The sequence below is a fragment of the Pollachius pollachius genome, assembly GCF_949987615.1.
Source record: "Pollachius pollachius genome assembly, chromosome: 14".
NCBI lineage: Eukaryota > Metazoa > Chordata > Actinopteri > Gadiformes > Gadidae > Pollachius > Pollachius pollachius.
The window spans coordinates 19,153,256-19,214,203 of record NC_136947.1 but is presented as its reverse complement, the minus strand read 5'-3'; the positions used below and the strand labels follow the sequence as shown (position 1 = coordinate 19,214,203).

At 44.5% G+C, this 60,948-nt stretch overlaps 2 protein-coding genes across 2 annotated transcripts; both read right to left on the bottom strand.

Moving 5' to 3' along the window:
* Nucleotides 1-2,307: 2,307 nt before the first annotated feature.
* LOC307086014 (lysine-specific demethylase 4A-like) lies at nt 2,308-33,761 on the bottom strand. Its single transcript, XM_079751016.1, has 22 exons — nt 33,622-33,761; nt 31,886-32,044; nt 31,335-31,510; nt 30,157-30,271; nt 29,533-29,726; nt 29,048-29,097; nt 28,830-28,933; nt 28,548-28,685; nt 20,949-21,160; nt 19,510-19,676; nt 18,342-18,904; nt 16,986-17,112; nt 16,671-16,846; nt 16,189-16,405; nt 15,288-15,367; nt 13,374-13,429; nt 11,869-11,977; nt 8,797-8,988; nt 6,843-7,013; nt 6,275-6,394; nt 4,596-4,688; nt 2,308-3,738 (listed from the first exon to the last, which is right to left on the bottom strand). Exons 2-22 carry the CDS (start codon nt 32,024-32,026, stop codon nt 3,601-3,603), a joined length of 3,339 nt encoding a protein of 1,112 aa, XP_079607142.1. The 5' UTR covers nt 32,027-32,044; nt 33,622-33,761; the 3' UTR covers nt 2,308-3,600.
* A 2,367-nt stretch (nt 33,762-36,128) lies between these two features.
* LOC307085534 (protein ABHD8-like) lies at nt 36,129-40,508 on the bottom strand (the record flags this gene model as incomplete). The annotated part of the gene is made up of 5 exons (XM_079750351.1): nt 40,451-40,508; nt 37,641-38,481; nt 37,295-37,465; nt 36,708-36,924; nt 36,129-36,341 (listed from the first exon to the last, which is right to left on the bottom strand). Exons 2-5 carry the CDS (start codon nt 38,468-38,470, stop codon nt 36,129-36,131), a joined length of 1,431 nt encoding a protein of 476 aa, XP_079606477.1. The 5' UTR covers nt 38,471-38,481; nt 40,451-40,508.
* Between the last annotated feature and the right edge of the window lie 20,440 nt (nt 40,509-60,948).

The window sequence follows — 60,948 nt, the reverse complement described above, 5'->3', positions numbered from 1 at the left end:
TTTGTAGCTTATCATTTTCCAGTTGTTTTCCATAACCTTACAATGCTCACTAAGGCTCCTATTTCACTGTCTGAACCGTCAGTAGTATTTATTAAATGAGGAACACGATAGACCATAACCTTTTTTTTTTATTATCTCTGACAAACTGTGAAACCACTTCAGTGAGGTGCGTTATAACCCTTGATGTAACTTAACAAGAATATCCCGGAATTAAAATTCCCTTTTCTTTCCAAATAACTTTCAACGTTTAAGAAAGAGATATAAGATTTACTAAGTACTGTACTATATTATATCGATTTTCTTAAAACTGGTCAAGGGCTGGAAAGAAACCATCCTATCGATCGGTGTGCAGTAGGGTACTTACGCCCACACGAAAAAAAGGACGCTTGCAAAGATGTAATTTGGCCTTAGAGGACTACACACTACACTCCAGCCCCGGGACCTGCCCCACACACGCACACACGCACACGCACACACACACACACACACACGCACACATCCGTGCACCTGTGATCAATTGTTTGGAAGCATCGATAACATGGATGATGTCGAACTAGAAAATGCATTTCCCGCAGAAAATGGAAATTAGATTTTAGGGGTTTATGCTTATACCTGTATAGGTTAGTCAAGATTATCCGATAGATATAAGGGCTGTTATTCAATAGATCTATTTTGGTAATCTTAGCGTGGAGCAGCTTCTGTGGATATGCTGCTCACCCACCAGCGATGGTTCGGTCCACATCCAACATCGCATTAAAACCATGAGCTTTGAGAACCAATTAACTGTATGTGGAGGAGCTAGATCAGGAGCTCCTACGGAGATCAGGAGCTACTAAGGTGCTAGATTAGGAGCTACTGAGGAGATCCGGCGCTACTAAGGAGCTAGATCAGGAGCTACTGAGGAGATCAGGAGCTACTAAGTAGCTAGATCAGGAGCTACGAAGGAGTTAGATCAGGGGCTACGAAGGAGATCAGGACCTACTAAGGTGCTAGATCAGGAGCTACGAAGGAGCTAGATCAGGTGTTACTAAGGAGCTAGATCAGGTGTTACTAAGGAGCTAGATCAGGAGCTACTAAGGAGCTAGATCAGGAGCTACGAAGGAGCTAGATCAGGAGCTACGAAGGAGCTAGATCAGGAGCTACGAAGGAGCTAGATCAGGTGCTACTAAAGGAGATCAGGAGCTACTAAGGAACTAGATCAGGAGCAACGAGGGAGCTAGATCAGGTGTTACTAAGGAGCTTCGAAGGCGCTAGATTAGGAGCTACGAAGGAGCTAGATCAGGAGCTACGAAGGAGCTAGATAAGGGGCTACTAAGGATCTAGATCATGATATACTAAGGAGCTAGATCAGAAGCTACTAAGGAGCTAGATCAGGTGCTACTAAAGGAGATCAGGAGCTACTAAGGAGCTATATCAAGAGCTACTAAGCAACTAGATAATGAGCTACTAAGGAGCTAGATCAGGAGCTACTAAGGAGCTAGATCATGAAAGCATTTGTGAAATGACTTAATGTAAAAGTTATGCAAGGTAACCTAATGAAACCAATGATGAATGCCAATCTCAACAGCCAAAGGACGACTTGGTGCTATTCACATACCTTTCCTATAGTTTGTATTGTATGCAATACAACACTCAGGCAACCTCATTGTGCACCAAACTCTCATCGCCCACCTAAGTGATGCTTCCACCTTTTGTTGTTTGGAAAAGGAGAAAGAGACCTTATTGGACCAGATGTGGTCATTTGTAAAAAAATAAATCTTCTGAAAAAGTAGACTACGAATAGCCTGGACGGTTATCACCACTTTTCAAGGTGAGGAAAATGGAATTGCCCATAAAAAAAATAAAACCAAAAGAAACCTTGATATGCTGTTAGTGTTCCTACATAACCCAACTGATTACACAACTTAATAACACTATGCCCACAAATATAGAAGGGTATAAACTAAAGCAGACAAAGCATTTTTCCCCAGCGTCAATCACACCTATCTCCTAGACGAGATGTTGGTGCAATGCCAAGGGGCCAGGAGTCATGTTTTTACTAAATTCTCAATAGCACCCTGCAGTTTCATCATGCAGGTCCCTAAGGCCATGAAGAGAAGATGGAATTTAAGTGAACAGTTCAGCAGAAAGATAGACATCAACATGAGGTCAGACCTTGAACGCTGGAAGCATTCCACTCCTACTATTAGTACCAAGCTCTTATGTTGGTAGATGCATCTTAAATCGATTTACTCTCAGACACAAAGGCTCATCCTTTTTTGTCCAAACTTTACTCAAGTTGGTAAGTTTACAAAATGTGTACAGAGTGGTACAGCAGAGTGAAACAAAGCACCAGCAGTTGTGGACAAATTATCAATTTAAAGTGGAGGCCTCTCCGCATTTTAAATTTTTTAATAACGCATTTAATAATCTAGTCGGAATTTAACTATTAATGAGGCTTAATCGTTGGCCTTCAGGGACGAGTTATCCAGTAAAACAAAAAAATTGAAAGCAATCTATTTCATTATGAACCTGAAATTGATAAAAGACAATGGCCAATAAACATTGTTAGGTCAATAGAAATAAGGGTTACGGTAGAATGCTTTCCGTTTAACTAAGTGCTTGGATACCACTCAGTCCCCCCAAAACAGTATTAGAGCACATTCAAGTCCACCAGAAGAATTTTAAATACTGACCCAACCACAGAAAATAAATAAAATAAAGATCCGAGATCGTCTAGCACTTAATGCCCAGCAAAGCTTTTGTAAACAAAATAGAGTTCTCAAACTCAACCTAGCAATCATAAATAGGGTAAAACAGTCAAAATGTGAAATCCATACATTCCATCGTTGATAAATATGAAATGGCCTGATAAGACTTTAGGCATGTCTCCTTAACCTAGTCTATATAGCTTGGTCGTCACAGTTAAACCACACACAACAAAGTCTGCATATTGGATGTAGTTCATTCATTAATTCCTATACTGTAAACCTGGGAGGTAAAAAGACTGCCTAACTGGTTATTATTCCTACAGGATTTTCCATTGTGTTTGGGTTTCCTCTGTTTAATATTTCCACAGATCTAGATGCATTGACTTTTATTGAGTGGATTTTTCAATACACTGAAATAGGCCTATACATAAATTCAGCCATATCAACCAAACATTATTTCCAATATTGTAACCAAACAAATTCAACTGATTTAACTGATTTTTACAGTGTATGAAGTCTATGCAGATGGTTTGTAAAATTAACAAATAAAGATATTTTTCTATCATGTCACCATTTATTTCCTTAAAAAAAAAAAGAGTTTCCCTACAGATTAAACAAAACTTAAAATAAGGTTCGAGAGAAACTGGCGTCAACTGGTGTGAACAAACACCTACACACAAACGGACATGCGTGCACACTCGCACACACACACACACACACACACACACACACACACACACACAGAAATGTCACTGAAAGTCCCAGCCGTAGTTTATAAATAATTAGCCCTAAGGACTGTGGAAGCCTCCCTCCGCGGGAGAAGGACGAGGCAGGGGGCTCGGAGGTCCGGCCCTCTTCACTCTGCAGGCCCCACGCCGGAGCCCTGGGACCGGCTCCTGTCTGTCCAGAGCTACTCCATGATGGCCCGGTACACCATGGGTTCGATGTAGTCCTCCCGGTACCGGGAGTTGATGACCCGCTGCCTCTTGGACGTCTGCTTCACCTCCTTCTCCGTGAAGATCTTGAAGCGCATGTCTGACGCCACTGACTGAGGGACGAAGAGGGAAGCACACGTCAAAAGTCACGCAATGTCACCCTACACAATTCCATTCTAATGCAAGAGAGTAGTGCGGTTTCAGTACATGGAAATACGTAACCTCTGCCACAACGACCCTGGTTCTTCTAACAAAATTACATCAGATCATTGGAGATAGCATCTCCTGGACCACGGACGCCGATGGTCTCAAACCAAGTTCATATCCTTGGGTGCACATCTCTCCACTCCGGGTGTGCTGTGTGTCAACTAAAACATGTTGACACACAACACGTCCTAGTCCCATCATGGAAGACGCCCGTTTTGACAAAATGATTACAATTCATTTGCATTAATAAAAAAAAGAAAAGGAAAATGTGTGAAATACTAATGTTGGAATGGGGAATGACTAAACCTTCTAATGAGAACAAAGCAATTTATAATTCATCCTTAAGGATCTTTTTTAACAGATTGTTCAGTCAGTCTAGTTGGCATATTATGAACTGTTACATAATGAATTCACACCACCCACGTAACAATAGCCGTGCTCAGTCTTGTTCTATGAATTTGTGTACTTTGACTAGTGGCAGATGTCCTGGTGTAGTGTCATCAAAACAGTAAACTAACTGACTAGTGGCAGATGTCCTGGTGTACAGCGTCATCAAAACGGTAAACTAACTGACTAGTGGCAGATGTCCTGGTGTACAGCGTCATCAAAACGGTAAACTAACTGACTAGTGGCAGATGTGCTGGTGTACAGCGTCATCAAAACGGTAAACTAACTGACTAGTGGCAGATGTCCTGGTGTACAGCGTCATCAAAACGGTGAACAAACTGAAGCACAGTGCGTGCGAGGACAAGCAGGGCCGTACCAGTCGGGACTTGACACGCTTGGGCAGGTCCTCGTCCAAAGTGTAGATGTCCTCCCTCTTCACAGAGATCTGGGAACCGTCCTCAAACTCCACCTGAAACACACACATACACACACACACACACACACAAGTTTCCACTATGTGTAATTTCATTTCTAATGTCTATGCAGATGGTTTGTAAAATTAATAAATAAAGATATTTTTCTATCATGTCACCATTTATTTCCTTCAAAAAAATGAGTTTCCTTACAGATTAAACAAAACCTAAAATAAGGTTTGAGAGAAACTGGTGTCAACTGGTGTGAACAAACACTTACACACAAACCACTTCCACTATGTGTAATTTAATTTCTATATAAAGAAATTATTAACTGTTTAAAACCAAGGTAAATGATTCTGCAGTTTGCCAGGACCCCAGGTTAATGTGGGGGTTTATGTCCAGATGTAAAGCAGCGATGATTATTGTTCAACTCGCCCCTTTTGTGAGGTATGGGGCGTTCCAAAGCTGAGCAGTAGGCATAGCACTATCTCGGTTTGTCCAACACAAGCAAGCACATACAAACAGTCCTGCTAGGTGGGTTTCGCTCTTCTTTTTCAAGTAGTGAAATAAATCAAATAAGAAAATCCACCATATTCGATTCTGTGTTTTCACAACACCTCGCACGCTCAAAGAGACTGAGGAGTGTGGTTCCAGTCCTGAGCGTGGATACCGGTTGGTTCCAGTCATGAGCGTAGATACCGTGTGGTTCGAGTCCTGAGCGTGGATACCGGTTGGTTCCAGTCCTGAGCGTGGATACTGGTTGATTCCAGTCCTGAGCGTAGATACCGTGTGGTTCGAGTCCTGAGCGTGGATACCGGTTGGTTCCAGTCCTGAGCGTAGATACCGTTTGGTTCGAGTCCTGAGCGTGGATACCGGTTGGTTCCAGTCCTGAGCGTAGATACCGTTTGGTTCGAGTACTGAGCGTGGATACCGGTTGGTTCGAGTCCTGAGCGTAGATACTGTTTGGTTCGAGTCCTGAGCGTGGATACCGGTTGGTTCCAGTCCTGAGCGTGGATACCGGTTGGTTTTGCCAAGTCAAATCTTTCCTCATTTAATAGATACTACTGACGATTCAGACAGACAATAGGAGCCTTGGTGAGCATTGTAAGGTTATGGATGCTAGATAATTCATTTGCTTATCAGGCTTTCCCACTTTGTTAGAATCCGTTAATCAACCAACACCGCCTCCATCACTTGCCCTCACAACTGTAACTGCACCCCTCACTCAGTGAACATGCGTAGTGGCGAGTGGACACAGAATCAAACCCTGTGTATATGTTTGTTAAGGGCACTATTGGAGAAAGCGACATAGCCAGGAGAGTTTGTATGCCCCTACCTGGGTCAGAGGATACAGAGATATAGCTTTGGGAGCAGAAACTTGTTATATATGGATATAATGGATGGAAATAGGTTAGCAACTGCCAAGTTTTTTAGAGTGCAACATCGTCACGGCGAAACGAATATTCGACTCGCGCGAGTACACAAGTTTGATTGCGCAAACAACCATGGCCGAGATAACCACCATTGCAAGTCTTGACTTGTTGTGGCAATATCAGAGACGCCAGGGTTGTGACGCACCTTGAGAGGGGTTGAGTTGAACAAAGAACATGGCCCAGATGGGGGGGGGGGGGCACTGTACCTGGTACATGGGGATGGAGTGCGAAGCTACAAACTTGGCGCCGTATATCAAACCGTCCGTCCAGCGGACCTGGACCACGTCCCCCTGGCTCGGCGGACCAAAGCGAACACAGTCCCGGTTCTGGAAGCATAGCATTGAAACCCCCCCCCACACACAAACACACAGAGTCAGGACAGGCTTCACATTATAAGATATTATCAACCTCTCAAATGAGCACAGTATGAATCCTCTTCAGGTTCCCAGGGGTCCACATCGTCATCTCCAGGCCCCTCGGCAGTACAACATTGATGACACTACGTCTACCCAGTAATTCCCTGGTTTACTCTGCCGTGGAAATATGATGACTGTTATTGACCTACCAGCACAATGTTAGCGATAATTCTATTTAACATTTAGTCATTTAGCAGACACTCTTATCCAAAGCGAACGTGAGGGAATGTGGGATTCATGGTGTCCGTGAGCACAGAGGTATGGTGTTAGACCCAAACTGGAGGACGTTATTCCTAACATCGCTAACCCTGACCTCGTCTCTCGTCCCAATCAACAACCCGCGTCCCCCCCCACTCACCTGGATGTCCTCGGGGAAGAGGTTGTCGCTGTAGGAGCCGTCGTCGAATACCACCTCGTAGAAGGTGGCGCTGGTGAGCTCCGTCACCTCGCTGTGGTAGTAGCGGGTGTTCCTGTACTTGCAGATCACCCGCTGGCCCAGCGCCAGTTCCCGCATGGACGCCTTGCTCCGCTGGGGGGGGGGGGGAATGGAGGGGGTGGGGTAAGGCAGGGCACTTACAGTGAGCAGGGGGACACGTGACCGTTCCCAGTGGATCCACAATGGTCATTAAAAAGGTAAAAGAGAGTTATGGCCCTACCCTGTTGAGCTGGATATTAAAATAAACTATTTTTTTACGACGTTAAGGCAGGATAAATTAACAAATAGATTAATGGATTACACCTCAGACACAACAGGGTTTCAGAAGCAGTTATGAATAATAAGAGATGAGGGGACGATTCCATTTTAACACTGAATGAAGCTGTTTAGCTGAATGAACAAGAAGAAAAATCATCCAATCATAAAAGGCCAGGCGATTGTCATTATTTCTCCAATGCTGTGGTTGAGTAAACGTGATCAATCTAGAACAAGGAGTAAATGGATGCAATGAGCATATCAGTACACAGACGATTGCGTTTGAGCGTGAAACCAGACCAACTCCTTGGGTCTCCTCTGATCAGGGAGTGGATCAGCAGGGGGCTAACAAAACGCACGGGGTGGCACTGGAACAGAGCAGCGCGCTGCACAGCCGTGGGATTTAGTCAACACTCCCTCATATCCCAGAGAAACCAGAAACCGTACAGTGCTTATGAGACTCCTCCCTCTCCGTCTGACCTGTTTGGGCACGCATATTGTGTTTGTCAGGCGAAAGCTACTCACACCAGCCAGCCTTACATTGGCTGTTAGTGGGTTGAGGGAGGACAATGAGAAACCCTCTAATGAATCACCACAGGAACAGAAAAACACACACACACACACGTTTGTATATATACACTACCGTTCAAAAGTTTGGGGTCACCCAGACTATTTCATGTTTTCCATGAAAACTCGTTTTATTCAACAGTTTTCAGCTGTGCTAACATAATTGCACAAAGGTTTTCTAATCATCAATTAGCCTTTAAACCCGATGAGCTAAACAATGTACCATTAGAACTTGTGATTGATGGCTGCTGGAAATGGGCCTCTGTACACATGTAGATATTCCATTAAAAATTTTGTTTGCCATTTCTAACTAGAATAGTAATTTACTACGTTAACAATGTCTAGAATGTATTTCTGATTAATTTAATGTAATCTTCATTGAAAAAAAACTGTGCTTTTGTTTAAAAAGAATGACATTTCTAAGTGACCACATACTTTGGAACGGTAGTGTATAAATACCAATGTTTGTGATCAGAGCTACCAGGACAGCTGCACTGATGGACACATTCTTCAGAACTTGTCATAGTGAGCACAAAACCAAAGGGGAGTTTTCAATTATGTCTAAAGTCGAGTTTGGAAGAAGATTCTTTGACCAACCATATTGAAGATTGTCAGATTACATTTTTTTTTTATCTTTCTCGTGGTTGATTTATAGAAAAGGGAAGAGATTTTACCAATTTCTGTCTGCAGGACTTTCATTGGGCATTTTATTGGTTCATCTGTACCATTTTCGTAATTTCCCTAAACAAGATACGCTGTTGGCCACAAAACGGAACAAAAACTACATGTAGGGCACTGGTTACAAAAGGGAAGTCAGAGTGGCGTAGGGCTGGCAATTCCTTCACATCTTTCAATACCACTTGCTTGGTTTCAACCCTAGTACGAATTTTACACTTACAATACATTTTTCAACCATCAAAACAAAACACTGCCTTAATGCAGCGATGAGTAAAACCAGTCGCCTCCAGTTCATATTTCAGCACATTGTACTGAGGGTTTGGTCGCCACGCCCTAGTGACGGACAGCCTGCCCACGCCACTGCGTCTTGGGTTACCTCGGGTAGGACGGGGCTGCGATGCCGGTGGCAGGTGATGTAGACGATGAAGGGCCAGTCGTCGGGGTACATGAGGACACCGGCCGCCTGGGCGCAGGTGGGGTGGAAGGCCGTGGAGCAGCGGCCGTGCGAGCACTGCACACAGCAGCCGCTCACCTCCCTCACCAGCCTCTTCCTGCAGTACGCACACTTCTGCCAGGAGAGGAGAGAGAGACACAGAGAGAAGAGAGAAGAGAGAGAGAAGATGGGGAGAGAGGGGAGGGGGAGAGAGGGGAGGAGAGAAAGAGAGAGAAAGAGAAAGAGAAGAGGGGGAGAGAGGGGAGGGGGAGAGAAAGACAGAATGAGAGGGAAAGAGGTAGTGAGACAGACCAAGGGACAGATACGGAGAGACAGAGATGGGGTAAGGGAGGGAGCAAGAGAGATTGGAAACCGTGAGAGTAATAAAAGGATTATCACAACAGAGATAGAAGACAAGAGGGAGCCCCCACACAGGCTAGCTGGAAGGAGGGAAATCCCCTGATCTCGGCGGCACAGTGTAGCATAACTTTTTTACAACACAATTTCTTTAGGAAGTGCTCCTCTGAGATGACCCGGGTCTAACACTGCAGACCGGTGGCACTGTTCAGAGTCCCAGAATAACCCTGGCACAGGGCGGGACTCATGTACACACAGAGGGAAAACCTACCGTTTGCACTAGGCTTCCGGCCACCACAACAATTACAGGGGAGATCCAGATCAAGATCTTCTATACACCTGGCATCAAAATGCGATGTATCTGCATAGGTTATCCGTTGCTCAATAACGCATCATGGGCTTCTGCCTTTATACTGGGTATCAGGCAAACGATTAAGCGCATTCTGTTGATCGCATCTCGACATGCTAATGAGATTTGGATGCCTTGGCAACAGGTATGGTGCATCCCAGGTCGAGCCCACAGCAGTCTGGCTCTCAAGGCCAGCCAGGCCACTTCCAGGTGTGCATCTTGCTGGCCGTCACAAAGACACAAAACTGACGGCAATGCATCCAGTGTGCGTGTGCCACCTAGCATTGTCCGAAGGGCGTTCTCCCGTCCCGAGGAGGCAGTTCCAAATCATCCAATCATAAAAGGCCAGGCGATTGTCATTATTTCTCCAACGCTGTGGTTGAGTAAACATGATCAATCTAGAACAAGGAGTAAATGGATGCAATGAGCATATCAGTACACAGACGATTGCGTTTGAGCGTGAAACCAGACCAACTCCTTGGGTCTCCTCTGATCAGGGAGTGGATCAGCAGGGGGCTAACAAAACGCACGGGGTGGCACTGGAACAGAGCAGCGCGCTGCACAGCCGTGGGATTTAGTCAACACTCCCTCATATCCCAGAGAAACCAGAAACCGTACAGTGCTTATGAGACTCCTCCCTCTCCGTCTGACCTGTTTGGGCACGCATATTGTGTTTGTCAGGCGAAAGCTACTCACACCAGCCAGCCTTACATTGGCTGTTAGTGGGTTGAAGGAGGACAATGAGAAACCCTCTAATTAATCACCACAGGAACAGAAAGACACACACACACACACACGTTTGTATATATACACTACCGTTCAAAAGTTTGGGGTCACCCAGACTATTTCATGTTTTCCATGAAAACTTGTTTTATTCAACAATTTTCAGCTGTGCTAACATAATTGCACAAAGGTTTTCTCATCATAACCCATCATGGGTTTCTGCCTTTATACTGGGTATCAGGCAAACGATTAAGCGCATTCTGTTGATCGCATCTCGACATGCTAATGACATTTTGATGCCTTGGCAACAGCAAGATGTGACGGCCAGCAAGATGTGCATCTTGCTGGCCGTCACAAAGACACAAAACTGACGGCAATCCATCCAGTGTGCGTGTGCCACCTAGCATTGTCCGAAGGGCGTTCTCCCGTCCAGAGGAGGCGGTTCCCGGTCAGCTTTTGAACGTGGTGTCGGGGGCAACCTGGGGGCGGCGGTGAAAAGACACTGACATCCCTGAGCCCTGTTCCCATGGTGCCAGAAACAGCACACCAGAGGCACCGCTCAATTCACTGGAAGGAAGTGAGCTGCCAAGACGCAGCCACATCAGATCAAAGCATTTCCTTTCACTCCAACGTGATCTGTGTGGTGGGGGCCATGCTTACGAAAGCTGCCCACGTGTTGGAAGCCAGAGAAAAGCGGTTAAGAGCGGAGGAAGTTCATGTGAAATAACTCTTCATACCATGAAAAAGGCCATTTAACAAATCTAAGTGTGTAGATTTGTTAAATGGTTTGAACAAAGGTAAATGGTTGAAAAATGATTGAGTCACGATGTCTTAAGAAGTAGAAGTGGCTGCCTTTGACTCCCATGTTAAAAAAAAAATAGTATTATAAAAGTAGAATATCTTAAAAAGTATAAAATATTTTAAAAATCTGAAAAGAAGCACGCGATGCAAGCTATTCTGAACATTTAAAAATTTGAATGGTGTCTCTAGGTGAAAAATTGAGGAACGAGATAGGTCCCAAAGTTTGTAAAGAATAATAAAGAGGAAAGAAAGAAGAAAACTTAGGAAGAACAATAGTTGAGCGCTGCATGCAGCACTCACCTAATTATTATAACGAGACAGTGGATAAAATACGAAAATGTCTTTGACGGGCCAAAATTAAAATAGAAATCAGAAACAGACATCTTCGGTCAGCCCCCCGAGTGGCCCCGGAAACAACACCTCCGAGCAGACAGCAACAGCCCGCGCTTTTCCCGCAAGCATTGACTTCCCCCCACTGTAAACCGGATCCTGGCGCTGATCTCACTATCCAAATTACTGCCCTCAAGCTGGCCACGCATCACCGCTCAGGTAAACGAATATGTGATGTGAATCTAACGTGATCCACCCAGTGTTTGTTAAACACAGGTCCGTGAAATGCAACACCTTCCAATGGCCGGAAGACATGGCCAGGGAGGGGACCTTTTTGTGGTCGTTGAGTATGGAAATCTTGCTCTCTTCTTGGCTCTTTACAACGCTGGAATCTCACCTATGGCAGCTATAGGGAACGGCGCTAGACAAAGGAGGGAAGTCAGGTGTTGTCTTACCAGGGTGAAGCGAGCCAGTGGGATGGCCGAGAGGTCGATGGGTCTGCGTGCCGTGAGGGAGACGAAGCGCGCCTCCAGCACCGTGATGGCACACAAGACGTGCACCCACCTAGCTCGGACACACACACACATGGACACAGACACACACACACACACACACACACACACACACACACACACACACACACACACACACACACACACACACACACACACACACACACACACACACACACACACGAAGAAGAAGAATTAACATGTTTGCGAGCTGGCAGGAGACAGAATGCCATAACCAGACAGGATGCCATGAGAGCATTACAGCATTATGCTGTAATTGAAAGGCCGGGAAATATATACATATGCCATTCTGGTGGCATTTCCTGTGATTAGCACTGATTGATTCTTTCCCACATACCAGAGGACACCACGGGATGTGGTTCCGGCTTGTGGCTGCAAAAAGCATATTTATCATGTGCGCAGGTCTGAATGAATGAAATCCATTCAGTACTTGGACTTACTGTAATAGTGCTTGTGAGATACAGCCAGGTTGGAGACACACCAGGGTGTACAGCCACTGTATACTGTAATATGTTTATGAAGTGTGCAAACATGTATTCAAGCAAAAGAGTACTTGAAAATACATTAATATGTTGATGTGTATGTTGGCAACATTTAGGAGCAGGATATATACTTAAATAGCCATTCACGCATTGTTGTTGAGGCTGTATAAAATAGGTTTGTTCACTAACTGGTTAGTGTCTGGCCTGGGCAGCAGGCCGAGTTCTACGTTTCTTCAAAAAACAATGACATCTCCAAGTGACCTCATACTTTTGAACGGTAGTGTATAAATACCAATGTTTGTGATCAGAGCTACCAGGACAGATGCACTGATGGACACAATCCTCATAACTTGTCATAGTGAGGACAAAAACGCTACAGGGGAGTGTACTGTTATGTCTAAAGTCGAGTTTGAAAGAAGATTGAAAAGTTCTTTGACCAGCCATATTGAAGATTAGAAAAAAAAAAACTGAATATGTATAGCAGCATAGAGCTGCTGTGGGGGTGTATGCAAAAAAAAAGATCACACATCTCAATAGCAGCTTATTCAGATGGAATTTTCTTAAGAACGATTTTGGAAATTCAACAGATTAAACACATTAGAGTTAGCGAGGTGACCTGTTGAGCTAAAGACGCCATCCCTGTAATGAGTCTGTGTATGTAGCTCTGTCACCCTGCCCATGTATAGAGCACACGGACTGCAAAAAAACACTGATGAAGACCAACAGTTATTATTTGTAAATTTGTAGAAACTACTGCAGACAAAAAAAAGAATATTTGGGCTGTGTGTAAATCATAATTAAGTGTTACATCTTCCATCCTTCATGTTGTTAGGACATAAAGTTCCAGCCCCAGAGCTGGTCGTATGCCAGCATCATTGTTCCTCTGCCGGACAGCGTGAAAGACGAGTGATTCCTCAAACAACACGGTGCTGCACCAACACCTACTTGTTGTTGTTGGCCCTTTGTAGAGCACCCCCCCTCAAGGAACACAGACAGCAATCCTGCGGGGACGAGAAAGAAATGAAACAGATTACAATCTGGTCAAGCTATTGGGAATACATGTCCTGCTGTTACCGTGGGGGCCACGCCTAGGTACCACAATACGCGTCAGGCGAATGAAAGTAGACGGGTGGGAAAATGGGACACCTGGCCACGCTAAGCCTGTAGCACTTACTGGTGCCACCCAGCACCCTGCTATAGGTCCAAGGGAAGGATTTTAACAACTGCTTTGCCGTGTAATTGCTGGTTGTAAATTGATTGTACCGTATATGTAGTGGGATTATCCGTTGTTATTGTTGTTTGTGTGTGAATGTGATTGTAAGTGTGTAAATGTGTGTGTGTCAGAGTGAGTGAGAGAGAAAGAGAGTGTGTGTGTGGATGTCTTCGACTAAAATCACGAGCTTGTGAATAAATCAGGGCTAAATATATATATATATATATATATATATATATATATATATATATATATATATAACCACACATTTATAAAACTTGTTCCAATTAGTCCCCTGTCGAGGTGGACATGCCAGTTGTTTTGTTTAGATTCTGTCAGGTAGATCCCAGCTTGGGAGACCCCGGGGCCAAAGGCTCCATGCAGCGACCCAGGGCCCATCCCACCTGGGCTACACATCAACACTTCTCTTCGGAAGGCGGAACTGCGGGTTATCACAGCCATGGGTCAGACCCAGGCAAGCACTCTGGTACTTGATTGGTGTACAAGGTGTACACCTTGTTCAATGTGCGTTATAACAAGCAGTATGATGAGGTATTTAATATTCCTCAGAAAAGACCCTTTAACATCACAAAAAGAACGTGACTTGAGCTCAGAGTACAAGATGACAAAAAAAAATGGCATCTGATCTTAGACACCTGTTATTTTCTGATGATTGTTACTATTATTTTTGTAACAGTGACACAATAGCATTTATTACTATGTTGAAGAACATTGAAGACTAGTTTGAAACCAAAATAAACCTTATTATGGGTTAGCAGCTCACAAAGTCACACAAAGCTAACCTTCTGTCTTCAGCAGACAGAGAACCCAACCCCTTGGAAGGAGGAGCGTTATGACAACATAAAGACTCATATGTATAACATAATAGAACAGTTTTAGTCATCAGGCTTACAACCGTCTTTCGTCATGCCCCCACAAAAGCCAGTGTACGACTCAAAGATGGTGTGAAACAGGAAGGAAATGTCATTACACCCCCGAAACTCATTCCGATTATACATGGCCGCTAAGGAGAAAAAAAGCTTCAGATTCAAAACAGCTTCAAACAGCTGTGCGAGGGCCACCGCCTCACATTTCTGGGCGCTGTGATGGGTCTCGCCCCAGTGAGGCCTGGGTCAGAGTGCTGCTGGGAGGCCAGTGGGCCGAGCGCCAGCACAACGGGGGGGAGAAGCCGGGCCTCACTTTCTGTTTGCTTAAGAGCAAAACTTTTTCAACACAATTTATTCTTTGCCTTAAAGTGAGAGTAGCAACCCCCCACCCCACCCCACTTCTTAGGCAAGGGAGGTTTCACTTTGACTGAGTCGGAAACAAGAAAAGACGTGCGTTTCCTGTTTCGATATAGCTTTATTCTACCGAATTTGTACGAGTGGATGAGGCTTTCCGATAGGGACTTTTATTTTATGTCTGACATGTTTACAGACACTATTTAACACTTTACTACTGCCGGCCAAGTTTTTGCCGGTCAATCACAGGCTTACAGATCCCCACAGCCGGCCACATGATCGGTCCAAACAGATATGAAGATCTGTAATGCAGGGTTCACCCTGATGTGAGCTCCTGTGCCGTCTGCTGTCAGACATGAATCCACCGTCTGCTTTGTGAGACCAGCTTCCTGTTGAGGAACTTACCTCCGTGTTGGCGCCGGCCTCGCAGCGCGCACACAGCCAGTGGTCGAGCTCCATCTCCTCCTCCGAGACGCCGTAACAACCTGGGGAACACACGGGGAACAGGAAGGAGCTTGTGAGTCACGGTGCTCTGCTCAGACCGTTGGCTGTCCTCCCAGCACGAGTGGGAAATAATTCCTTATTCTTGTTCAACCAAACATGCAAATGAAACGTCAGTGGGATCCCGGCTGGCTGATCCATAATGGATTCCCACTTGTGCACATGATGGGTAACCGATGCTGTAACGCGTAATGCGGTAACCGTGTGTGATGAAGGCTGAATGTCTGACTGGGCGACTCGCTGGAGGGCAGAGCACAAAGGAAATCAATAACCCGGCTAAACAGCTAATGGCTGCGCTCGGCGCCACTCCAAACCAGGGTGGACACTAAACTGCAGGAGTCAAGTGGAGCGCTCCAACAGGCCTGCACCCGGGTCAGGGGGAGGACGGCCTAGCATGGGGACACCCAGACCTGGGGGATGTTCTGTATCAGACCAAAGCAAGCAAACTATAAGTGCCCTCATTGACATGCACAGGCTGGCTCCCTTCCTGTCACTACTCCACACTCGGCCCAGTTGGTTTTTTACAAATATGCAGTGCTTGTCATTTTGTTTCTGTATCTCCAACTTTGCTTGTATGCTCACTTGTAATGGCGCAATTACTCGAGACAAGGTCGGACACTCAATAGTTTTCCAATGGAGAAAGCGGCGTGGCAATTTCAGGGGGAGGAGGGGCCAACTGGCGTGACATCACATAGCAAGCCAACCAATAGATTTGCAGTGCGGTCCAAAAAGCCTGAATGTTTTATGCTGCGGCTGATTGTGTGTGGCTCTCTGGTCTGTGTGTGTGCGAGTGTCTCTCTCTTACTGGCGTGGACCCGGACACAGCACTGGGAGCAGGTGACCAGTCGGCTGGCCCCGTCCAGGGAGATGTGGGGGTTGGACAGCTGGCCCTGGGGCTGGCTCTCGCTGCTCTTGCTGGAGTTGGTGTTGAAGCACACCTCGGGGATGATGGGCTTGGACCACTGTCTACCTTTCCGCCGGGACACCGGGGCCAGAGCCAAATCCTCTCCGTTGGACTCCAACTGCGGACCAAGAGAAGGAGTTTGTGTAAACGTACTTGGACGGGAATTTGGCAAAATAACATTTGCATCATTTGTTTTAAGGATTACGTTTTAATTGTGAGATCTTATGAGATGCTTATTTAAATAAAAAAACTTTAAATGAAGTGGTATTGTTTAAGTCAACCATTTACTTTCACGGCTCCCAATAAAAAAGAAATACAAGTCCCATGATTTACTGAGCAGTTCACATAAAGCCATTCTATAATAGGGCTGTGCGGGTCGCCACCTGGTGGTGGGTGTGGAACAGCAGGCAGATGGAGCAGTAGGGGGCTTGGCGGCCCATGCGCCTGTTGTACTCCCGCTCCACCTCGAGGTTGTAGGGTCCGCTTTGCCAAAGCTGGCTCAGGGGCCGGGCCCACTCGTCCTTCTCCTCCCGCTCAAACTCATCCTCCACCGATAGGTCTTCAGGCAGAGAGGGTGGAGCAAAGAGATGGGGAGCATGGCAGGTGTGAAAAGAATCATTAATATTTAGTATATATTTTTTGTGACTTCATGTCGTGTGACAACACATTTCACATGGTAGAGCATGTGTGTAGCCTACCTTCATCAAGGGGGATCTCTCTGAGTAAGGGATGGTGTCTGGGCAGTGTATGGAGCGCTTCCTTTTTCTGTTGCTGATGCTGACGTTGTTTGGTTGCTACGGTCTTGCAGTAGGATTCATCTGACCCCTGGTGGCCATAGAGAAGTAGAGCAAGGATATAACATTGAGCAATGTTGCTTGAATTGCACAACCAGTCAACAAATGCGGAGAAGGATAAGTAAAAACAGACTCGTAGTATTCTGTTCTAGTCCCCCCACTTTACGGGACCTTGTGCACGAAAATTGTACAACTCAGGCCGCTTGTTCTCGCCTTAAAATGTATCCTTGAGATCCTTCACTACAAAACAATCTTTGAGTCCACAAGACTCTTCCCATGTGTTCTGGCTATAAGAGGCCCTCTCTCCATTATCCATCCACTGGAAGCCAAACGTATGCGTGTACTTCTCTTCGCACACATAACAGAACAGGGGGAGATGATCTGCAGGAAGACAAGGATGGACATGTGGTTGCTCTAGGGAGTTGCATCAGCACAATGTCAATGTCTACACTTATCACATAACATCATAACGGCATCATGTGGCTCAGGGGTGAGAGCAGGTTGGCTGGTAACCGGAAGGTTGCTAGTTCGATCCCCGGCTCCTAGCTGGGTGTCGAGGTGTCCCTGAGCAAGGCACCTCACCCTAACTGCTCCTGGCGAGCTGGCTGTCGCCTTGCCTGGTTAACATCGCCGTCGGGGTGTGAATGTGTGCATGAATGGGTGAAAGTCAGGCAATATTGTACAGCGCGGCATTGGTTAGTAAAGTGCCGTATAAATGTAGTTCATTTACCATTACAAAAACCCTGTGAAGAGGTTATGGTAAGCCTGAACGTGAGCATAGAAAGCGTGTGTGGTTGGAGAAAGGTTATGGTATTCATGCAGAACGTGATTTCCGTGAAACAATGTCTTTCAGAAGAGGAAATGGACTTGACAGCATTGCTCTGTAGCATAACCACATTGGTGCACACAACACAACAAAGTAACCCCTATCTGACTGGTTCAACCTCTGTACGTAATTAAGTATTAATGCATCTCTTTTGAAAGTGAAAGACAAGATATATTCGAGCTCATACATCTTTTTACAAATCCTTTTAAATCATTATCACCATGCATCCAAATTCCCTTTTCATGCAACCCATTTATATAAAAATGTAATGCAGCACACTTAACTCATTCGGGGCCACAAACTAGCAACTGTCAAGTTACCTTTTCCTAATTGGTTAAAAATACTTCTTTGGGATCATGGGAGCAGATAGTGTGGCTTTCTTCAACGAACATGGAAAGTAAGCACCAACAGTCAGGAATACGGACACCACAGACCTTGCGCTTGCTGAGTTTGGAGCCCTCGTCCTCCGGCCCCCTCATCGCCTCCCGGGACGTGGACTCCTCCGGCTGCACCTCTGGCGTCTGCTCCACTTCGAGGACCTGGACCCGGGGCTCCACCTCCGGCTCCACCTCTGGCTCCTCCTTGACCTCCTCCAGCCTGGACGCCCGACCCTCTGCGGGTGGGGTTTGGCCCGGCGTTTGCACCTTGCCCTGGAGGTGGCGTGGTTTGTGCTCTTTGGCATAGCTGTGCACTTGGATCTGCATGTGGGCGGGCTGCGGGGGACGCGGCTGCCGCTCCAGAGAGCAGCCGTGCACCTGCAGTGCGTCTTTGGTGCTTAACGTCTTATGGAAGAGCAGACTGGCCACGCCCATCTTGCGGTGAGGCGGCTGCGGCGCCTCGCTGCCCCAGGCGGAGTCCGGGTGGCCCTTATGGTGGCCGGCCTGGGAGGAGATGGCGGGCGCCCGGGTCTTGGTGTAGTGAGGGGGCCGCGCGGCGTCCGGGCGGAACGGGTCGATCAGCGTCAGCTTGGTGGGTGTGACCACCAGCCTCGGCGGGCCTGGGGAGGTAGAGGACTGAACTGAATACAAAATACTAACTCTGATCAAATACATTAAATTAAAGTTGGGATAAGTAGTGTCAGAAATCTGGTTTTAGATTATTAATCTAAAGCAGTAGCACTGGTCCCTGTAGAATGCACATACACACATTTCCTGCAGAAAGTTCCATCCACTCACACTAATTAGTTTTATCGTTTCCCTACTTCCTCCCCCGTCTCATTAACATTTAGGGCATGTAGCAGACGCTTATATCCAAAGCGACTTACAATAAGTACATTTGTTAGAAGGATAAATAATATATGGCTGTTGGCGCAGTAAGGATGCTCCTAGAATCAACTTCAAAGCAATCGCTAGGTTAACCCATTCCCCGTATGAATAAAAGATAGCTAGGATAAGAGGCTGCACAACTAAGTACTATAACTAAGTATGACGTACATAAAACGCCAAGACGTAGAACATACAATAAGTAGGAGGGATGGGAGGGGGTCGCTATGCAGAGTCTAGGTGAACTCTGAACAGGTGAGTCTCTCCCACCAGAAGTTCTGCTATAACATAGCAGGACCGCTGGACAGCATATTAGTAAATCAGTGACATTGGCCTTCACCTTTATGTCTTTTGCAGTCTGGTGATGCATAGCGTGGAGGCAGGAGGCTCAGCCTGGGCCGCTTCCCGTACTGGTCTTCCTCATCCTCCTCCTCCTCTTGGGGGATGACGTTGTCAGGCAGCTCCAGGCAGACGCGGTGTCTCTTGGTCTCGATCCTCTGTGTGGGGCTGGGGATTCAGCACAGGAGTCAGACACCAAAGGTGGATCAACAAAGGTCGATCAACAAAGTCACAACTGTTCTCTGTTTTGGGACCTCAGTGGTGGAATGAGCTCCCTGCCGATGTCAGGATTGCAGAGTCCCTCACCAGCTTCCGCAAAAGACTCAAAACTCACCTGTTCAGAGTTCACCTCGACTCTGCATAGCTACCCAGCCCCTTTCGGCCACCATTGTATGTAGTACGTCCTGGCACTTAATGTACGCACTTAATCTACATTGCACTCATTCATAGTACTTCATTGTGTAGCATCTGCAGTAGCTGCTATCATTGCTGTACACGGGGAATGGGTTAGCCTAGCAATTGTTAGTACTTGCACTTGGTTCTATGAACATCTTTACTGTACTGATAGCGATATATGGTTTCACTTCTTATGACAAATCTACTTATAGTAAGTTGCTTTGGATGAAAACGTCTGCTTAATGCCCTAAATGCAAATGTCAATGGCAGGAGTTGGCGCACACAGAGATGTAGAGAAGTACTGTTGCTGAGAATGCATTCCATTTAAATGCACTTTTCTGTGTCCATCTGTTGAGGTGAATTGTGCTTTGGAGCATGTAAATGCCCTTTTTAAATGTTGATAATGCACAGAATGTAAATACTGCAGTCCACCGCTGCCTAGAGAGAGTTCCACACGTCCACATAAACCACGTTTGGACGTGACGTCAAACTACCTCGGAAAAGGAAAACGAAAAAGACGCCACCTTTGTGCTCAGCAGAATGGAACAGTCACGTTGTGTTTGGGAGAAACTGACAAAAAGATAGGATTTTACCACTATCTTAACTAATGTTCCAGTAACTGTGATAAAATGGCATTGATTACTATGTTAACAAGTGAAAAAGAGGTTTGGGGTTTCCTGGCTCTTCAAGAGGAAAAAAAGTGATTAATCGTGATTGATCACAGCAAATTGTGATAAATTAATAACTTCACTGTAATCGATTTACAGCACATGTATATTTATTCAGTTAAGAATGAAGATGGTACTAGGAAATACAAAATAAATAAATATGAAACATATGAAGTTGTAAATATACTGTAAGCCAAGGTTAACAAAACCACAGCATGGCTATAATGCTGTGGTTTTGTTGACGATGGCTTACAGGTCGACTTAAATAATAATCTAATGGAAAAACATTGTTACTCTAGCAATGGTTCTCTATACTCCCCAGCGAACAGAACCGGCTGTTTGTTAAGTGTTTGTTTATCCTCTGATAGAGCCGCACCTCTTTCTCTCCCCTTCCTCGGGACAGCACTCCTGGGAGCTGATGACGTCATCAAACCCCTCCCCCAGGAACTCCCGGGCCTCAGGGGTGGGCCGTGAGTGGTCGATGGGCGCGTTGTCCCGCCCCACCAGCCACCGCTCGTAGCGCTCCGGCTGGAACTTCTTCACAAACACGTCCATGGAGATCTTCACCATGTCTTTGCGGCATGTGCACTGGAGAAAAACAAAAACAGAACACGCTATTTATTCGGATGCACCCCAGGGGGGAGGGGGGGGGGGGGGGCTGAAGACGAGCGGCAGTTGAAAGGCTGCAAGCTGTCCTCAGTGCTCGATAAAGAGACGCAGGCCCCCATCTACAAGGGGTAAAAGATATAAGGTATGAAAGGCCGAAGAAGGCATGGTCTACGAGCGGGACAAAATATATCAATCTTATTTGAAGACGGGCTACAATATATATCTAACTACGACTAGAAGTTACAAAAAGGGATGCACAGCACGCACACCGCCGATCCAAGCGACCGCGATTCAAGTGATTCACTGGGCATGTCATTATTCCTCAAAGCAACTATTCCTTCAACAGGGGCGGGCGGCCTTTGTTCTACAGCACTGGGTCTATTTTATTCTCCCACACACACACAAGCACACACACACACACACACACGTGAGCAATTACTGTAATTGACCCTGCGACGTGATCGAATGAGCTATCGACACTGGGCGGGGTCCTCTATTTGCATTGCAAGTTACCAGTTCTTTGCATCTTCTGATGTGTACTTGTTATTGATCGAATAATCTAATTACCATATTTTGATTATCAAATCGTGTGTAATTTACTCCAGTCGAGTTCATTCCCAAAATGTTCACTGTACAGAGAAATCTATCAATACAAACATTATGGGTCCGAGAGGCAAAATTGTTCAGCATGTAAAAAAGTTTCTGAATTTTTCCTCAATCTGTGCTAACAGATTTTCCTCAATTTGGGCGTTTATCTTTGACCAGGATCATAGCGCCCCCCTACAGTTGAAGTGGTCCCAATTTGTTTGGAGACCTGTTGTCGGACGCACATCCCCATATAAGATTGGAGTTCTCTCCATAGTTTTTTCTTATGTATAAATTAGAATAGGCCTACCAGTTTGGACTCTAACATTGTACAATATAGCCATAGAAAAACTAAGATTGTGTTGTTCGCCATACGCGCAGAGTACACAACTGTGTGATTCTTACAGATAGCATCTTTCAAATAATTAATAAAGTGAAAAAAGAGTTGTATGCTTTTTTTTTAGCTGCCTTAAAGTTAGAACTACGACTTATAAATATCACATTATTAATTTCTGCAGAACCACAAGCAGCTGTACACACTGAGGGTATCAATGGCTTCGGTTTATCTGTACCTGTTCGAGCCCGAGTCTGATACAGAACCTCAAGCTCAGGCCAAGCAACGGGACCGACCTGGGACAGTCACAACCCAGAGCGGGGCAGGACCTTGTGCAGTGTAGTAGTCATGTTGTAGCCATGTTATATTTCAGATGCAACGTTCCAACTATTAAATAGTACTATACTACTACAAAACGTATTTAAATACATATTTTTCTGTAATTTGCACAGCATTTTTGCACTAGAATCAACCGTGGTTGGTACCACTACCAGTTGAACACTTTACTACACCTCTTTACTAATTACCACTGTTTTAGTTTCCTTTATTATTACTGCCTTTATTTTTTGTTATTATTTATTATTGTGAATTATGCTGATACATTTTACACTGATTTACATATTTTTACTTATCTTTATTTACTTTATCTTGTATTGTGTCTTGTGACTGAGTCACAAGAAACAAGTAAGCCTAAGACTTGACTTGTGTACTTGTACAATAAGATTTAATAAAAGCAAAATTCTGATTCTGTACTGTAACATCTGTACATGACGGTATCAACCGGGTGTTTATTTTAGATGCACTCGTGGAAGCTGAGCCCCCATGCCCAGCGAAGTGGAAAACGTCTGGTGCCAAGAAATACAAAAAGGTAGCCAACAGTTAGTATAATCACTTATTACATCATTCCTTCCTTTGTCGCATATTAGTAGCCAAGAATTAGACTGATTTACTTGTGTTGGGAAATACAACAGCCCCCACTTCCTGTTGAGTTCCTGCATCACTTGCTGTACATTATCCTCTCCGTAAAATAAGTTGTTTAATATTATCTATTCCACACTATTTAAAACACATGTTGCTTCCTGGATCAATAATATGCCCAATTCAGTGATGTTGTCTCAGGGTTATTTGCTTTATGAAAAAACAGTATTTATTTATTTCTATATTAGGTTGTAAATTAATTGAGGCAGCCTTCAATAAAAAAATGACTTCAGGCGCACATAACTGACACTGCTATGCACACAAATGTTGTTCCGAGCACCATTACTGCACTCACTTGTAGCATTTCTTTCCTCTATGATTTCCTTTGTTCTCACAAAATGCTTTCCTGTTCGCTTTGATATTTATCCTGCCTATCCTATCGTTTTAGGAATAAGTGGGCGGAGCCAGCCAAGGGCATTGCATCCCAAACGTGATTAGCTACTCTAACTGTAAGTTCACACCAGAAGCGAATTGCGCTGCAAAGATGCTTTGGTCGCTCATAAAGTATCGCATATATTTTGTTCGCTTTTGTCGCTCACAACGTACAATTCAATTTTGCAGATGCAATTAAAAGGAGCCGTATGCTTTTAGTACAGACAGCCATATCAAAGAGTGAACTCCCATACACTTTGGCCATATTGCAGAGACGGTTTTGCTTTTTGGAAAAAGTGCTTTGACAGCAATTCCCCTCCAATATATATATATATATATATATATATAAACCTTAAAATGTAATTACAACCGAGAACAAAAAAACATTGCGTGCTGTAGTAGGCTAGTTAAAATATGTTTTACTGATCTGCAAATCATGATCTGCACTCATCGTTGCCCACTCAAACAAATTGACATTGGCTGGCTGGCTCCGCAAGGCAAATAATGGAACATATCTGTAATATCCTACAGATAGATGGGTTACTGTGATTGGTCAGATGACACCTCATTTGCATATGTGAAGGGTGAGGCGCGAGATGTATCGTTTGTGTGTCACAAGGAAATGGACGCTCGAATAAAGTACCCGTCATGTTAAATCGGTCCCGTCATTTAACAGCTACAACATAAGAATATTACAATATCTATCTATCTATCAACGGGTGTCTAGTTTTAATGTGATGTATTTTGTGTATGTCCAGTCAGACTTGTCTCCCTTGTTCTGTGTGGTCTTGTAGGCTACTGTCCTGTGTGAGCCGAATCACCTAAATGAATTCCCGACGATTTGTGTCGTTTGGTATTAATAAAGACTTGACTAGGCTATCTATCTAGACTATTTAATTAAAAATGATTCACCTCAGGCTCTGTGAATAGTGGGGAATATCCCTCGTCTAGTCGATTAGTTTGAGTATGTGACGATTTCAAAAACGTGTTTTGTTTAAAGCATGACTACACGCGATTGGTTGGTTAGATTGGTGGTATGGAGAGCAAATGAAAATGATTCCCGCTTAAACACGAACGTTCAAGATATTACGTTCAAATATTTTCTATAAATACTCCCGCTTATCATTACTTGGTATCAAAATCACTATGGATGTTGCACTCATTAACTATTGAACACAAAACAGAAAACACAGCTGTCATTATCACTGTCACTGACAGCGATATATTGTTTCACTTCTTATGACAAATGTACTTATTGTAAGTCGCTTTGGATAAAAGCGTCTGGTAAACGGTCATTTGTCAGCTGTCTATCCATCCTATTAAACTGCATTGAAGTGACACGTTTGTTCCGTGTATTATTCATTTGCATTATTGTTGCATCATTATGTGTGCATTATTCCTTTGCACAACGTATTATTCCTTTGCACAACGTATGTATTTTCAATATTTGAAAACGATATCGTCCCATTCAGAGCAAGGAAGATTAGTATGCTAGGATCTCGGTTAGCAGGCATGTATCGCGCCTTTTTTACAATAATCTCAAACGTTTTATTAACTCACACACCAGACCAACCGTGACACCTCCGCCCAGGCCAGAGCCTTTTTGTTGCGATCTCTGAAATGAAAAGGGCTCGGATCGTACAACACCGGGTGCCCAGTTAAAGCCGCGATTAATTTTTCAGTCGACATTTTGTACAGTCAGTAGGAAGCAAAAAAGGATGTAGGAACCAAAGTGCCGGTGTTCGGTGTTCCCTGGGATCCACGCAAGCAAAGAGCGTCTACATTCCGATTGGCTGTCAGAGTTTTGCCGCTGAAACGCGTCATAGTAATTTGCATAAAGTTCAGCCGTCTTCAACTTTTTTTGGTCGCTCTGGTCTCTCACCTTTTGCCGCTGGTAGCGTTTGACGCTTGTGTTGCTTTGGTCGCTCTTGCCTATAGAAAGTGAATGAGTGATTCACTTTGGTGGTTTGGCAGCTCAATTCGCTTTTGGTGTGAACGCAAAGTAACTTCACATTTAGGCGTTGATTCTCGGGAAATAGACGTGGAAACTCTGGGGAGCCATTACATTTTTTGATTTAGTTTTTAATATTATATATAAATACAGCAAGCGTACAAATATATTAAAACTTCATTAGACGAACGCTATCTTATCATTATACTGAGTAAAAGTTACTACCTATGGCAAGGCAATGAACGTATATAATTCCTGATCAGCATTTTTAATCATTTATATTTCCTAGTCTGTTGATATTCTATATACTAAGTACTGCTAATCTTCAAGGCTGGCTATGGTTCACTGATCCTGCTTGAATTCATGACTGGCATAGTAATATGTTTAACTGCAAGCTGTCTGAGGTGTAATACTGTGCTTTATAGTTTTCCAAAGCATGTTCTGAGTCAACCTTTTCTAAGCAGCAGCTTGCTTATACTACCAGAAATCAGACAAAAGGTGCTTGGACCTCTCCGGCAACATGTAACCAGTCCCATTAAGGGATACAGTGAAACAGTGGCCATAGTTAAATGACAGGAAACACCAGGAGTTCCCTTATCTATAACTTCTGCAGGACAACCATGCATAACGATCTGGCTGGACATTATGCATGATTCCGGCCACCCCTTGATTGAAGCAGGAGACAACTTCCTCCTTTGAGGGTTCCTCATACTGGGACAACAGGTCGGTGGGGATCAACTTAGCAGGGCATCCACAGTCTGTAAAATAGGGGATTCCATTAGTCACTGTGTGTTTCAGTTCATTTCAAGTACATATGTTACGTGTGACAAAATATTTAAAAATTATTACAACTTACTGTATGTTCTGATTGCCTTTGCGGTGCATTCCCGCTACCTGGACTTGGTGAACATTTCCTTGAAGACAGCTTGTTCTGCAGAAGTTTTAGCTTGAGGTCTGCATTTTCTTTGAGACGCATGATTGCCAAAAGAACCTACAATAATCAATCCATTTTGAGCATAGGAGCCTCTCACAAAGTTATTGTAATTCTCTCTTGCATTAAATATGTGCTGTCACGATGTATAAGGTCTAATGTGGCCTTAACATTACAGCTCACGTAATCAGAAATCCAACTCAACACAGTAACTTTAGGTAGCAAGTTAGCCGAGGGCTACGGCTGTCAACCTAAACATTACATTGCAATACCCTGAGCTAGAAAAGTAGCCGAGGGCTACAGCTGACCAACCTTAACAAAACAACACAATACCCTGAGCTAGAAATGTAGCAGAGGAATACAGATGACCAAACTAAACATTACAATGTAAGGCCTCTTTGGCACTTGGTCAGCTCAGCTACGATCAACATCTCGGCACGTGAACACTTGTAAGTAGCTACCTTGTTATTTTAAAACAGAATAAATCCATGACTTATAAAGCATACTTACAGGTTGTGATCCTGGAGGTTCAGGTTGGGCCAACAAATTGGAAACAGCCTCGTCCCCAAGAAGTAACTGGAGCAAATGATCCTGCATCGTAACGTTACTGTGCCTAGTTCTGGAAGCATTCCTCGGAAAATAAAGTGAACAAAATTCAAGGCGGGGGCTGTACTGTGGAGAAAGGGCAGTAACAATGATCTGCTACCGCTCCATCTTCAGGTCCGATTTACCAATTGCACCAAGAACAGGGTCTGCTAGATTTGGCGATACAGCTAACCCAAGTCTACCAGCCACCGCTCTAAATAGCTTTGTTTGAGGGCATGGCTAAGCAGCCTGGAGGCGGGACTTCTGCACTTACGTGGGTCCGACGTCATATTGTCACGGAAGTAAATGCAAACAAGGTGTTTCAGGCAGTGTTTGAGAGGCGTTTAAGGCAGTGTTTGAGAGGCGTTTCAGGCAGTGTTTGAGAGGCGTTTCAGGCAGTGTTTGAGAGGAGTTTCAGGCAGTGTTTGAGAGGAGTTTCAGGCAGTGTTTGAGAGGAGTTTCAGGGAGTGTTTGAGAGGAGTTTCAGGCAGTGTTTGAGAGGCGTTTAAGGCAGTGTTTGAGAGGCGGTTCAGGCAGTGTTTGAGAGGCGGTTCAGGCAGTGTTTGAGAGGTGGTTCAGGCAGTGTTTGAGAGGTGGTTCAGGCAGTGTTTGAGAGGTGGTTCAGGCAGTGTTTGAGAGGTGTTTTTGTTGGGCGATAGTAGCTCCCCCTGGCTCGGAGTCTTTTAACTAAGCAGACCAGAAACTGTGTAAAAACGATATCCAACACACTACAGGAAGGGAAAGCTGAAAAAGCATAATATGATCCCTTTAATGTCATTGTTGCAATAGGCTATTACTATAAAAACACTTAATTGCTTGATCAGTTATGTCATATTATAATAATTGGCCTTCCAGTTTTGACATGTACCTCAAACAAATATGTCTCCAAAATGTTACAACATAGCGATGGAGTTTTCAACTGCATGATTCATACAGTTTTGTTCTTTCTTATAATTTTAAAGGTTAATTTCATTGTTGCGAAGCTACTTTTTATAGAACTTAGTACAATAAATGTGTGTGTTGTGTGTGTGTTGACTAACATCATTGTAAATTCTCAACTGCGTGTTTGGTAATCATTTGTTCTCTTGTTGCAATTATTATCCCTTATCTCATACCAAACAATGTGGGCTTTTCCTTGTGTCATTTTAAAACAAATAACACTACAGACATTCTCTCTGGGGCTGATATTTACTAAACTTGGTAGTAAACCACTTGACTTCTAGGTTTGATTATAACAGATGTGACTTGATTGTAACTTAAAAGGCCTATGTGGCTTGATAAATACATATATAGCCTATATCTTCTAAATGCAAGACACAGCGTGTTTTCTCCTAACCAAACGAATGAGCCAGCAAGCCAACAAATATTTCAACACATGCAAATTAAAGGAAAGTAAATACATTTAAATAATATATATAAGCACCGGAAATAGGCAGAGCTGGGTTTGGGGTGTCCTCGTTGGGGCAGCCCTCACTTGTGTATCAAATACTGGCAGTCCCACTCTTGCACATTTTAGCACTCGGATTTCCATAGCTACTCTGTCTCAACATCAATGAGCTGGCAGGGCTTTGCATCTTTCTCAAGGATTCCTACAGATGGTTGTCAGTGGACATTTAACATGGCTACTCACCAGAATGGCTTGCTTTCCGTATTCAATCCACCGTTGTGTGGCAAAGTTAGTGGACTCTGCACAGTTGTAGCCATGGTTGAAGCCTGCGTGGTAGGCGTACGGGAAGGTCACCATGAACTCACCCGCCTGCTGGGTCATCTATAAATAAAGAAATAAACATTAACAAGCTGAAAGTGTTTCGCCTGTTTGGACGCCCTGAGAGAGGTTACCTGGTAGTAAGTGTGGACTGAAGCATATCTGTACAATGAAGTATCTATGTATCTGCACATCACAATGTAATACCTTCTCAAAGGGAATGCCATATTTCTTTAATATCGAGGGCGAGATGAGAGTCATTTTGTGCCTCAGGAAGGCCTCGCAATTTTGTGCACTACCAGGAAAGAAACCTAGAAGAGCAAAAAATACATTTATAGTCAATCATCATAGCAGTCTGGGAAACAATGACAAGGTAAACATTCCCCACAACAAAAAATATGAAAATAGTAGAAGATTTCTCGTACCGTGAGCCAGACGCTCCATCCTCTTGCCGTGCTCAGGAGAAACACAGTACCTGTTGACACATTAACAGTTTGTCTTTGTATCCAACACCCCTCCACAGTGTAGCCTTTAGGAAATATCCATTAATTTAGCATTAAGCATCATTTAGCAAATATCTTTTGTCCATCAGCTACTTGCAGAGGGTTCAGTTACATGTTATTAACAAGCAGGTCGGGTTTACCCCAATTACACACCAAAACAGAAATGAAAGCAATACATTGCATGATTACACGCTCGTCCAATCAGATTGGGTCTATGAGCTTCGCCTCATGACGGGCGCGAGACAGTTGTCTCACAGACCCGGTGGGAATCTAAACGTTGATGAACATGACTATGTTCTATATGTTCATGTCTATATGAAACGTACGCCGCTATAGCTAACCTGTGGGTTCTGGTGTGAACTAGGGGCTAGCATTGTGCTCAGGGGCGCCCTTGGGCTTTCCTTTACCATGATTTTGGCTGTCCAAAGTGCAGGTAGTTGATACTGTAGAGGTCCATGTCCTCTGTGTGCCAGGCGAACGTGGTCTTCCACATGCCGAAGTACAGGTAGGGGGTGTTGACGCCCTCGATGGTGATGCCGCTCTCGTGCTCCACCGTGTCCAGGACGGTGTTGAGTCTGCAGATGTTCCACTCCTTCACGTCCTGCAAGAGACAGGAAACAACACCGCCCCTCAATGTTTAGAAACTATAAAAAAAATGCTTAACCACTGCTTTTTGTTGTACACGGGAATGGGTTAGGCTAGCAATTGTTGCTGCTTGGCACTTGGTTCTATGAACATCCTTACTGTACCGACAACCAAATATTGCTTCTCCTGATAAATGTACATATTGTAAGTCGCTTTGGATAAACGCGTCTGTTAAATGCCCTAAATGTTAATGTACCAGATTCATTCAATGTGTGGTGCATGTTTCAAATTATATTGGCAAATGTTAGCGTTTACATACATCACATTTATATGGATGGGGGGCATTTGTTCGACAGCATATGCATTGCGACCCATTAAAACACCAGCCGCTTTTCGAACTGACGGAATGGTAGGGGCAACAGAAAGGAAGTCCAACGTGAACTCACAGGGTCGTACAGGCTTCCGTTGACATCGGCACCATAGATCGGGGCATTGAATGTCACATTCTTCCAGTACTTTCTCTCCAGCTCCTCAAAGTCTTGGTAGTGAGGACTACAGAATCTACAGATATTGAGAGAAACTGCCGTCATCATAGGGCTGTATGGTATGGTCTAAAATGTATATCACGGTATGATTTGAGGCATAGACAGTAACGGTATTATATCACGTTATGTTAATTTTATCTTCTAATTTCTCTTCTGAAGGGGTAAAATACTGGTTAGGCAGCAAAACTGCATAGAAAAAAATGCAAAATCATTTCTCAAGTTACTTCCATCTCTGAAAAAAACAAATATTTAAAAGTATGGATTTCTTTCTCCACTTGCTCGCGGACCTTGCCGTATATTTTTGCATCTCAATTTGGCTGAAGTGTGTAGGTAGGTAACGCGTACCTGGGATTGAGTGTTTTGACCCTGTCTTTAAAGCCCTCTCTATCTACATTTTGAAAGGTAACCATGTTCTTACACAGGTAAAAAGTGACAGCGTTTGTTATCTCGTTCCACCGCTGGCTTTTTTTGTCATAAGGACTGGCTTTGGAAAATGGCTGTGGAAGCGGTGTCTGAGATGCAGAGACAGCTTCACGCTACCAGCGCCTGTCTCGTATGGTGTGGAATGAGAGCTCGTGAAGGGACTATTGCGCAAGCATGCAGGCACGCAGCAAGCGCGACTGCGTGCAATAGCATACTGCCTGAGAAGGCAGTATCGCTGTTAAATCTGGCCATGGGAAAAGAAATGTTGCGCCAAATTGAAAAAGGAACTACGTTTCGTTACCATATTTTCAGTAGTTGTGCGTAACTTTACTTTTTACATGAAAAAGTAGTTATATATTGTGTTAACGCATTACTTACTTTATAACGCCTTACACACAACACTGTATACCGATAACACCGGTCTCACGGTAACTTCAAAATCCATACCGTAGCGCAAATTAACACCGGTGTACTTTCTACACCGTTTATACCTTACTTTCCTATGTCATCATTATCTCAGATTCAAGTCATATTGACAAAGCACCTTTTATTTAAAAATGTTCAATAAAATAAATAAATAAAAAGTTAAATATCATACCAGACACACACAAAACTATACTAGTATGCAACTATACTATACAATGTGCGTGGCTCACTTGTCGCTGTTGGCGAGCTTGCGGAACTCTTGGACGGTCATTGCCTTTTTCTGGATGTTGTACTGTGTGAAGAGGCCCGACTGGCCCGTCACGACCTGCTGGATGGGGGCTGGTATCACCAGCTCATCGATGTCATCATAGGAGCGCCTGGGCTGCCACCCCTTGGGCGGGACAATCTTTGGAGGAAAGGAGGGAGAATAGGATAGTGGTTCTATGAATGGAGTTTGTCTCTATTGGCTGCTAAGACTTTCAACAAATGCAGTATTGGTTGATTCAATAATAGAAGTAATTCTCAAAGTGTATCAAATAAAGTCAATTTTGCACCAAACCAAATTTCCAGCATTTCGACTGCTATATAAAATATTTTATACTTAGATTTACCATTGATGTATGCCTTGAACAAAACGGCATCATTCATGCAAGAGTTATAATGATGCAACATCTATCACTGGCCACAGGGGAGAACATGGTGTTTGCGTCTGGTGTCTTATTCTCCAGGAATCAGTGAAAAAGGGAAAACAGGTTGGGAGATGATGATGACCGGCATTCACCTTGGCCAGGCCGGCTTTGTGTGCTCCCTGGGACTCCATGTAAGCAATGTAGCGGCTGAAATTCTGGAACTCCTCCACAGTGGGATGGAAGGTCATGATGCCTTTGGAGCCGGGGCTCACATGCCCCTGCTCGGACGCCATCCCAGTGATAGCCTAGTCCTGGAGGATGGTGAAACCCGTGTTCATTACTGAAGTTTGCTTGACCAAATGTATGAATTAATTTGGTTCCATCACTGCATTGGTTTCCATTTGCAAACCATGTCTAGAAACCCCTAAATCGCAGACAAGAATAAATCTCCCAAACCGCCCAGCTGTCTGAATAGCTGTATAATTATTACAATAAAATGACAGACAAACACTTTTAATAGCATTCGATTAACGTAAATGTATGCCTCTTTGCCATCTCCAACTTATTTTATAAGGATCCTCGAATATAGTGATTTGATGGCAGGATAGGGGATGAACACGTGAGTTTGTTTGAGCAGCGATTGCCGTGTTTACAAATAGCAACGTTTTTTCGAAAAGACCGCGGGTGGGATAAACCGCGGGTGGGATAAACCATTGGATTACCCGCCCACTAGCTGTCCATAACAAACTACGGATAGCCTTGTAAACGCAACAGTAGGCGGTTCTCTAGTGGGCGGTTTATCAACAAAACACAAATCACTTTTTTTTTAAATTCCATTTATACATATAATGTCACAAACTTGTGGTTAATAACAAATGTCGGTTTTTTGCAATTTTTGTCCGGATGCTGCAGACAGCCTCTCGCACCGGCAATTACACACACGAGTAATGCCATTGGGTACATGCATAGCCTACGCCACTGTTATCAATACGGCACCAATATATTTGAGTTCCACTACGGATCAATGCTACGACGAAGGTCATTGCCTGCCAGACTTGCATGTGTGATAGTCAATGGCGTTTGCACATTAACTGTACATTCCTAGACTGGTGTATGCAGGGGTGCAACACATGTGATGGTTACACCTTACAATGGGTGAATCTCATGGTGCATGGAGTACGTTTGTGTACCAGTAACCTCAGCACACCTTTCTCGGGTTCGTTAAGTTCTGCGTCGGCCCAGAGAGTACAAGCCGACTGTGCGGCTCACTGTGAGCTGAGGCTCTTTACTTCAGGAAATAGACCGTACCCACGATGGGGAAAAACACTATTTCCGAAATAACAGACAAATAGTCGTTTTCGATGGGTAAATATATATAAAAAAGATTCGCAAGACCTTCGTGAATTGTCACGAAGTGACTTACTGTAATAAAATATTTAAACTTGCAACACTGAACTAGCATGCTAAGCTAACGCTAAGCTAGCTCAGCTTCATTTATATAAATTGCAGAAGATAATTCCTCAAATTAGATTATAAACGGTAGTTATAAACTATTAGGGGTTGTTTTCTAAAGTGTTTAAATATGCATCTCTAACATCTTGAAGGACGTGTGGAATTACCTTCCAAACTTATGTCGGTTTGGCATTTGTCAAACAGATTAGCTAAAGTACAGTGGATATTTAACCATGCTTTAAGACACGGCGTGTTCCACTGAGGTGGATGAGACCTCAACACATCTGCGCTTCTGTCCCCTAATGTACTGGTACCCAGTAAAGTTTGTTAACAATATAACACTTATTAACTCTAATTGAGCTAGCAGAATATGATGGTCCAACGTGAAGCTTTACAAGTGTAAAACAGCCACACCAAGTAAATGTACTTGACTTACCAACGCTCCACACCAGGAACAGTCGCTGTCACGGGTGATGTATGTGTGCCCGATGCTGAAAATATTAAACTCAATATTTATTGACAAGATGAGGTTGAAACTAATGCTCTTGTGATTAGATCGCTCTGCTCCATTCCTTGTCTGCGCATGCGCACGGTCTGCCCATTTTGTTTACCACATTACGCATGGGACAATGTCAGCCAATCGGGACATGGCTTGTGTGAGTGGAAATATGTTCCTAGAGGATTTGTAGACTTTAATATTGTTTTAGATAGTATTCACTTTGACGTTTTATCAGTGTGTACACTGCGCATCTTACTGCTAACATGGTAACGCGTTGAAACTACGCCGTTTGAGATTAGACTCCATAATGATGGGAGAAATGATTCAATTATTGCACTGAAGCCTCCAGCTCCAGCTTGTTGATGTTTTTTTTAGGTATGTCTTTCCTTGATTTTTAATCAAGTCAAGCGCCAGTTATGACCAATATCTATTTGATAAAATATCTTTCTGGTAGTGGATGAATTATTTACATTAATGATTACTGCACAGAAAATAAGCATAAACACTTTTAGATTGCAAACATAATTTTTATTTCATGCCAAGAAAGGCACAGTCATACACTGAATTCAACAGTTTTGATAGGCTATATAATTTCATATGCATCTGCATTCAAGCAGTGCATATGTTGAACAATCACATTAACACATTGTAAACACAAATAATAGCACATTGGAGCACTGACAGTTTTATTGCACATCAATTAGCATTAGAATACATATCTGTGCACCCTGCAGTTGTAATGATATTATGGACCATTTACACCAAAAGGTGTCAGACATACATACAGTACCAGCAGCACTTATTGGTTTGTTTTTAAATCCATGATGAATATATATAGCCATTAGGCAAGAGGCCAACTCCTTCTCTTTTTATAAAATGTCCATTCCTCTTCATCATACAAAACACAACATCTATTTCTCAGATTGCATAAATCCAGTCGTTTTGCATCCCTCCTCCAAAAATATGCATATGTAGCAACCTGATAAGTCAGAAGTTCAACCCTAGGTTAAGGAATTTCTCCTTCAGCTGACTGACATTAGTGTTTGACCTTAATGACAATGCTTATTATTCACCAATTTGGTTACAATTGCTGCACCACAACAAAAAATAATACAAATATTGTCATGCGGTTATCAGGTAAGCATAATCAGGGAACATATTAGAATGTGCTTAATACTTTCGGTCTCTCCCATCTCATTGTGAGACAAATTAACATCCATGAATGAATGTATTTTTTGTGAACAACAATTCTATCCTATTCATTCATTTCGACATTGTTAATTACAAAGGGTCGACTGGAAGAGGTTAGGCTTTTTGTTGTTGAATATTTATCTATTCAGTGATAAACACATTTATGATGATAATACAGTTACATTTCATTATTTTGGCAGCTATTTAAAAGAAAACAGGAATATATTAGCTTCTCTAAAATAAACCCAAGCACGGTATATTTGTATGCTTTGTCCCTGGATGATTGGGGTGATATTTCAACATACTATTGCAATACTGATTCATTTTAGGTAATTTGGCATATGTTTCTATCTTCACATACACCTTCAGTCTTGATCGAATGATCTGTGACGTATGATGCACACAACAGGCCGTTTGCATTTTAAACATGTTTGTTTTAGCAATACATTACTTTGAGCAGTACCTTGAATAGGTTTTAGTAATTTATTTTGATGTACAGTATGGTCAAGTATGACATGTTTAATTACTAACTAGTATAGAACCAATGGTTAATGATTTACTTTCATGTTGACTGTGAATATTCACAACCTTAACGTCCTTAACTCCCTTCCAGTCAGCATTTGGTTAAACAACATCATAACACATATAACCTTTCATCACCATTTTTCCTATGCCGTCTGAAGAAGAAACAATTAATGGGTTGATTAACTCCAACGTTATATATATATATATATATTTAGGCCATTTTTCCATTTAAAGCACATGTAAGATGGGCACAAGTGTTATTAATCAACGACCATTTAACAATGGCAGTTGTTCTGTAGTGCTTTACCGAGAATATTAGATGAAGGCAATGAAATAGACACACCATTTCGGCATGGGCCTGTTTCACTTTGGTCTGACAGAAGTCTTTTCACTTTTCCAACACATTGGATACACGAATCACAAATGGGCTGAGTCCTTTGGACATCCAGGTATCATGTGATTTTGCAAACACCACATGATGAGCGCACACGTATCTGCCAAATATAGAAGCAGACTATTTCGCTCACGGTAAGGATATCCCCATCCACTCAGATTTCGTTTCATAGTTCTGCCTTATCTTGGAGCACCATCAGCCACCAACATACTCCGAGGCGCGGCTCTATTTTTGTAACAGATCTCAGCCAATAAGCAGCCTTATGGACACGTGCCAACTCTCAAAAGATGGCCCTCTGATCGGTTCTACCCTAAACCAAGACTCATTGTTCTGGTTATTTGTCCACAGTCTTGTTTACTCTCAGTGTCTGGACTATGTCGTTGGTGGTAGCCTTTGTCTCTGTGTCACATTTGATGCTCTCTGTTTTCGACATGTCGGGCTCCCATAGGAAGAACTCATGTAGGAGGGTGTTAACGGTGTCAGGGCACTCCATCATTACCATGTGACTTCCCTCCTCTATGACTTTGAGGAATGCAAACAAGAGAATCTGGTAGCAGAGGAAAAATGAAGGAAAGTGTTATGCTACAGTAGGGTCAAAGCTATTTGATAGAAAGAATATGTCTGCATATCATTGGAGACATAGTAATGCATCTAAGCATTCCACTTTGAAGGGCTTGTGTTGTTTTGAGTTGTATTTAAGTAAACAGCCTTTCCTTATGATACTATAAAGTTATAACACGTTTGCAAATATATATTACAATATTAAGAAGTTAGATCTGAAAGTAAAGGCAAATATTATTAATGGACATAAAACAACATAAATGAGTGACAGATAAATGCAGCATTTCAAAGCACCCAGGGTTACTTTTGCCTTATGACATCAAATCCCCCTTCCGACCCCATGGCGACATACCTCCGCCATGCGCTGGTCCTCGTCCATGGGCACAAATTTGTCACACATACCGTGCACCAGAAGGATGGGCACGGTGAGCTCAGCGTGGTACACCTCGTCGCCCTCGGGCCAGTACTGACCGCTCATCATGGCACGAAGGACAAAGGGGGCCACGTTGAAAGCGTTGCCCTGCTTCAGCAGCTGCTTCTCTTTGGCCCCTTGGCGGGCGAAGCCAGCTCTAGAGAAGAAATTAGATATTAGACTGGAAATGTGGGGAGTGAGAACTGTAGCAGTATAGTGGTAGTGGTGTGAGGGGCGTTTGTCTGCCAGCTGAAAGGTTCTGGGCTAAAATCCAAGCACAGCGTACATGAAGGCATCCTTGAATTCAGCGTAAATAGCTTTAGATAAAAGCATCTCCAGATTATCGCAAATAATATAGGGTCTATTCATTTTTACAATGTAGCATAATGTCTTTTGTTTGTAAATAAAAAAGAAAAAACATTATCAACTAGTATCAAAAAAAATAAATTGTGTTGTAGAAGTTGAATATTAGAATCACAAACAACTGCATAGTCAAGGTCATGAGGATGGTATGGTCCTAGTCTTACTTGAGGAAGCTCCAGGCCAGACAGGGAGACAGGCAGTGGAGCACACACGATGGCAGCTGGAAGATAGAGCAGAGGCTCGGCTCAAGAGCTGTAGGACCTCCTCCGTTGATCATCACTACCTTATGGACCAGGTCCGGATACTCATGTGCTAGGAAGGTGCAAAACGACACTCTGGAAGAGAGATATAAACAATGTTAACCATGTTGGAGAAAGAAGGCAACACACAATTTAACACAGATTTCCCATCAGATTTTTTGAAGTACAGCTTTGATCAATGTACATTCTAACACTACTATTTAAAAATACATAGTGATTATTCATTTTTAAAACACAGACAAAGACTTACCCATATGAATGACCAATGAGGATGTTGCGCTTGCGGGCATATCTCTTGAAGATGGCGCGCAGGTCCTCTGCCAGGGCGTAGAATGTGTATGCCGCTGCGATCGGGGGGGCCTTGCTGGCGCCGTGGCCGGCTAGGTCTGGCGCGATCACCTCGTAGCCCAGCCGAGAGAAGAAATCCAACTGGCTGCCCCAGATGTCCAGGGAGCCGCCGACGCCGTGCACAAAGAACAGAGCTACGTCTGACTGCGTCCCCTTGCAGCTGGAGATCGCCCTCTTGGAGTCGATGAGCACCGTGCGCTTGGGCTTGCGGCGACGGCGCCGGGGGGGCGGAGCCGGCTTCAGGTCCCCGGCGTAAGGGGGGACGCGGGGAGGTATGGGGTTGGGTTCTGGGGAAGAGGCCAATTCCTTGTAGTCAGCCAGCTCCACCTCCACGGTGCTGCAGGGCTCTAGGTCCCCGTCCTGACACTGCAGGATCTCTGAGTGCAGCACGTCACCCAGGTTCTCGATCACCAGCTGCCCGTTGCGGTACACTGTGATCTTCCTCTTGCAGTGCACATTGCTACCCTTTAGGGGGCCTTTCATCACGTCCTCAGAACCGCCATCATCCTCATTAGAGTCCACTTTGGTCTTCTTCTTCCCCGATGACATCTGGTCTTCGGTGACCACGGGCTGTCGCTCAGGGACAATGTGTCGCACCCGTAGAACTCTGCCCGGTTTGACCTCAACAAACTCAAAGCCGTTTGAGGGCTCGGAGGATTCCAGCGGCAAGACCAGACTGGCAGCTTTCCCAGTCAGGCAGCAGAGGATCCCTTCAGTGATGCTGGTCAGCATGGCGCCGGCCTCTACGCATCACCACAAAACACATGGTCACAGGGGATTCATGAGAACTGCAGAGGCACAACAAGGAAAGACACGCTCACACACACACACACACACACACATACTTCCACTCACACACACACACACACACACACACGCCCACACTTGCAAAGACACATAAACAGGCAAACACTTTTATGCACACGCACGCACGGATGCTTGCACAGACCCACCAACAGACGGCAACACACACACACACATGCAGGTTTACATGCACGCTCACAAATGCACGCACACGCACACATAAATTCAATAATCCTTTCAACAAGGAGTCCAATGACCATTCGAATAGGAAAGATGATGAGGTCTTTCTGTGATGTCTGGCCTCAGCAAAGGAAATCCCAGAGTAAATTGCTGCAGCCAAAACAAAACACACGCTTGTTGTCCAGAACCAAGCTCACAAAGAGCCCTAATCATCATCAATAACATTTAGATAACGTTCATACAGACATAAGCAAAAAGCGTTCAACAATTACCCGGTGCTTGCTACCATCTGTAGTCTAACTTTGACATTGACTATAAATAACAGTCGTCCCCTGACATGGTCCCACACCAAGTGTATAAATAGGAAGGGGTTAGCCATGGCAGCCTGAGTGGGTGTAGGCGAGCAGCAACCCAAGCCATCTCATCTGCTCAATAGCGCAGGGCAAAACTGAATTTGAGTTTATCTGCCAAACTTCCAAATCATTGCATGAGATGGCATTAATAGTTGCACGTTGGACCCAATGCATATGCAGAGCATTGCATAACTTTTTTTATCAAGGGGAAACAGAATGGGAAGGGTCATATCCACAGGGTATGGCCTATTCTTTCCATTTTAGGGAATGAAGCATAATGGAGTGGGTTTGAGTCAACTGTCATGCATTGTTGTTTCTTCTTCTACTGCGTATCTACGTTTTTATTTGAATAAACATCTGAGTACAGAACTGTACGTGACAATCGCACCTTTCACAATTTATAACCTGGTGATGAACCGAAAGAGCAATTGCTTGAGAAGAAGAGCATTTGTAAGATGGACATAGATGCGTAGTTGCCATGACAGTCCAACTAGGTGTCCAGTCTCAAAGATGTCCTGCTTTGCTGCACTACAGAATCACTACATCAAAACATAGACACATTTAAGTAGTTTTCAAAAACCCCAGCTCTTAGTAGAACTGTTAAACTACTTCTATATTTACACCATTTAAATGTTTTGTCTGCATTGCAGAATAAGGTGGATGGGCAACAAGTTCAAAGTGGCACACATTGTAGGCCTGCTGCTCTGTCCGCAATCAAACCCCCCCATGTATGGATTGTAATAATAACAAAAATATATAAAATAGATATATGTCTTTGTTAGGTTCAACCTGCATCGTTAAGATAATGTAAAAACAATATTTTTATTTATAAATAGTAAATAGTCTGGCCTACGACAAATACAAAAACAAGCTCTCTGGAATACTGCAGTTATCTGATAATTGCGTGATGCAGGTTACTTAGTATTTTGGATTTCGCCCCATAAATGCTCAATGATCTGCACCTTTATTTTATAACGTAGGCCTTTAAAACGGTGTATTATATTTAACTAGGCAAGCTGTACAGTGATAGGAAAACTGTATTCTAAATCTGCGTTTCAAAATATCACATTTTTGTTTACAGATAGGCTGCTGTTGGCCATTCTGCAACACAATAATTAATCAATTAGCCTACTCACCCACAAGAAAGTCGATGATTAGGGATTAGTAGATGTCAAATGTGCCTCAAATTGCTGAAAGTCAGAGCGAACGAAATTGTGTTTAAATTCATCAGCGTTGTGATGCCGCAAATTAGTGGACGCTAATAATCTGCCTCACACTAATACTCCAACATGCATACGGGTTTGCAATGATTACACAAAATGCATGCATAAAAGTTCCAATTGTATTTTAATAAAATACCCATAATAAAGCTTACATCTGGAATTTTCCAATTCTACCCAACCCTTTTGCCCTTGCATGCGCATCCACGACAGTCTCCGTCTTCACACGCCCCTACTTGAACGGCAATAACAAGGGCGAATGGACGACCACCAGGGGCACAGCGCAGCCAATGCGAGCAGCGCGCATCCTTGTTGCTAAGGCTGAGAGACGAGCAGTGTGTGTGTGTGTGTGTGCGCGCGTGTGCGTGTGCGTGTGCGTGTGTGTGTGTGTGTGTGTGTGTGGAGAGAAACGCATAGTGAGATTGGTGTTTTCTTTGTTAACGAATCGCTACCAACTCACGTGGTAGTAGCGTAATACCAAAAACAGGATTCTTCAAATGAAGTTATTTATTTTGGTGATAAAGACCTAATTTATGAATATACCTTATTAGACTCAGAGATATAATACATGATTTCCCTTTATTGTTGTAGCCTAATTAATGAATATTTCGTGGTCCTTTTCCCGTCGCTCCATATTAGTTAATTGTTATTTTAGATACATAACGGGGGTTATGTTATGGACGCCTGCCATCACACATCGTGGGATGACTGCAATTGCCAAGCTGCAGTAAGACGTGATTCTATTGGACGGAAATGATGAGCCAATCATAGCGCCGCATGGACCAAGGGCGACTTCCCATCCAGGGACATCTGACATTCATGCAGTGAGACAACTAAAGTGGCCGAAAATGAACATTATACGGCACTCTTTATTCCGAATTGGTAGCACATTAACTCCCAGCAGGTAATAAGCCAATCTCATGTCTATTCACTCCCTAGTAACGACCAACAACATTATGTTTGTGTTCAATTGCTACCATTAGCAGGCTATCGCGTCAAAGGGTATTCCTTGTCATATCACAGTAGTAGAGTAGTGGGCTATGAATGAATCTTTGTGTAATGATGTTTCCATTGCTCTCCGTTGTTCCCGAGTTTGTCTCTTTTGCTCTAGATATAATTACAAACTTTTAGCTTAATATTGTTTTGGGGACTTTGTGGGTCTGAAGCCAATCTTACGGATAAACTTTTAGCAGAGAGACGCAGTTTTGGTATGCAATGTTGATATTTAAATGAACAATTGTTATCCCTTTCATAATGCATTTATTGTGCTGTCTGTCCGCAGTATCACTGCTATACCAAAACATGCAGGCGATGGATCTTCTCACCTGAGATCACTAAGCGCTTGGGTCATTTCCCGGACACCTGGGGGACCTCAAGGCGTTCGATGTGGACCACTACAGATGCAGGCTGAGGGTTCAGGGGTTTTTTCCCAGCTACCGTGGCAGTATCAGCAGGTTCGGACCGGAAAACGCGGCACAGAGTACCAGCCGAAAAACATAAAGCGAAAGAGAACCCATGGATGGATCAAACGAATCAGCAACCGGGGTGGGATCGAAGTCCTTCTACGTCGCATGTTGAAGGGAAGAAAATCTCTAAGCCATTGAGCATTAGTTCACAATGTTAAGTCTTCTGAGAGAAACCTTGTGGTTGCTCAACAAAGTGTGAATTGGTTTCACCGATGGAGTGTGTGGGCTGGGGACTGGCGTTCATCAAATCCTTGATAATGTTTGGCGGGTGGATTGGGCCACCCATGCAAATCTGGGCATACTTTTTTCTCATGACACTTTGCTGTATAGATATGAATATTCTTAAATTGTTGTCTTGTATTCCATCTCATCAGCCAGTGCTCTGTTCCTGGACTAAGTAAAACTACTAGATAGTAGATACAAGAACAACATAATGATGCCTAATAAAAGGAGTACCTCATCACATGGTAAAACTAATTTATTCTACAAACTGTCAATACAGTAATTAATAGATGCATCATCCATTGTTCAGTGTTTTAAGTAAGGGAACCAGTCAGGGATCACAGATTCAATGCACATTGGTCATGTGGTAGTTGCTGTGGTGTATTTCTTTCGAAGTTCAAAATAGTTTATTACTGCTCTAAGGGAGAATTGTTGAGATTACATGTGTGTACAGCATATTTATTATTTGATATTTAACTAGACTGAATGACGAGCAGAAATAGTTCAATTGAAAGAAAACTTCATTGGAATCAATCTCATTAAAATAATTTCATTTTTTGATACATAATAGTATCCACAAACAAGCTTCTCCTTATTTGGAGGTCGTCATTTTCTATCCAATAGAGCGCAACATATATTATTCATATAGTGTATGGGGTTGTCATTGACATGGCACGTTCCTTCATACCTGACTGCAATCACTGTAATAACGTTACTCGTTTTTAATTTCTTATTTTTGGTGCTAAGAAAAATGCTTGTTGGTATAATGCTGGTGATGTGCAGCCATGTTTTGTATGTTTTAGGGTTCTTGTTTGCAATCTTCAAAGTTAGCTTTATATAATAAGCTGGGATGAAGAGTCAAGTCAAGTCAAATCTTCCCACTAGGGGACCTTTTATTGCAGCCAGTTAAAAACATTAAATCCATCATAAATACAACATACCAGACCAGACAGGATACAGTACAATGCTAGATCAAATCATCTGAAGACAAAAACAAGCAAATTACTGAGTGCAGAAAGGACTTAATGCAGTAATTTGTGCCAATTTAGCCTTCAAATTTCCGTGCAAAGACAAGAGTCTCTGAGTTGGAACCCTATCTTCCACCTGAAGGAAGAAGCTCAAACTCCTTCTGCAGGGGATGGATAGATACTGTGGCAACCCCGGTCGTCGGGGCGGTGCTCCCCAATAAAGTATGCGCAAGCCTGGTGTCGGAACGAGGGTTTTTATTGGAGGACCGCTCAGGGGAATAAGGAAAATCATAAATCAACTGAGGCTACTTCCGCTATGGGGAAAAGGGCCCCCCCCTTTTCCCCATAGCGGAAGTAACCTCAGTTGATTTATGATTTTCCTTATTCCCCTGAGCGGTAGGGTCTCCGGCCGGGCCCGTCCTGGTGTCCGGCGTGGATGCTGCTCCCGGCGTCCTTCCGCTATTCCTGGGGGAAAGTATTCCATAGGTCAGGACAACAGCATGTCGGTCTCACCCCTGCGTCTCGTAACTTGACTGCCGTGTGCTCGGCCTTTAATGCCCTCCTGCCGCCGCCTTCCCCCCAGGTGATCTCACTCCCCCTGATCGTCTGTGCCTGCTTGATTGCAGGGCGGTTCCAGCCGTGTTGGAAGGGATGTATCTCCCTTGCACTACTTGTCCATGGAGGGGGCGCTGTTCCGTGCGTTGACTGGTTTCCTCCCAGTCCTCCGGCGTGGGGTTGCCACAATACAGATACACACCAAATATGGTATGAGCCTGTGCTTGATGCACCGCAATAACTTTGCTGGCCACCCTGATAAGACGACAATGCCTATGGCAAGAGTCAGGTTCCTAAACCACATCACAATACATAAAGACAGCACACAGTCAATAAAAGTATGTTTATGAAAAAAATATTTTATTTTGGTGCACACAGTAAAGGAATTATATTCCTCAAGAAGTAAAGACGTTGTTGAACCTTAGAAATTGCATCTGCATTAGACTGAAAGCACAACCTGGTTTTAAACACAGTACCCAAATATCCGTTGTGCTCCACCAAATCATTTTCAGTTCCCTCAATAACGTGAGTTTGGGGAATGGTGCTGATTTCCTAAAATGACAAGCATCCACCATGCCAAGTCTTTAACGACCAGTCTATGATCAAGTTCCCTCGTTTCAGCAGGTTTACTATGACCGAGTCATCTGCAAACATTACAAAGTGTCTATTCTTAGACTGGCTCTGGTAGCTATTTGTGTAAAGAATGAGTGGAGTGTGGTGGTTAACATAATTCACCCACGGAACTATGGGTGGGGGGGCGTGTTTAGCACGGACTCTTTTAGGAGACGGAACGACCGTCTCAGTTCAGTCCTGTTGGTTTTTGGAATGTACTGGTTTTCAAGTTGTGTTAATTAAAACCCAGTGCTGGATACTCTGCCTCCGACTCCCGTCTCTCGGCACTACACTGGTGACCCCGACGTAGGTCTCGCTGAAGCTTCAGGGACCAAAACGAACATGGCGAATAACGCTTTTATCAAGTTGCCGGAGTACTAGGAGTTTTCACCGACGGCGTGGTTCGTGCAGACGGAGGCGCAGTTTGCCAACCGTGACGTCACGGACGACACCGCACGTTATTACCACGTCGTATCGGCGCTGGGGAGATCCACTGCGACCCGGGCGGCGAATTTTATAGCGAATCCCCCCAACCAGGGCAAGTACAGAGACCTCAAAGCCTTCCTCTTGAAGACTTTTGAGCTGTCGCAGTCAGAGCGGGCCCAACGGTTGTTAGCTATTCGGGGCCTCAGGGACAGCAAACCCTCTGAGCATATGGAGATGATGCTCAACCTGCTGGGTGCGGAAGAGCCTAACTTCCTCTGAATAGAGCTGTTCCTCCAACACATGCCACCGCAGGTCTGGACGGCGCTCGCGGGCACGAGGATTACCGAGCCACGCGCGTTGGCAGAAGAAGCCGACCGGTTTTTCCAGGCTGCTCGGAGTTTCGTACCTGAGGTGCTAGCCCCAACACGCAGTGTCTACCCCCCGGACAATGAAGGAGTTGCCAACAGAGCCCCAGTGGCCGCCAAAGGCCGCGCCAGTACAGGTATGTGCTATTTTCACGCGCATTTTGGCGCTAAGGCAAAGAGGTGCCAGTCCCCGTGCAATTTCAAACCGACGGGAAACGCCAAGGCCTGCGCTCATTAGTGGCCGTGAGTGCAGGCACGTCAACCCGGCTATTGTTCATCAGGGACACTCTCTCCGGCCGCGAGTTTCTTTGCGACACCGGTGCTCAGAGAAGCGTCCTGCCGGCTACGGTGGAGGACACCGCGCCTGGCGTCCACGGTCCACAGTTGAGGTCCGCTAACGACACACCCATCCGCACGTATGGTACAAAGACTGCGGACCTGTGCTTTGGAGGCCAGCGATACAGATGGGATTTCGTCACGGCCGACATCTCCTTTCCCCTCCTCGGCGCGGATTTCCCTTGTGCGCACAATCTGCTAGTAGACGTCAAAAACAACTGCCTGGTGGACGCACGGACGTTCTCCTCATTTGCATGTGCCCGCGGTCAAGCAGCTTACGGCGGGCTCTCCAGCTCCCGCTCAGAGGGGGACGAACATCAACGCCTGCTCAGGGAGTTCCCCGGTATAACCCGACCTACCTTTTCCGCGGTCACGGCGAAACATGGCGTAGAGCATCATATAGACACCAAAGTCCCACCCGTCTATGCTAGGGCCCGACGACTTAACCCCGACAGGCTGAAGGTCGCTAGGTCGGAGTTCGCCAACATGGAGCGCCTGGGCATCATCTGCCGCTCAGACAGCCCCTGGGCCTCATCCCTCCACATCGTTCCCAAGCCAGACGGTGGGTGGCGACCTTGTGGGGATACCGCCGCCTGAACGATGCTACCACGCCCGACCGCTACCGGACCTGGTGCGCGGTTACCACCAGGTGCCAGTGCATCCCTCGGACATTGCCAAGAGGGCGGTAGTGAAACCTTTCGGGTTATTTGAGTTCCTGCGTATGCCATTCAGACTCAAAAACGCCGCTCAGACCTTCCAGCGGTTAATGGACTCCGCGCTCAGGGGGATGCCCTTCGTCTTATTTGGACGACATCCTGGTCGCCAGCTCCTCCGAAAAGGAGCACCAGGGTCACCTACGCGACCTCTTCATGAGGCTCGACCAGCACGGACTGATCATCAACCTGGCAAAGTGCCTGTTCGGGTTGTCCTCCATCCACTTCCTTGGGCATCTCATCAACAAAAATGGGGCCGCTCCTCTTCCGTCGAAAGTGGAGGCCGTTTCCTGGGATAGGATTAAGCCAGCTAACGTGGACGTTTCCAGACAGGTTGAGGTGGCGCAACCCCCATGCTGGCCGTTGAGACTCGACCTCGTTGACCCCGGCACCGCCGAGTTGGTGGAGACGTGCCTGCTGCTTCCTCTGCCTCGGCCCCTGTCATCCACTCGCGACGGGGTCGGGTCGTCACCCCTTTCCGTCACAAGGACTGTGACTATTGGTGATTGGCTTGTGTGGTGGTTAACATAATTCACCCACGGAACTATGGGTGGGGGGCGTGTTTAGCACGGACTCTTTTAGGAGACAGAACGACTGTCTCAGTTCAGTCCTGTTGGTTTTTGGAATGTACTGGTTTTCAAGTTGTGTTAATTAAAACTCAGTGCTGGATACTCCGCCTCCGACTCCCGTCTCTCGGCACTACAGGAGCTTGTTTGAGAGGACACCGTTAACTCTAAAGTGCTGATTTTGGTCCCACGTTCACACAACGCAAGGGGGTTACGGACCCGTTATGCCCTTGCGCACCCTCCTTACGTCCACCGCAAGAGCCTGACGTGCGCCTCCAAAAAATTGTAACGTTCCGTCGAGGCGACACAGCAGCAAGGGTTGTGATTGGGCTGCTCACTAAAAGCAGAAACAGAACCCAAACAGGGTCACGACTGCGTCAAAGCGTCTGCTTGGTCCTTGCGTTGCGTGAACTTGGGACCATAATCAGCCTTTTAGGCCCTGTCCACACGAGTGAAAACGATCTCCTTGGCAGCGTTTCAGGAAGTTCTCCATGAAGACGGACTCAATGCAACAACGCATCTAGCTGTAGAAACGCTGAAGTACATATTCAAGGCAACTGTGTGGCGCTGGTCCTCGGCTAAAAAAAGAAGACGAGGCGGAGCATGCGCATCAAGCCTGCACGCTGTATACAAACATGCAGTCGAGGAGGAGAAAGCAGTTAAACCTTGTCGATTGAGCAGAAAATACTTCTTAATGTACAGTTATTAATTCAATTTACCAAGGGGCTGTATTTAAAACTTTGTAAATCTCCCAATTAGGGCTGTCAAGCGATTAAAAAAATAATCTAATTACAGGCTCTGTGATTAATTAATCTAAATTAATCGCGTACTTAAATTTTTCTGAGAAAGTATTTCAAAATAATTTAATTCAAGAAGGAAATTATGGCAGATGATTGATTCAATGAATAATAGACTTTAAAGTTCAATGTCTCTTTTATTTAAAACATGTGCATTTTAAGATGAAATTAATAACATTTCCATTTCACTCACTTGAACGCCTGGTCGAGTGTGGCTTGACGAGGCTGGCTGCTAACGCCAGCTTCAGGGGCTGTGGCAGCTCGTACCTGCGAGCTTGCTACCAAATGTTTTGCGGTGATATTTAAGGGTTGATAACCTCCGGTGATAGGAAAATTCCTTACTACAGAGATTGCAAATAACGGTGTTCCTATCTACAGTTCCGTCTGGGAGTTGTTTAAACTTCAATTTTCCGTTCACGGGGCTGAGAAACGTCTTCTCGTCTGCCTCCATTTAGTTTCAACGCAAATGATGCACCGGGTCAAAGGGCACTATAGAAGTGCGATTAATCTGCGTTAATTTTTTTTACGTGTTATTTCTGTGATTAATTAATCGAAATTAACGCGTTAATTTCACAGCCCATCTCCCAATACAAAGTTGGGGGAATCCGGAGACATAGATTGAAGTTGTTTGGTTACGAGCAGATGATTTGGCGTTGCTTAAGGATGTATATAAACGACATTAAGCGGGATTCTGACAAGAAACATCCCAAAGAGTAAAACCATAATCATCGCTCTTCTAAAACCCGGTAAAGATCCAGCATTCAATTTTCAATTCAATTTTATTTGTATAGCCCTTAATCACCATTACAGTCTCAAAGGGCTTAACAGGTCAAATATTTATGACATATGCAAAGAGCTTCCGCCCCATCTCCCTGCTATGCCACCCGTACAAGCTGTTTGAACGCTTGGTCCTCAAACAGGCTTGCCCCAGTCGTTGAACCAGCCATCGTCCCTCAACAAGCTGGATTCCGACCCGTCAAATCCACAACAAGTCAACTTCTGAATCTCACACATATAGAAGCACATAGAAGACATAAAGCCCATAAAGGTCTGGTGACAGGAGCCGTCTTTGTTGATCTGTCTGCCGCATGTGACTCTGTGAACCTCCGCCTCCTCCTGAAAAAGATCTTGGAGAAGACCTGGCACTGACAGACCTCATCGGAGCCCTCCTGAAAGATAGGCATTTCTTTGTTGTCCTTAACAACAAGCAAACGGAATAGCTTACCTCAAGGTAGTGTGCTGGCTCCATATAACATCTACACAAATGACCAGCCAATGGACCAGACCACTGAGCGGTTCATCTACGCTGTCGACCTCTGTGTAACATCCCAAGAGAATACGTTTGAAGCTGTAGAAGCGTATCTCACCTCAGCCCTAGATCAGCTACATCTCAACTACGATCGCAACCACCTACACGCAAACTCTGCGAAGACCCAAGCCTGCTCGTTCCATCTCAGGAACCGGGAAGCAAACAGACCTCTTAACATCACATGGTCTAGAACACCTCTTGAGCACTGCACCAACCCTGTCTACCTTGGTGCAACACTGGATCGCACTTTCTCCTATAAGAAACATGTCAAAAACACCAAACTGAAAGTTAACTCCCGAAATAACATCCTCCGGAAGCTGACCAACTCCAAATGGGGAGTCACAGCACACACACTAAGATCTACTGCTCTGTCCCTGTGTTTCTCCACTGCGGAGTATGTGTGTCCTGTTTGGGAGAGATCATCCCATGCCAAGAAGCTAGACCCAGCGTTGAATAACACCTGCTGCTCAATCAGTGGCGAAGCTAGATTCTTGCTGCTCAAGCCCACCCAATGATATGGAGAAATAAGCCTAATGATTTTTTACAATAGTGCCACCTTTGGGTGCAGTACCACAAATATGGGTGTATGGGTAGTGGGGGTTATTGGTAACCATACCTGCAAATCTCAAGAGTTTTCGACTAACTGTATAGGCTGCAGTATGACTTTTACAGAATTTGAGGAAAAAAAAACAACTTACAGAAACAATAGGGGACCAAGCAGCTTCGCTGCTCGGACCCCTAATAAGAGCCATGACTCTCAAGGGCCAAATTCACAGCCCCTCCATAGCGATTTTGTTTCAGAACATTTCAGTTGAGATGTTGAGTTCCTTAATCATCAATTCCTTAGATGACTCTGTCAGACCACACATATAAGGTAACCCTAAACCTTCTAACCATAACCCTGACCCAGAAGGTGTGTGGCTCACAGTTGGACAAGTCTCCTTTTCATCTGCTTTTCCCAGACTAGGCCACTGATGTGGTGGTAAACACTGCATCCAAACCTATGCTCAGGGAAGGTGCTGCCTTTGGGCTGGTCCACACTAGTCTCAGGGAAGCTGCAGCCTTTGGGGTGGTCCACACTAGTCTAAGGGAAGCTACATTCCTTGGGGTGGTCCACACTTTTCTCAGGGAAGCTGTCTTTGGGGGGGTCCAGGCTGTGTTCAGGCAAGCAGCTATTGTAGTATCAGCGGTTTTTGTGGTCCAAACTGGGCTCAGGCTAGCCGTGCTTTTTGTGGTCCACACTGGTCTCTGGCCAGCAGCTGCTGTTGGGCTGGTCCATGTATGAACCAGTTAGTCCAGTTGCCCATGGGAAAGCAGCCATAGCAGCAGAAGGACTTCATAACGTCTTAGAGAACCTTTTTACTCTGATGTCTGCTATGGCTGGCTTGACCTCCACTGTCTCCGTGGCAATCCCATAGGAAGCAGTAAGGTAAGGATTCAGTGCTGTCAAATCAAAAATCCAGAGAAAGATTTTTTATATATCGTAATTCCATCAACAAATCCTGATTAAAAGACAATTAAGCAGTGCATGAGCCCAGAACCAAATTAATGTTGAAAGCATTATATTAGGAAGCAACTCAATAGTGGATCTAGGTAGCATTGGAGAGTGAATGGCACACCTACCCTTTGCCACTGTCTGTGGTGTCTACTGAAGCCTTCTTCTGTTTCTCTGACACAGAAGGTGTATGGCTCACAGGTAGGCTACAGGGCTGGACCAGAATGGGCTCAGGGTAGCTGCTGTAGGGCTGGACCACAGTGAACTCAGGGAAGCTTTTGTTGGTCTGGATCTCTCTCCCCAGGCTGATGAAGGGATGCTCCAGCAATGCGCATGGTGTGATGCGCTGGTCACAATCCAGATGGAGCATCCTCTTCAACAGGTCTGTGAAGCTGGGTGGGATAGGATGGCCTGGCTGATATCCTATCTTCAGGTTTAAAATGAAATGATTTAGAAGACGGGACACAACATGGCCAATTTATCAAAGTCCACAATGCTACTGGATCAACACCTACCTCGACAACCTCCTCCAGGGAGGTGAAAGAGAACGATCTGGGCCGGCGCCGCTTCAGCCCTTTGCTCCTCATACTCTTCTTACACTCCCATTGGGTCTGGAAAATAGCCTCTGATTCGGTTAGGTTATATTGACCCATAGATACTTTAAGACAGGTGGACAGACAGACACTTATAGTTATACCTTGAGTCTCCAGACTGATCCTTTGGTGAAACACAAAGGGGTTTTGATGCCTTGGTCCAGCATAGCATCAGGAAGCTCACCATGGGTATGTATGATGTATGCCCACTGAAACACAACACGACACATCCTTCCGGTTAGCAATCCACCACTGGATTATTGTGGGAGAATATTATTATTGTTCAGGGATTCAAAAATCTTTCCAAGGATACCCCATGATTGTAATTTGAACATTGTCCTACTGTAAAAGGATTTTGGGTATATCGACTTTGAAATACACTGTTAGACTGACCATATCATACTCTGTGTAGCCGGGATAAATGGGGTTGCCAATTAACAATTCAGCTGCCAGGCAACCCAGGGACCACACATCAACCATGCCTGTATATGGGAGACCCAGCATGATTCCTGGGGATCTGAAATGAAAGAAAGATAAGAAATTGGAGGAACCATTGTAATCAATAACCAATAGGAACCAAACAGGTCAGGATGGCTGTCAGTTACTTAGCTGTACCAGAGGGTCCCGCAATTATGGCCAATTATTGCCTGAGCCAAATGGAGGGAACAGCCAAAGACAATGATTTTAACTTGAGTGCCCTGTCCTGTCTTCAGGGCGCCATGAATGGTCCCAAGGGTGCCAAGGTGTTCGAGGACTGAGGCCAGCTGAAAAACAATATTTGATGACAGTTACCACTCTCCCCAAGTGCAGCTGCAGTATGTTACGGTTATGGATGAACCGAAGTGAGCGAGTGTTGTCGGCCTATGGAGCCCCCCCAAGCTGTTTAATGTGTGTTGCTAGCATGTTCCTTATATGGTGAGATACAGACTGTGAGCCGAGAGGGGACTAGAGAGAACTGGTTAGCAGTTTAAGAGCATACTGTAAGTACAGTGGATTTCCACATCAGGGAAGAATGCATGGGATGAGGTTATGACGTATGGATGATGGATGGACAGAATGGAGCATATAGGAAGGGGTCTGGGGAGTGGTTCTTTGGTTATTTTGCAAATTAGCTCAGGCTTTCTTCTTGCTTGTTCGCGATTGATAATAAAGTCTTTATCTTTCTTACTTCCAACTTCTCGATCTCTCTTATTTTGTTAAAATGTTGTTGTTCAAGAATGAGGTTAACAGGGGTGCAAACTGTTGTTGGCCCAAAAAGGTGACACCTTTTTTTTTGCTGGAAAATAAAGAAAATTATCAACGCCCTGCACCCTTCCTATGATTCATGCTACATTTTTCTAAACAAACTCTGTTTAAGTGACACATAACAGCCTGTCAGTGATGTTCAGACCTACTATATTAAGCAGTGCTAGAATTAAGAACTAAGCCATTTGGATTTTCTATGAGGAACTCCAGTCCACCCGCCAAAGCACATTACTTGTACATTATTTTTAACGCATTCATTTTTTTATCTCATTGTTCGAATTCCAGCTAAAACAGTAGATTCACCAGCTCCTCGACAAGTTCGACAATCTCACCTTATCACTCGCATAATTACTTTATGACTTATATAAGACAGGCTGCTTACTGTGAAAGTTTTTAAACTGCCAAATATGTTCGTCTTATGGCTTGATTTCGCACCCCAATTTACCCTCTCAGACCCTTCACGGCAGTTTCAATTTGATGTAAATGCGATTAGACGGCTTTGTGGTTCCAGGGGTGGGACTTGGGTAGAGGTGTTGCTGCGTTGTCTCTACAACAGAGACAACGCAGCGATATCAACATGAGTAGTTCTAACCGGAGGGGCGGTGAAATCTGCGAGCTGCTGACCATCATGTGAGAGAAGTTGATGCAGTCGTATTTAACGAAGACGGGGAAAGATGGTGCGATCTATGAGAAAGCAGCAGAGGAACTTTCCTTACGAGGCTTTTGTCAGGATAAAAAACAAGTGGTCAACCAAATAAAGAATATGTTTGCGTTTTTGCACTTGTAAATAGTTAATCGCATTTGAAGCCTATACTCAGATGTATACTCATTCTTGCATGCGAGTGTCTTGAACCATTAAAAATTAAAAACATTCAGAGAATGCCAATTATTGTAAAGAGGTCTACTCTCCATGCGTAGTACCGCCTTCTCCAGTGAATCAAGAAAGCCGGCTCTGTGACGACAGGGGATTTTACCCCCTCGGTTTAACACAGGCAAGACATCGAAATTGCAGGGTGTGCCATGCCGTGAGAGTACCGGCTTGGCAGTGTAAAAGTGAGTGTGTTCTCCACGCTGCCTGGGAGTGGAGCAAGCAGTTCAGCAGACCCCTACTCCCTAACCCTAGCCTCTCATTGGCCAGTACCCATCATTGATCATTTGGATGAGACGTAGACCATGGCCAACCATATATATATATTTGCAGATCTACGCAGTTCACGTGGATGCACTATTTGAGATTAAAGAAACTGTGAATTTCACCGAACGGGGACAAGTTTGCACGCGTATCCCCCATAGTATCAAATAGCAAAGTGTGATGATTAAATCCAAAATCGTATACGCAATCAGACACACTCAAGAAACACAAAATTTTACATGTTTCACTATATTTTTGATCGGCACCAAAGGCATACTGTGGTTTGCTGTCTGCTGGGCGAATAGGAGAGACGGGTCCAGGAGCTCAAACACAAGACAGAAGTGGGGATCGTATTTGAAGGCCCCCATCCTTCTCACAATCCCACATCTTTCCAGGCCCAGGGCTTGGAGGCGCGTTAAGATGTGAATCTGAGCATAAAGAGCATAAAGAGCAGGTTAAAGAGATATTTTACAATGCAAAATCAAATAAAAAACGAGTACCAAAAAGAAACACACAAAATTAGAAAAATGGGCATATCATTTTTAGCAATATATATTTACATAACGTTATTTATTAACTTATTAATGTGTTTTGTTTTACCTCTTGCTTAGCCGACGCTAACAGTGTCGGTGGTTCTTGATGATTTTAACAGCCACCTTTACATTGGTGGCTGGTTCAACACATCTGGCCACCTTCCCAAAGGTTCCTTCCCCTCGAAAGTCTTCCACCAGATAGGAGGAAGACTTACTGGTTATCAGGTAGCCTTCCGAAATTGAACGTGCGTCTTTCTCTGAACTGAGGGTGGCGGTGTTGAGCCGAAGAGCTCTCCGAAGACCCGAAGCGTTCACAACGGTCCACCAAAAATAAACTGTTCTGCACGGAGCAGGGAACTCACCGTCCATGTTCTCACCACAAAAAAAGCCGAAAGTTGTTTTGCAATATCTCTGGACAACACAATTTATTGCTTAGGAAACAAATTGTGACGTCATAATTGGAAATGCACCATTCTAAATGCATGATGATTGGTTGCTATGTGTGTTATTAGGAAATTTTAAGTAACGTGACAAGAAAATTACTATCAATATAAATAACTCCCAACTGATGAACAAACAGGCTCAAGGCCCCATCATTCCCCAGTCTTGGATCATGCAATGTGAAATGTAAAATAAAATATATTCTATATAATAACGAATGAGCTATGGGAATGAACATTAACTATGTTTTTTTTTTTCAGATGGACAAATTCTCAACTGTTTTATACATCATTGAAACGTGGGAATCAAGTGCATTTCAGACCATTTAAAAACAGGGGCGGATCTAGAAAAATTCTCATGGGGTGGCAAGAGGGTGGCAGGAGATTTTGAGGGGTGGCATCCTGTGGCAGAAGTATATACAGTATGCCGATTTGATTAAAGCCATATCAATCAATACTTACTTGGAAAGCCCCCACATTTAGATATTTTGACTCAATAACCTTATACTTACTTTATTGTGGGATGAGTAAAGCCTAACATTTAAACATAAAAGGTGTCAGACAAAATTTAATAAATTATTACTGAATAATTACTCAATCAACCTGCCTTACAACAAACACCTGCACTATTACACCAGCAGGGGGCATGGGGCTAAAAATATATGCAAAGAGAGCTGCAATATGTACTTTAGTTAACAGTAAGTCTTTGGTATTTGTCCATTAGATATTCCTATCAAATGTCAATCATCAGTCCAACTTGAGTGCAAATATCACTTTATTCACAGATTCCAATAATTTACATACAATATAGACACAATCATTCATATAAATATTGTGTTGCATTTTCCCATGTTTGGTCACAAACAGTACCTTTTAAACACTCCTACACATAAACATTCAGGTCCAACAGTCGATCAGTGGAACTGGAGAACAACAGAAAGAAAGCGCCCCAGTTCAAAAGTAGGTTCTACATGTAGTTTTAATACAGTGCTGAATGGTGCCATAAGAGTAGGCCTACATGTAGATTTTATACAGTGCTGAATAATGCCATAAGAATCTGAAAATGTTCATTATTATAACGGCATGAAAAATAAGGCTTTGTCATCATTTTTAGTTTTTAAGGCTCAGTGGTGAGCAGAACATGACGTTGGCATGCCTACAGGAGCTGAATGCGGCGATTACCATGTTGTTCAGCGAAATGCCTCACAAACTTATTTAGATCCAAAGCTTTAGTGCGTTTGGATTCAATGCTGAGTACAGCCAAGCTTGACAATCTCTTCTCTGTCTTAGTAGACCGCAAGTAACTCTTTATGATCCTAAGAGTTGAAAAGCGTTGTTCACAAGATGCACTGCTCACTGGTAAAACTACTGCTATTTTACACAACCTGAACAACTCATAAAAAACTTGAGCAAACTCCATCAGAGTGGTAGGACTTTCCATTTCCTTATTTTTTCTCTCAAGTACTCTCCTTGTCTGATGCAGTTCGTGTTTAAGATCCTCAATATTTGATTCATAAGCATTTGCCAGTAAAAGAACAGTCTCCTCTCTCAAAAAAGTAATACTTGACGGATTTAGTGCTTTGACACCTTGCATGATGTTACAATTTGTGTTGGAAAACCTGTCTATTTCTCCAATCATGTTATCCATAACTGGATAGTACACATTGACACAAAAAGTGTGTTTGCTATCTGGAACTACATGCTGTCCCAAGGTGGAAGGGATGACACTATCTTGAAGTGCCTTTGATGTCTGTCTGTACCTCTTTCGGTTTGCTGAGTTGTATCAATGCTACACTTTTGGCATACATCAAGTGCTTCACTCCACAGTTCATCAAAAGAGGCTTCACAACAATAATGTAACAATGTATCCTTAAGTGCTTCAATTAGTTAAACAGCCTTAGCATAGTCCACTGTTTTAGACTGGAGCATGTCTGACAAATATTTAGCGTCACTCAAGACCTTTCGGAACAGTACAAGGCATCCAACAAAATTCAGATCAATCTGGACCAATATCCCTCTTGCTTCAACAGCTCTTTGTGGATGCTTCTCAGATGCAGTATTTTCAAGCACCTGTACTATTGCAGGTAATCTATCCATGACATTACGACATGCTACGTGCCGGCAGGCCCAATGAGTATCGCTTAGCCTTTGGAGTTCCCTTGGTGGGCCATCAAACATCTCTCGCTGCACTTGTAGCCATTGGTTGTGGACATAAGAGCCAGACATGAATACATACATACGTTCCAGCAATGAGAAGAAGTGGCTGCATGAGTAACACTTTTAACAGAGTCCACTATGACCAAGTTTAAGCAGTGTACACTGCGATGAACATAGAAAGCATGTGGCTACTTCTTTTATTTTAGCTTGGACACCTGCATGTACCCCACTCATAACTGCAGCGCCATCATAGCCCTGGCCTACAAGGTTGTCCTTATATTCCAGCCCATATTTCTGTGGAAGGCTAATGATCTTGCCAGTTAATGCAGCAGCATCCAGGCTCTCTGCCACGTCAAACTCTAAGAAGCTCTCATGTACCACACTGTTGTAGTAGTACCTAAGGACAAATGACATTTGCTCCTTTTTCTGAAGATCTTTCGTTTCATCAACAAGAACTGAGAACTATGCGCTCTTTTTCACCTCTCGAATGATTTCTTCTTTAACCATTGCAGCCAAACATTCCAATATTTCATTTTGTATTGTTTTACTAGTGTGTGTTGCATTTTTAGCTTGCTGTTCAAGTCTCTTTTTTATCACAGGGTCATGGTTGCCCAGCAAATCTAACATGGCCAGAAAAACACTGTTTTTTTCTGAGTCAGGAGACTCCCTGTGTCCCCTCTGGGCTGTGTTTTCTGTGGCAGTAAGTACTGAAATCTCCGCTAGGGCTTTAATGTAGTTTTGGTTTTCAATTACCTGTTTTTTATTTTTTTCATCCATTACGCCCAACATTGAGGTATTTTATCTGCCATTTTTTTGTTTTCTGCCCATGCAAATATTGCATTTGCATGGCTTTCTGATCTCGCATGAGAACAGAAACCACTTTCCTTCATTGTGGCCTTTTTCCAGTTCCGATACCCGTCAATTGATGTGAAAACAGTCTTGGGGCATCAGGTAGAGAGAAATGTCTACATGCAAAACAATAAGCAGCATCTTTGGACTGTGAATACTCCAGCCATGAATGAATTTTGTACCAGTCTGTTCGGAAGCTTCTTCTGGCTCCTCCCTGGAGGGTCTTGGGGAAACTCTCCCGTTTTGGCTGAGCTTGCCCCTCACACCTGGACTTGGATATTTCTATAAGATGGGGGGGACATTCAAATTAAAATAGAGCTTAAATGATTATAAAATATATCACCTAATTATAACACAATTTGAAGCTGTCATTGATTAGATATGTGGTTAACCCTCAGGCTGTGTTAATGCATACATCACAAGGTTTTGGCGTAGTAGTGTATTTTTTAGTTAGTTTTGGAATTTTTTGGAATTTCTCAGCTTCTATAATTTACATTTACATTTAGGGCATTTAGCAGACGCTTTTATCCAAAGCGACTTACAATAAGTGCATTTGTTACAATAAGTACATTTGTCATAAGAAGTGAAACAATATATCGCTGTTGGTACAGTAAAGACGTTCATAGAACCAAGTGCAAGTATTACAATCGCTAGGCTAACCCATTCCCCGTGTAAAGCAGCGATAGCAGCTACTGTAGATGCTACACAATTAAGTACCTTGAATAAGTGCAATGTACAAGTGCCAGGACGTACAACATTCAATGGTGGCTGTGCATTGGTTTCTATGCAGAGTCGAGATGAACTCTGAACAGGTGAGTTTTGAGTCTTTTGCGGAAGCTGGTGAGCGACTCTGCGGTCCTGACATTGGTAGGGAGCTCGTTCCACCACTGAGGTCCCAAAACAGAGAAAAGTTGTGACTTTGCTGATCGACCTTTGCTTGCTCTTAGCGATGGCGGTACCAGACATCCAGCTGAGGTAGTTGAGCGGAGGGATCGAGCTGGGGTGTGTGGCTTTACTAATGCTTGGAGGTAGGCAGGGGCAGTTCCATCGACTGCCTTGTATGCCAGTACCATCATCTTGAATCTGATGCGAGCTATTACAGGGAGCCAGTGGAGGTCTCGGAAGAGGGGGGTTACATGGGAGAACTTTGGTAGGTTGAACACCAGGCGCGCTGCCGCATTCTGGATGCGCTGCAAGGGTTTAATCGCAGAGGCAGGGAGTCCAGCCAGGAGCGAGTTGCAGTAGTCGAGGCGGGACATGACCAGTGATTGGACTAGAAGCTGAGCTGCTTCCCTTGTGAGGAAGGGCCGGATCCTGCGGATGTTGTAAAGTGCAAATCTGCAGGACCGGGCCACCGCAGTGATGTTTGCGGTGCAGCACAACTGATTGTCCAACACTACACCAAGGTTTTTGGCAGTTGGAGAAGGAGATACAGTGATGTTCTCAACAGTGACCAGTAAGTCCATGTGTGGGCAATCTTTCCCTGGTATTAGGAGGAGCTCAGTCTTGTTGAGGTTAAGCCTCAGGTGATGGGCAGTTGTCCAGGTGCTGACTTCTGCCAGACATTCAGATATGCGTGTTGCAATCAGGGCTTTGTCAGATGAGGGAAAGGAGAGAAATAGCTGAGTGTCGTCAGCATAGCAGTGATAGGAAAAGCCGTGGGATGTAATTACAGAGCCCAGAGATCTGGTGTAGAGGGGGAACAGAAGAGGCCCCAGCACCGAACCTTGAGGGACACCTGTATCAAGCGTGCAAGGTTTGGACAAGGAGCCATTCCATGTTACCTGATAAGTGCGATTCATCAGGTAGGACGTGAACCAGGAAAGGGCAGATTCAGCTATGCCAAGCTCGGCGAGAGTGGCGAGGAGGATCTGGTGGTTCACAGTGTCAAATGCTGCAGACAAGTCAAGGAGAATGAGAACCGATGAGAGGGACGAGGCTCTGGCCGCCCGGAGGGACTCAGTCACCGCGAGGAGAGCCGTCTCAGTGGAGTGTGCTTTTTTGAAGCCTGACTGGTGAGGGTCAAGCAGGTTGCTAGATGAGAGATAGGAGGACAGTTGGCTAGCGACGGCACGTTCCAATGTTTTAGAGAGGAATGAAAGAAGAATAAGAAGAATAGATACCGGTCTGTAATTCTGGATGTCAGTGGTATTGAGCGTTGGTTTTTTTATGAGAGGCTTTATTCTGGCCGTCTTGAAAGACGTTGGAACAATGCCAGAAGTGAGGGAGGAGTTAATAAGTGCGGTTAGAAATGGCAGGATGTCGTTTGACACAGCCTGGAGGAGGGAGGAAGGGATAGTGTCAAGGGGGCAGGTGGTGGCATGGTTAGATGTTATAATTCTGTTGACCTTGTCTGACGTGAGAGGGATGAATTGGGTAAAGACAGAGGTGGGGGTCGGGGGAGGGAGGATGGTGGCAGTGATAAAAGAGGAGCTAATGTCCTTTACTTTCTGGGTAAAGTAGGTAACAAAGTCATCAGCAGTGAGGCAGGAAGGAGGAGGAGGGGAGGGAGGGTTGAGGAGGGAAGAGAACAAGGAAAACAGTTTCCTGGGGTTTGAGGCGGAGGAGTTAATTTTGGTCCGGTAGAAGGCAGATTTGGCTGTTGAAACAGTGGAGGTGAAACCTGAGAGAAGAAGGAGATAGTGAGATAGATCATTAGGACAGTCTGATTTCTTCCATTTCCTCTCAGCTGCCCGCAACTCTGCTCTATGGGTCCGCAGAGATTCAGACAGCCAAGGAGGGGGGGGTGAAGATCGTGCCGGTCTGGAGTGGAAGGGACAGAGGGAGTCCAAAGAGGAGGAGAGGGAGGATAGCAGGGTGTCAGAGGAATCCTCTGTGGATAGTTGAGAGAATTGTTCAATAGAAGGTAGTGAAGACAGAACAGTTGAGGCAAATGTAGAGGGAGAGAGAGTTTTGAGGTTGCGGCGGATGGTGACAATGTGGGGACTAGAAAGGAGGGGGGAGAGGACTTTAAGGGGAGAGAAAAAGCAACAAAATGATGGTCAGACATGGGGAGTGGGGTAACAGAGAGAGCAGAGGTGCCACAGGACCTTGTGAATATCAGGTCAAGCTGGTTCCCTGCCCTGTGTGTGGGAGGAGAAGGGGATAGTGTTAAGTCAAAGGTGGCAAAAAAGTTGGTTAATTCAGGTGAGTGCAACTTCTCTGGCAGGATGTTAAAGTCGCCAAGTATAACGAGTGGTGTGCCATTTTCAGGAAAGCAGCTGAGAAGGGCATCCATTTCGTCATAGAAGTCACGAAGGGGACCAGGGGGACGGTAGATTACCACAATGAAGAGATTAATAGGAAGGGTGACAGTGACAGCGTGGAGTTCAAATGCAGATCTGGCCAAGTGTTCTAGTGGAAGGACCTGATAGGTCCACAATGGAGAGATGAGGAGTCCGGTCCCTCCTCCTCGCCCCGAAGGTCTAGGGGTGTGTGAGAAAGAGTTAACAGTGGTAAGGGCAGCAGGAGTGGCAGAGTTCTCTGGAGTGATCCAGGTCTCTGTCAGGGCCAGGAAATGGAGGGTATTGAGGGACGCGTAGGCCGAAATAGAGTCTGCCTTTTTGACCGCTGACTGGCAATTCCAGAGTCCTCCCATCACTTCAAGGTCAGTGATGGCGAGGGTGGGTAAATGGCATAGATTGGATGGGTTGCGACGCCGAGCAGAGGATCTATTGCGGCGTCGTCTACGAGTAGAGATTCTAACGATAATTGAATTACGACACATAGCTACTATACCGTGGCCTCTAAGGTCTTCCTCGAGGGACTCCCACAGAGAGACTCCTTTGGTCTTTGTTTCCCGGGTCTTCGTTTGCTGGGTCCTGACGCTAAAGCTGACGCTGCTAACACTTTGGCTAATAATAGGTCTAAAATA

Bases quoted from the DNA above. Each gene is read 5' to 3' on its own strand.
- LOC307086014 (XM_079751016.1), bottom strand. From the start codon at position 32,026: ATGGCGTCCGAGCAGGGGCATGTGAGCCCCGGCTCCAAAGGCATCATG. The intron at 29,727-30,156 runs GTGAGTTCACGT...TGTCTCTTGCAG, and splicing joins ACGGAAGCCTGTACGACCCT to GACGTGAAGGAGTGGAACAT. The intron at 28,934-29,047 runs GTACGAGAAATC...TTGCTCTTCTAG, and splicing joins GATGGAGCGTCTGGCTCACG to GTTTCTTTCCTGGTAGTGCA.